Raw genomic sequence first — 72,089 nt, forward strand, 5'->3', positions numbered from 1 at the left:
ATTAACTTCATAAGTTTCACCAAAGTTTGACCTTTGACCTGTGATTTCGAATACAAACTAAGTTATTTAAAGTTCATATTCTTAAAGAAGGACTCGATCCAAGGAAGTGGCAAGTTGAACCAACGAAAACGGAGTTGTAACGAAGAAACTATGACCAAAACAAAATCGGATATCCAAGACTTGTTTAGTCACGAAAATAATTGAAGAAAAATTAAATAAATCACATATTTTTAAAATAACATGATATTTTATATATATGTACTCATAATTTAATTTTATATGGTTCAGGATCACCCGTAAACAATACGAGAAGATTAATCATAAGATCCCATGATTGTACGCAACACGTCATTTGACAACACCGGTACTTTATGTACGCAACACGTCATTTGACAACACCGGTACCATGGGTCAAGATTAATCTCGACCAATACATATTCGATGGGGGTTTTATTTATTTCATTGGGGGTTTATTAAACACCTAAAAATGAACCATTAAAATTGAATTACTAACATCGAGCTGCTAACTACGGACTAAGGAATTATTAAAAGTATTAAAAGTATAACAAGTATATATATGTGACGATTTTTTATTGATATATTATATATGGATAGGTTCGTGATATCAATCGGAGACCAAGTCGAAATTACATATCTTCAAGACAAAAGTGAGTATATAGTCCCACTTTTAAACTCTAAATATTTCGGGATGAGAATACATGTATTTTATGTTTTACATTATGGACACAAGTAACTGAAAAATATATTCTACGTTGAGTTGTACCACTGGCATACTTCCCTGTAGCTTGGTAACTAATATTTACAGCGGTATTGTAAACGCGAATCCTGTTGATAGATCTATCGGGCCTGACAACCCCAACCGGACTGGACGACCAGTATTCAACGGTTGCACAGTACTTCGTTTCGTGACTACACTTGGTACAGTGTAGTAAGATTTCATATTAAAGGGAATATGCGACGTGATTAAATGTTAAGTATGGTTACCAAGTGCTCAACCACTTAGAATATTTTTATGAAAATGTTTATATATGAAATCTTGTGGTCTATATATATATATCGCTGCCGGCATTAAACCTATATCTCACCAACTTTATGTTGACATTTTAAAGCATGTTATTCTCAGGTATGAATTAAGTCTTCCACTGTGCATTAGCTCGTACTAAGGATACTACTTGAGGCCATTAAGGACTTATATCATAAGGCGTTGCATTCGAGTCATTGAAGTTCATAGAGACTATTATTAAGTAAATGGCGGTTTAGGTCATTTGAATATTATGAAATGTCAGGCGAATATGTCAATTCTGGATGTAACTATAGATTGCCTTTTAAGAATAAATGCAACGTTTGTAAGATGTATCATATAGAGGGCAAGTACCTCGCAATGTTATCAACTATTGTAATTCGTTTGTAATCAATATGGACAATGTCCGGATGATTAGTTTCGGATCCTTTCAGTTGGTATCAGAGCATTGGTCTTAGCGAACCAGGCCTTGCATTAGTGTGTCTAACTAGTAGTTGTTAGGATACATTAAGTGAGTCTGGACTTTGACCGTGTCTGCCTGTCAAAAGTTTTGCTTATCAATCCTAGTCGGAAATCATCTGCTTATCATCCTTAGGGAACTGCCTGCTTATCATTCTTAAGTCTAGACACGTCTTACTGCATTTAGTGCATCGATAGTGTATAGACAAAATTCATATCCTAGCGTATCTGTTACTATAGACATTGCCTGACGTATTTCAAAGATTCTCCGTAATTCATGGGATTTTGATATTATATATACATATGTAAATTATGTATTGAAGAGTACCAAACCTAACTCCTATAATCTATTCCAAACAAAAAAATTCATTTCTCCGACCATACAAGATGGATTCTTCATCCAGCTCAAATTCCTCCGACTTCGATAGCTTCGCCGATATGGATTTCCATTCGAGCTCCGAGAACAGCGTTACCGGAATGGATCAACCAATTTCCCATCATCTATTCTGGATGAATTGGGGATGGGTTCGTAATATACTAAATTTCTGGAGGCAAGAAGAAGGTGATCCATTCCATCCACCAAATTGTCCTCTTAACGATGAACCTGAAGCACTTACCGGCGAACCTATTCGAAACACCATTTTCTCGCTCATTTCTAGAGTATCTCGTCATGATTACATACTATCCCATATTTCAAATCTTGTTCATTCGCTCGTTCCAACCGTCAATCATCCCGGTATAATAGAAGAAGTCAACGAACTCCGTGCTCGGGTAGTGGTTTTGGAGAATATGGTGCGAAGGTTACAAACACCAACAGCAGCACCAGCAGCATAATCCGTACTACCATCGTCAACGCCGACAGTACCTTTATCACCCCAATCACAACCGGGCCTTAAATCTCAACATCACAATCTGTATCTCGAATATCAACACCACACGACTCAATATCTGTACTTCGAGTATGATCTTCGTTCTATATATCGTTCAACATCGATTATCTTCGCTTTACGTATCGTATGACGATTATGTAATTTCTAAAGTCTTAGAGATTATGTAATCTAGAATTAACGATAAATCAAATGAGTTTAATATCTTATTGACTCATTAAATCTATGATTATCTCTGAAGAAAATATATATGCAAGTATATTTTCATAAAGATAGTAATTAAAAATTCCTTCGTACAAACTATTAATGATGAAAATATTTTAACGGGTGGGTAGTACCCGAGGAATATTTAGAATTCACATTAATAAGTTATATTGTACATTCTTGAATCTGATTCAACGGTTATCTATTATCTTACTTACAACCACCGATATTCGTATCCGCTCACCCCAGAATAACCATTTTTAATCAAATTTCATATTCGGATTTTGACCTACCAGAATCCAACAAGTGGCATAAAGAAGAAAACTCTGGACAATTAAAATGAATTAAAATGTTGATTGTAACATATGAAACTAAACAATTCTTCAAGCTTGCCACTTGATTTTATCTTAAACCTCATTCGTAACTTGACGATTACAATTCGCATTCAAATCCTTTCATGATTCCTGAAAACACCTCGACCGAGAAGTTGAACCCGCCGCACCTCGCCTACGGAATGAAGATTTATACATACAGTTATACACCTGAAGAACTCTCGAACCCAAATTCATAATTTAACACATAACGTATTGAATCCTTTGCCATTTATTAGCAATTCCTTTTCAAGAAGATAATTTTGTCACAGCTCCACTTCGACTTTTCAGTGAGATTATTTCTATTATAATCATGATATTTATACCTTGTCCTTTCGCCGTCATTACCGGAAAACCTTTTATATCCCTCGACAACATCAACAAGTGCACCAGCAGATCATTATCCTTTTGGCGAAATCAACAATCAGTATTTTGAAAATCTCGCGGAACTTCTTCCATCATATCTATAATGTCTATCCCTAAGAATTTCATAATCTGAACTTGAAGTTTCTGAAAAACACCCGGGACTATGAAATAGTTCTTGAAATGCTAACGAAGCAGCAAAAACTGTAAACGACTTTAACGGTCAAAAGTTTGATGACAAAAAAATAGTAAGGTGGTAAAGCTGAAAAAAAAAGGGTTTGGAACTAGAAAACGGATGAAGCAAAGTATGAAAGAGGCTGTGGATAAATCACAGGGACTGAACCTGCTCTCAAAGAATACAAACGATTCCGTACCTGCTGAAACCGTCAGTAAGAACCCTACTCGTTATTCAAAACCTTGCCCGGATGATATTTTTCATCATCATCTTATCTTAGATATTATAAGATATCTTCATATCATTCGTTATACATATTTTTCATATTTCTGGAGATATTTTTACAACTATTCCTATCTGCGATCATTTATCTCTCCGTAACATCTGCGTTACAATATAAAAGAAACTGTGTTAATTTCTAAATTCTGAAACCTCCGAGATTAAAATATAAATGATTTGAAGTAGTGTTGGGAACTGATGCATGAATTAGTATAATATAATGAAACTTGATCAACTTCATTATATTACAGTAAGTCATGTTAAGTTTCTAATGGAATGTGATGATTCACAGTACCGCCATCATGTGCCATGTTACACGGCGCTTACATTCTATCAAGTCTCCAAACATATTAGAACGTATCACCTTGATAGTTCTATTGTTCCGGAATATTCGAGTAATTTAACGAATCAAGATCGTGCCATTACAATTTCATTCTAAAACCGATAGCTAGGTTCATTCCAAATTTCCTACCTACGAATTTCGGACCATTGTTCGCTTGGCTCGAGGACGGGAAGAAGAAACGAAGGTACAAAACCTCAGAATAGAAATAGGAACATAAACCACAGCAAATAAGAGAGAGCATTAACTGTGGATGACAATGATTTTAAGGGACGGGAGTAGGAACATCGAAATATAAGGGAAGGTATAAAACCTAACAACAACCCCGAAACTACAAACCGTGCATATCAATACGTATTGCAACGTAAAGGCACGTGAGAATTAAAAACATTATAATTCCAAGGAAAGGATAAAAGAGAATAGATTCTTCTGGTGATAGATGAAAAAGAAGAATGAAAGATATGAAAGTTAGAAATATAACAAGGATTAGAATGGGATGGAGCATATTAGCGAATGTCTTAAAGTAGGAACTAAAGAGAAAGAATAGAAGATGTGGGAAGAAAGAAAGGGAAGGAGGTAAATTTATAGTGAAATATTCGACAAAGAAATCAAAACAGATTGCCGCGTTAAATCAAAGAAGATCCTGATCGCCGAAAAACTAAATCTTATTACATAAGATTTTCTTTAAAACCCTTAAATCCCGGAAATCGATCATAATCACGTCATCGGTTACAACAATTCTATATTTACTCATTTCACTCTTTTGTGATAGCTTCGCTCGTGCGTCTCACATAACCGAATTGTTTTATCTAAATCTTTCAATAATGATAAAAATTCATTATTACCTCATATTCGTCATGAAAACATTCCTATTGTGATTTATGACAACCTCTACCAAATTTCGAGGACAAAATTTCTTTAACGGGTGGGTACTGTAACGACCCGGAAATTTCCGACCAAATTTAAACTCTAATCTCTATATGGTTCCGACACGATAAGCAAAAACCCTAAAGTTGACCCGCATTTTTTTTTCCGATCGTTCTATACTTATAAGATTAATATGTACATAAATTAAACCTTACCAACATGATAAGCAATCCAAATTGTTGAGACTTATGTTTTTGAAATGAGTTTTACACAACGTTTGACCGTCTAGTTTGACCGATGATATCACGAACTATATAACATATGATAATTATACGTTTGTGTATATATATGTATATATACATATTTAACATGATCTAAGGATGTTTTAATATCTCATTTTGTATTAATAACAATAAGTTATAAGTATATTTTGAAACTACTAACTTAAGTTTTCAAAACGATAACCATACGTAACGTTATTTGACATAAATACTTATAACATATAATGTTTATACATATATCGTATATGTAATGTATTTAATCACTTTTAAGGACTTAAATATATAAAACAATATAAGTATATTCACAAAAGATAGCTATATTTGAATTCTCATTCCATTTTTCACAAGATTTCTATACGTATATCTAGAGTACATGTACTCGTATCATACCTAACCTCTATACGTATTTACTATTAGTATATACACATCAAATCACCACCAACCAGCCCTTGTTCAATGCCTTATGTATAAGGTAACTACTTTTGTTATCTAGTATGACAATTTCACATGATTAAAAGATTTTTTTCACAAAATTACAAACTTATACACCTTTTACACCACCATTTATACTCCATTCCATTTTCATTTTACTACACATTTCTTTAACCAAACACACACTCTTAAGAAACTCCATAACCATTCAGCTAGTATCCATGAAGATCTAGCCATAAAAACATCACTTAAACACCATAAGAAAAACCTTACAAAAACACTTCAAGAATCCTTTCAAGAACACAAGTTTACTTCCAATCTTTCATCCAACTCCATCACTCTTTTGGTTCTAGGTTCTTACTCCTCTTTTACAGCAACCTTGTCCAAGGAACTTGAGGTAGTAACTATGTTCATAACTTTATTCGATTCATATATATATAGCTATCATATTTTGTGGTATACAATTTTAACAACAAGAACATAGTTTGAAAGTTTTCAAACTTGTTTGCAAACTAAATAGATCCTTCTAACTTAACTTTTAAAATACTTCAAGACCTGTAATATAACTTAAATATATGCTAATTTAACAAGGTATAACTTGGTTTTTCAAAGATTACCTTAAAAACTGTTTTTACGACGTCGGAGTGTAACCGGGGGCTGTTTTGGGTTGGATAATTAAAAACCATCTTAAACTTTGAATTGGAGGTTTATTTTCTGGAAAAATGATTTTTACTATGAATATGATAACACATAAAAATTTCATGATTTAATTCAAAGTATAAGTATTTTTAGAAAAATGGTCATTAAATGATATTTTTGTAACAAAAATGATTAACTTCATAAGTTTCACCAAAGTTTGACCTTTGACCTGTGATTTCAAATATAAACTAAGTTATTTACAGTTCATATTCTTAAAGAGGGACTCGATCCAAGGAAGTGGCAAGTTGAACCAACGAAAACGGAGTTGTAACGAAGAAACTATGACCAAAACAAAATCGGATATCCAAGACTTGTTTAGTCACGAAAATAATTGGAGAAAAATTAAATAAATCACATCTTTTTAAAATAACATGATATTTTATATATATGTACTCATAATTTAATTTTATATGGTTCAGGATCACCCGTAAACAATACGAGAAGATTAATCATAAGATCCCATGATTGTACGCAACACGTCATTTGACAACACCGGTACTTTATGTACGCAACACGTCATTTGACAACACCGGTACCATGGGTCAAGATTAATCTCGACCAATACATATTCGATGGGGGTTTTATTTATTTCATTGGGGGTTTATTAAACACCTAAAAATGAACCATTAAAATTGAATTACTAACATCGAGCTGCTAACTACGGACTAAGGAATTATTAAAAGTATTAAAAGTATAACAAGTATATATATGTGACGATTTTTTATTGATATATTATATATGGATAGGTTCGTGATATCAATCGGAGACCAAGTCGAAATTACATATCTTCAAGACAAAAGTGAGTATATAGTCCCACTTTTAAACTCTAAATATTTCGGGATGAGAATACATGTATTTTATGTTTTACATTATGGACACAAGTAACTGAAAAATATATTCTACGTTGAGTTGTACCACTGGCATACTTCCCTGTAGCTTGGTAACTAATATTTACAGCGGTATTGTAAACGCGAATCCTGTTGATAGATCTATCGGGCCTGACAACCCCAACCGGACTGGACGACCAGTATTCAACGGTTGCACAGTACTTCGTTTCGTGACTACACTTGGTACAGTGTAGTAAGATTTCATATTAAAGGGAATATGCGACGTGATTAAATGTTAAGTATGGTTACCAAGTGCTCAACCACTTAGAATATTTTTATGAAAATGTTTATATATGAAATCTTGTGGTCTATATATATATATATCGCTGCCGGCATTAAACCTATATCTCACCAACTTTATGTTGACATTTTAAAGCATGTTATTCTCAGGTATGAATTAAGTCTTCCGCTGTGCATTAGCTCGTACTAAGGATACTACTTGAGGCCATTAAGGACTTATATCATAAGGCGTTGCATTCGAGTCATTGAAGTTCATAGAGACTATTATTAAGTAAATGGCGGTTTAGGTCATTTGAATATTATGAAATGTCAGGCGAATATGTCAATTCTGGATGTAACTATAGATTGCCTTTTAAGAATAAATGCAACGTTTGTAAGATGTATCATATAGAGGGCAAGTACCTCGCAATGTTATCAACTATTGTAATTCGTTTGTAATCAATATGGACAATGTCCGGATGATTAGTTTCGGATCCTTTCAACATTGAACAAAAATTGACCGACTTACTCGTTTGTCACGTGTATCGACCGATTGTCACATATATCGGTCGACATAACACCAAAGTCGACCGATTGTCGAGCTGAGTATAAAAAGGCCTCAGACGGCCGATTTTCTTTATCTCGTGCGATTGTGTTGATTTACCAAAAATTCGAATTTTGCAAAGAAGAGTTTTTGATCGTGTTTTTCGTATACATCTTTGAATTGTGATTCCAGCGCCGTTAACCAATCTAGGTAATTCCTTTTAAATTGAAAGTTATTGAAGTTTTCGTGTTTATGTTTCTGTTTCGATTCAATGTGTGGTGTTTAGGACCTGTAATTGGTAATTGTTGAATAGATAATGTTAATCGGCCTCCTCTGTACATGTATTAGACTTTGATTGAGTCAAAACACCATAAAATTGAAGATTTTATGTTTAGATCTGTGTTTTGCTTCGTTTAATCAGTCGGCCGATTGTCCTTGAAAATCGACCGACTTAGCGTATGTCGGCCGACTTTATAAGTCAATCGATTTACCTATATGTCGATCGACTGTCCTTGAAAATCGACCGACTTACATTGTATGTCGACCGACTGTTGTTTCCTGTATTTTTTTAAATTTTTCGATTTAACGCTTTTCGATTATTGTATATATGTTTGTATAGCAGAATAAATGGCTCAACTAGGTAGTCCAGTGAACGAAGATGTACATGAGGAAGAGGTGATTCTGTCCAAGAATCTTCCAGGCCTGACGGCAAGCGAAAATGCCAATCTAGAGGCATGTCTAAACGAGGAAGGACCTGAAGCAAAGGAAGGCTTCGTTGATATTATCAAATTCTTGAAAAGGTCCAGGATTCATACTGCAATAACTCTAGAATGCAAAGCATACTACTCACTCCAACGAGAATTCTGGAACAATGCTTCTATCGTCACTGAACAAGGAAGAAAGGTAATACGAAGCAGCGTTGGTGGTACAATTGTAAAGATCTCGGCACAGACAGTTCGTGAAGACTTAGGTTTTCCAGATAATGATTCTATGCCAGTCACACTGAATAGAACTAAGGTCCGAAGGTGTCTAGTAAGATGTGGATACTCTGGTGATCCAATGAAAGGAGCTGTTAAGAGAACTCGATTCTATCATCAATACAAATACCTAACTTTGGTGTTGTTGAGATGCATGAGTCCAATGGTAGGCGGTTTTGATGAGCTGAATGAGACTTATAGCTCAATGTTTGCAGCACTAGTTCTTCATGCGGACTTCAACTTCTCCGAAGTAATTTTCAGAAGCATGTTGGTGAACGTGAAAAAGAAGAGCCACTTAATGTTTCCTAGGTTCTTGCAGGTGATGATTGAAAAGCAAGTGCAAGGTTTGAATAAGGTTTGGGAGGATGAGATTAAGCTGAATCATCTGAACGATTTGACTTTCAATCGAGTCAAGCAAAAGAGAGGTCCGGATGAACCATTCAAGAGATTGGTTGGCCACCTCGCAAATGAAAACTATGTATGTCCACCAGGTGCTGCCTGTCGTCATGAGAACAGTACGTCTGGTAATGAAGATGATATCGTCGCAGTTGGTGAAGACGATCAAGAGGTTAATCAGCCACCGCCAGTTGTTCCAATTGAACAGATACTGGTTGATGAAGACGATGAAGGAGATGACCTTGACCCTGATCAATTCGAGCTGAGAAAGCGAAAACAATCTGAGGGTCCTTCGGTTACAACAAAGCCGAAGCAGAGGCGCATAAGATTCATTAAGAAGGCAAAAAGGACTGAGTCGTCCTCCGCTACTGAACAGCGACAATCACAGCAATCACAATCACAACCACAACGATAACCTTCAGCTGCTGCTACTCAAGAAACACGTGCTGAAACTGATACAGGAGTTCATGCTGCTGCATCCACGACTGCTATTACACAAGATGCTGCGGTTTCTATATTAAGTGAGAAGGTTGTCAATATGGCTTCTGAATTTGAAAAGTTTAAAGAAAAAGCTGATGAACGAGAGAGAAGAAAGGATGCTGAGATTGCCAAACTGACCAAGCAGGTTGAAGATCAACAGGTTGAATTGAAGAAGTTACAAACTAAGTTTGATGCTCAGAATTTGCTGATTGTAAAGGCTGAGACTACAGCGAACAAGGCACTTTCGAAGGTGCTTGAGTGGGAAAATAATTTCGATATTGAGGCTGTTGATCTCGAGGAGGATATAGACTTTGGTAATTTTAACGATCAAGGCGAGGATGAGCTAGGTTTGGATATTGCTAAAGGCACAAGCGAGAACCCACTGTCAGTAATTCCTCTAAATATTGATTATTCTTTACGTGATTTTTTGGCAAAGCAGGATCGTCTGAATCACTCAGTTGTATTTGATGATTTAGAAGAAGGGGAGATCCCGCCGGATCTAAGCACTGAGGAGCAGGCCGAGCTAGTGCGTCAAGAGCAACAAGCAAGTACTTCAACTGACGCAACTGCTAGCTCATCTTTTGAGAATCGTTACGATTCTAGTGATGATTTTGAGGAAATTGTCGTAAGTAATGAAAACGACAAAGATTTTGATGAAGTAATTATTGAAGATGAACCAATAGGTGATTTTCCAGAGTACGAATGTAATAACGATAAAGATCTACCTACATTTCAAGACTACTTCAAAATGAATGAAGAGCTTCTAAACCGTAAATGCGAAGAAAAAGAAAAGACCGAAGATTTGCCTCCAGGGTTTTTACCGGTCAAGATAAATAAAGAAAAGATAGAAGTTCTAGAAGCTGAGTGGAAGATCCTGTTGAGGATCAGAAAATATTGTGAGAAGCCAGCGCCGGAACCTGAATGGATGAATTACATTAATAGACCGGCGAATCTTTTGGCTAAAGGAAAAATAATTGCGTGGGCCTACATTAAAGAGTTGAATATATACGCAATAAAGAAGGAGTACGGAGTGGATTACATCAAACATGGATACGAGTTCACGTCTCTACCGTACTTTGAATTTATGCAGGTGGCTAGGCTCAAAATGTTATATAGGGATTATGACGGAATTCCTAATATTGTCTGCAAGAAGATAAGACACTCGTACTTGTCAAAGAACTTTGAGGGATTCGGCCCTCAATTTCCCACGATCACTTATCGAACAAACAAGAAAACGGGCGAACGAAGAATGATTGTCAAATACAAGCCAGTAAATTATATGAGAAAGGTTCCTGTGATGAAAATGCCGCAGAACTTTAGCCCACGTTTTCGCTGGTGGTACTACGATGAACGCTCAGAGGAGGCAGTCATCGTTTTGGACAAATTGAATGAAGATGAGACAGACTCGATACGGGTTTTAGATCCCGTTTGGTTGAGAAATTGCTGTGAAGCTGACATCTTCACATTGTACTACAATCGGATGCTGTACAGGCCAGAAAATAGAGTTCAAGCACAACAGTACATTCGTGTTGCAAAGGTTTGCTATTTGAACAATATGGTTACAGATCCGTACAGAGATTGAAGCAGATCGAAGACTTATGAGGAACTAGGTCTTAGGGGGAGTTTGTTAGTGCATATTTGATAATCCCTAGTTCCATGAACTTTAACGTTTTATTCGATCATGTTGTAACCTGTAATATTGTTAAACGTTGATTGTCGATGTGTTATTTTATATTTGTGAACGTTTAAATATAATTCGTAATATTACTCGACAGTCGGCCGACTGACATGGTCAGTCGACCGACTGTCATTCACTGTCGACCGACATAGGAACTGAGGTATTTAAGCCTAATTAATCTTCATTAATTTGGTTAACAACTTAGCACATTACACACACACGAAAAACACTTCTTGGTCGAGTCTCTCTCAATCTTCATGTCCAAATACCACAGAATGTCAGTCTAGGCTTCGTGTTTATCAAGATCTAGTCTTGGTTTGACTTGTACGAACCCGAAAACCCATAGATATTCGTTTACGCTCTTTCTATTGTTATTCCGCCTCTAGATCGTGTTAGGTTGATTCTAAGATCCTCTCTCTCAGCGTCTACACTGAAGTATCCACCCAGGTCGCCTTTCGCTTAGTGCGGGGCAGCGGGGAGGGATGATTTTACTTGCCATGCCCTCAGGTTGATCCGGGTTTCCTCCAGGGCAGTAGTTGGGGGGGTTATGCAACTACGGGAAATGAACGCGTGGGTGGTTAAGTTCCCTGAGTGATCCAAACTGATGTCTAAAAGAAGAATGTGAACAAAATAGCAGCAGCAGAGAGAGCAACTACTTGAAGAACACCCGACCCTTTACTGAAGGTAAACATATGGGCAAGAAATCCACACATGCCACTCCATTTTATTTCACATCCTTTATCCTCCTAGCAATCCATTCAAAAGACATAATTTGCACCTCATATAACGTAACAGGAGCAGTCCAGCTCTTACCTTTAAACACTTGACAGTTAGTTCCGATTTTTTCAAAGCAAATATCCAAAATCCATTTCAAAGCTTGCCAGATTTTTTTTGCCCCTTAAAAATAGTGAAAGAGAGCAACTACCATTAAAGGCTCCGGACATGTTATATCCTGAAACATTGCTCATATTCCACCATTTGTGCACACGATCCTATACATCAACAGATACTAGTTTACAACTAAAACCTTTACACACTATAAAATAATACACACGTCAACAAGTTTTTATTTTCTTCAGTTTTTAATCACATTCGCCATCTCTGTACTACTATTAATTAATGAAGTCCTAGAAGATGAGAACATAAAGACGATTCGTACATGTTGATTCGGCCGTGAGATGGTTGTGGTTGAGTTTTGATGTCGATTCGGTTAAGAGTTACCACTAGAGTCTAGACTTAGCTAAAGGTATAGTTATTTCCAAGTCTACTGTTGATTACGTTAGAAAATTGATACGAAGAGTTCTATCGGTAACATGATTTTGTTAACTATTATTATATGAGTAACAAGTCTTATAACTAATACTTAAACCATCAATAACTAAATCGAATAGTATATAACGTATTATTTTGGTAAAGGCATGGAAGTAAGAAGGTATTACATGTGAATGTGTGCTAGTGTCACAAACTGGCACAAACTATTTTAAAGAGGAAAATGAAAGCTTAGATTGACTATAGATGATTGTCGATCGTTAATCAAATTACTTATATATATATATATATATATATATATATATATATATATATATATATATATATATATATATATACAAGGTGAAGATCAAGCGCTAAGTAGCTAAGTTGGGGATAAGCGGATAAGTGAAGATCCTACCGTCGATCATCCTTTCTTCTTCCTTAAAATTGCAGGTTTACCCTAATTTCTCTACTCCGGCGTTTTATTCAGATTATTGTGATAAGGTTAATTTGGTAATTTCCATTCCTACTGTTACATACAGATTCATTGCGGGGCATCTAGGTATGTCAATTACCTCTTTTAATCTTTGAATTCTTTGTTCTGCTTCCATTAGTTCATCATCGTCAATTACCTCTTTTAATCTTCACCTTCTTTGTTTTGCTCCTATCAATTCATCACCCAAATCACATTCTAATTACATGCCCTGTTATAATCTACGAGGGATTGAACATGAAGAAACCCTAATTTTGTTATCTATAATGGTTTCTGCTTCCTCGAAAGGTAAATTAAGAACACCTAATTCGCTAATTGTTTCTAGTTTTTTTACATAATTTTACCGATTCTGATTTTTATTTCAATAGTTGCTTGTTCTGAATAATAACGAAACGGATCTGGTGGAAGCTGTGATTCATCGATGTGTTTCCGTTGATCTGGTAATGTTTTTTTTTTTTTTCCTGATGTTTATGTTGAAAAATGGCTTTGTTACCTTTTCAGTTGATAATATGTATTATGAATGTAATCTCAGATGTTGCTTTGTTGATCATTAGTACTACCTCCATTAAATCGCTTGTTGCTCAACCACAACCAATGCACACTAAAAGCTATACGCTCTTAAAAAACAAGTAAGAACACAATGAATTGAATTATAAGAATTGTAATATTATGTTAATGGGTTACTGTTTTTCTAGATGTTGAATTCTCTAGTTAAAATTAGCTTATTAGGATTTTATTTTTACTGATAACTTTAGTACTCACCAAAGATTCTATTATTAAGTTACATGTTTCTTGTAGCTTTGTTCATGAAGAAAGACGGCACCTCTTACGTTTTTTTTTTTTTTTTTTTTCCAAAAATAAAAAAAAGTTAGTTGATCTTGTTATAAATGCAGCCAAGTTGTATCTTTACGTACGTTATGACGTTAGTAATAGCTATTTCCTTTGCTGTTGGTGTATTCAGTGAAGTGTTGCTGCTGCATTGAGCAAGAATTAATGGCATATTTTAGAGCAGTTATATTCTAAGTTGTACTGTTTTCAATGGAAGTTGTGTGCTAACAACTAATTATGTCAAGAGTGATTTGATGACATGTTGACATGGGTGGCTTCTGCCAAAATATTAAATCATAGTTGCTGCTAACGTGTTGGTATTAACGATTGTATGAAACATGATTATCTTGGATCCAACAGGTATAATTTTTTTTAATTTTTTTTTATGATACTTAAAGCTCCCTGAAAATTGTATTTTCTTAAAACTTATTACCTGAATTACTGATTACCACACTATTATATGCAAAATGCTGTTTCTTACATTGCAATGGTTAAGCTGGGGGTTTGGAACAATTATTGTGGTCTCTTAAGTCTTAAGTATTTAAAATTGTGGTTAATGATAAATATTCATCAGCCTTGGTAAGCATTCATGTCACTCCTACATCAGGATGCTTTTTTCCTCTTGTTTGATAGTCTTGTTGGTCACACGTACTCTTGATTATATATAAGATTGTTACATGTACTCTTGAGGCTTATGTGATTAATATAGTATCTTAATTTTCAGCATGATTATCTTATAGCCAGTGTGTATTGTTAATAGTATTTACTATGACCTGAACTGAACCATGTTTTGGCTTTAATTTTTTATATGCTGATAATGTTATCTAAAATCACTTCAACTATTAAAGATCCACATTTATTACATGTTTTGTCTTTTAGAACGTTGTTACTTGTAGGAAGAAGGTTAAAAAAAAGGAGGAAACATAAATACGGTTAGACATGTATCTTTGTCACGAGGCTGCTCATACCAAAAAGGCAAGAGATCTAAGTAACAAATTATTAAAACTGAATTTTTGGGATCCCTTTACACCATCAACTTTATATTCTATTTTTATTAGGTCTAACATAATAAATCCCACTATTTCAGCCAAATGAGGCAGATATACATCTTCAAGAGCTTAGAGAAACAGTGGTGCTCAGAGTCGACCCACTGCTTGTTTTGCCACCTATAACTTTGATATCTCTTATTTGTTTGTTTATTTTTTTTTTTTGCTTATAAGGGTTTTGATGATAAACTACCTGCACACAATATTTTCCACCTTCAGGTACTCTCTTTTTTTACGTGTTGTTAAATTAGGTTTTGTGAATGCCAAAGATACAAATATTATAATTTTTACCTTTGTAGTGTTATTCTTTGTAGGAACTTGACAAATCATTTTTATATATAGTAAAATCTTCCACAGTTGTTGATATTTGCTACCGAACATATAGTTTTTTACTATCCTGTTAAAATATTTAAATAGGTATGCTGTGTACAAATGTTTAATCCAAAGTTTAATTTTGAGGCTGTTGAATTTGGAAAATTAGTTTTATAATTAAGACCATATAATTAATTTTGAGGTTGTGCCCTCTTATCACATGTTAACAGTTTTCTTCCAACACCGCCCTGAGCAGAAACTTGTATCCAAATGCCCACTAATAGTGGTAATCTATTCACAATCATTAGATTAGATAAATATTAATAAGAGATAATATTCATTTTTCGAATACTTCATTTGAATATCAAAAGTTCACATTCGTTCATTTAGATGAATCTACGATATAACATTCATGTATGTGGTTTGCTGCAGAATTTGATTTCGTGCGGTTGATTCAAGCTTCCAATACGAGGTGTGCATGACTAAAGATGTCGACCCCAACTCGTCCAAGTTGCCAAAAATATGAATATTTGTATAACATTGCTTGTAAATTTTAAACTGTATAGTAACATACATCAGATGCATGTTGATATTTTTTCCTAAAATATAATTATTTTATAGTAAAGTAACATACATCAAATGTATCTTAATTTTTTTTTTCCCAAAAATATGAATATTTGTATAACGCTACTTGTAAATTTTTAAGTAAAAATGTATCTTTATTTTTTTCCCCAAAAATATGAATATTTGTATAACGATGCTTGTAAATTTTAAATGTATAGTAACATACATCAGATGCATATTAATGTTTTCTCCTAAAATATACATCAGATGCATGTTAATCATTTTATAGTAAAGTAACAAACATCAAATGTATCTTAATTTTTTTTTCCCAAAAATATGAATATTTGTATAACGGTGCTTGTAAATTTTAAATGTAAAATAACAAAGATTAGATGCACGATAACATACATTCGACGATGAACGATAACATACATTCGACGATGAACGATAACATACATTTGAAGACGGATGATAACATACATTCCAGGAACGATAACATACATTCGACGACTAATAACACACATTCGACGATGAACGATAACATACATTCGACGAGGAACGATAAAATACATTTGACGAACGATAACATACATTTGACGAACGATAAGATACATTCGACAACGAACGATAACATACATTCGACGAACGATAACATACACTAGACGACTAGCGATAACATAAATTCGACGAACGATAAGATACATTCGACAACGAACGATAAGATACATTCGACAACGAACGATAACATACATTGAACAACGAACGATAACATAAATTCGACGACGAACGATAACATACATTCGACAACGAACCATATATTCGACGAACGATAACATACATTTGAAGAACGATAATATTCATGTAAATGAAACTATCCCTCAGATTTTTTAGATCAATCTCGAAAAGATTCTTGAGACCCGGTCTAATGATACGCATATCCGCAAGATTGTGCGGATGCGCATCCAAAACCCTAAAACCGCACACAAAGGCATATGTCACGGGTATAGTCGCACCTTGTGCGCCTATATCATCTGATGCGAGTTTCATATACTTGCATAAGGATCCAGTACATTCTAGAAGAATGTACGGTATAATCAATTCGGATTCTTTTCCTTAAATAACGAAAGTTAGTTGGGACAAGATCACATTTAATTAGGGAAGAGATTCTACCGAAACCCTAATTCGTGAGCCTATAAATACATAGCTCATGAACCCTAATAGAGATATTCATTCATTTACTCATACGTAACCACAGCATACAAATCTCCATCGTACGAATAAAGCTTCTTACGATCTTAAAAGACTTTCAGGTATGTCTCGAACTATAAAACGTTCATGTCTTACGGCCACTCAACCTCGTATGCTAGGTTGTTGGTGGACTCTCAAATCGGCCACCCTGTCGGAATCAAAACGATACCGATATGGGTTATCCACGACTAAGTGTCGGAGGTTCGAATATTGTTAGTCCTTAAACCCCTTTATGCACTCAAGCGTAGGTTCACCTTGACCCCGTGAAAATATGTTTGATCATTTGGCGCCATCCGTGGGACCGGTTATATGAAACAAAGAAGATTGGAATTTATGTTGTATATGATTTATTGTACGTATCTTTTTTACATACTTTTTTGTTTAACTAATCGGTCACTTTCAGGTTTTTAATTGTTAGCAAGAATGGGTGGAGGAAGTAAGAGTGCAAAGAACCAAGGGCGATCGGACTCTCCAGTAATTCCAGGGTTTCAAACACCTACGGCGACTGTTACGAACACACCGTCGACGCCACCAGCACCAACCAAGGGCACATCAAAGCCTCCATCGACACCAAGTATTGAAACAGGGCCGGTTACATCAGAAACTATCCTGAATGAATCATCTAAGGGATGGTGGCACACTCCCGATGGAAGTTTACTGGAAACAGGAACTAGCTTTAAACCATTCGAGGATCTGTCACCAAAAATTCTGAGCTTCGGTTCTCCAAGTGAAACGGTTCCACCAGGCTTTAAAGTTAAAACTACCTGTGTTGGTACAATACCAATTATCACCTCGGTTGAACACGAAACACCGATTGAAAGGGTCACTACCGAGAAAGCTCAGGAAAGAATCAGGCAGATGGGTCTGAGAAATCCAGATGGTTACCACAACAAGGGTCAACGGCGTGTGCGTCTTCGCAACCAGTCCAACTGTTGCAAGCAATCAATATAGTGTGGCGCACTATGCCGCAGCCCAGTCAAATAGCTTCATATCTCAATTACAGCAAGTCGCGCCACCACACTTAGCACCCGCTTTCAATGAACCAGGGCGGGTACAAGAATTTATGAGCAATGGTTCGCGGTGATGCAAGGGAAAAAAGCTAAGCAAAGCCTTGAGTTAGCACCCACAACAGAAAAGTTTGTGCCACACATCGCCAATCATCCCTTCACAGTCGCACCGGTGTTGCCTCTAACACTCGAAAGTTATGATGGGTTATCAGATCCGGATGACTTTTTACAAAAATTTGAAGGAACTGCAAGAACACACAGCTGGGGTGATGTAGTAGCATGCCATATGCTACCAATAGTGCTGCAAGGAGTAGCAAGGGAATGGTTCAATAATTTGCCAGCCCAAAGCATTACAGGTTTTGCGAATTTGCGCTCAAGATTTTTATTAAACTTTCACAATTTGTGCGCACGCAAAAGAACACATGTCGAATGTCACGACATTAAGCAGAAATTGAAAGAGAGTTTGGGAGAAATAATAGACAGATATACTGTGACGATCGCTCCAAATCCATATGGACGAACACGTCATTCATTGATTTCAATGCGAGGTATTTGACCTCTATGTGATACATTTTGTAACATTGTATTCGTTTGAAAAGGTATTTCATAAATGAATATATAAATTCCAGGTTTTTAACATCTGATGATTCCTACGTATAGACAATCACCATTTAAATGATTTACAATAATACATCTGTTGACAATACAGTCAAAATAAGATACATGGTAATGGTTTGGTGAATGCAAGTTTCTTGTATATAGCATGTATGACTCCAAGCACATATCTTGTATCACGTATAAGCAAACAGCGGAAGACTTCTAGAATCCTGAGAATAAACATGCTTCAAGTGTCAACACAAAGGTTGGTGAGTTCATAGTTTTAATATTACACATAATCCGTATATCAATGTGGATTACAAAAGTTCAGTTGTTTTATTCAAAACGTTTATCAATAGGTTTTACATAAAAGGTGGATCACAAGATTTCAGTTGTTTCATCCGAAACGTTTATCAATCGGTTCTACAAAATTGAGCACCCTGGTAACTAAACTTTAACGTTTATATAATTTGTACCCTTTGTATAATTATCTTAATAATACACGCAAACCAACGTGTACGCTTCTCAAATAGCATACGTCCGTTAAAAGGCTAGCGCTCTAGCTCGGACGGGGATGTCAAGCCCTATGGATCCATATACTACTACTCGCGCCCACCAGTTTTTATAACTGGCAGTTACTAGTTACCAAAGCTAAGGGATTTTCGGTTCAAACTCAGTGTAGAATTTAGTATGTACTTGTATCCATTGCGTTTAAAATAAAGTGCATATATTCTCAGCCCAAAAATATATTGAGTAAAAGGGATCATATGAAACTCACTGTTTAATATTGATATACAATATTGCAGGAAAGCACGTAGACGCATCGGAGATGATAAACACGAGGTTTGATTCACAAAAAATACCCCCGAACATTACCCATAACCTCCTTGGCAATAACCCATAATTTCCTTAGCTCTAGCTTGCTCGAAAACTCATTTTGAAAATTACTTGGACAGTACTCCGTCGTAATATTTTATGTACATTATTATTTTTGTATCGCAAAAATAATAGTACTAATAATAAGATTAATAAGATTAATAATAATCTTAATAATAATAATAATAATAATAATAATAATAATAATAATAATAATAATAATAATAATAATAATAATAATAAATATTATACGGAGTAATATATATTTGTGTATGTGTGTTTGATTTTTCATTCGAGCAAAACACCTGAATTTATAGTACCTGGCCTGGAATCTGGAGTCATGCGACTCGCATGGAAATGGCCTTCTGGCCATGCGACTCGCATGAGGACCAGGGACAGCTCACATTGTTTTGGCTCCTAGCTTGTCGACATAATATAAAATAAATATAAATATATAAATAATTAATATAATTATTTATATATTATATTTTATTCTTGTGTATAGTAGACTAGATATTTTTAGTCCGTTGCGTCGGGCGTTTCTTCTTGACTCGGGTCCCGGTTCCGGATTTTCAGACGTCCTTGCGTACTATTTTATATCGTGTACTTTGCGTTCCGCAACTTGTACTCTTGTCATTTTTAGACGTTCTTCATCAATAATTTGAACCGTTTTAATTGTATCTTGTACATTTGAGCATTTTGGACCTTTCCGTCTTCAATTCTTCGTTTTCGCCTTTTGTCTTCGCACTTATTAAATATAAACAAATATTACTTGAATATGGAACAATTACAACTAAAATCCTGTCTTTCTTGGGGGATAATGCTATGAAATATATGTTCCTTTTTAGCCTTATCAATAGCCTTAAATTATCCCTTAATTATATCACTCAAAGTGTATCTTAAACTTTCGAGTGTTTTGGTCATTTACTTCTATAAATCATCGTCTCGCTATTTGTTAAAATAGATTTTTATAATAGCGTTTTACTGTAGCAAAGTTATTGTAGCAAAGTCAAATTTTACTGTAGCAATTCACTGTAGCAAAGTCAATTTCACTGTAGCAAATAGTGATTTTCGAAAACACTGTAGCATTTTGAGTAATGTGGCAATTTGAAAACACTGTAACAAATTAGTGTTTAACTGGTTCATCTTAAACGCTTTAGTTAACTTATCTAAATATCAATTGAATCAATAAACGAATGTTACTATCGTTTATTATATATATGTATATATCTTTTTAATATACATAAATCAGTTTTTAAATACACATTGGAAGTTATTTATAAATAAATTTTAATAATAAATATTTCAACTTATCATATACATTCAAATAGATATTTAAACCAATAAGTTTAATGTACGGTATCAAACAATTAATACATTGTTACCTTTTCATGTTATAGTATATATGTATCTATTTACATATAATTGTTCGCGAATCGTCGAAAACAACCGAAGGGTATTTAAATATATAAAAGTAATTCAAAAATTTTAAGATTCAGTTTTACAGACTTTGCTTATCGTGTCGGAAATGTTAATCATACAAAGATTAAGTTTAAATTTAGTCGAAATTTCTGGGTCATCACAGTACCTACCCGTTAAAGAAATTTCGTCCCGAAATTTGAGTGAGGTCGTCATGGCTAACAATAAAAATGTTTTAATGACGAATATGAGTTGATAATAGAGTTTTATCTATGTTTGAATAATATGGATAAAATAATCCAATTACTCGAAGCGTATGAGAGAAGTTATCGTAATCAAGTGAAATGGAGAATAGAGATGCGTCTTATCTCTTGATGTAGTAACAATTGATTTCCGGATTTTAAGGAATAGAAAATCAAATAAGATTTGATTCTTCAGAATTTGCGGAAATTAGGATTTTCTTTGATTAAATGCGTAATCTGCCTCTATTGCTGCGTCCGATATTTTGCTATAAATTGACCACTTCCGTTGCATTTATTTTCACCACTTCTATAATCTTCTTCCTTATTTCATACTTCTAACAAATGTGAAATGCTTCATCCAGTTCTGATTCTTGATATACTCCTAACTTTCATATCTGTCGTTCTTCTTTTTCATCTACCACCAGAGGAAATTACTTACTTCTACCATTACCTTGGGGTTATAGTGTTTTTCATTCTCCCGTGTCTTTATATTGCTATACGCATTGATATACACGGTTTGTAATTTCGGGGTTGTTATCGGGCTTTATATTCTCCGTTATATTTCAATGTCCCTACTTCTGTCTTCTATAATCATTGTCATTCACAGTTAATACTCCCTCCTATTTGCTGCGATTTATACTCCAATTTCTATTTCGGAGCTTTGTCCCTTCGTTTCTTCTTCTTGCGATTAGGCATCTCTTGTAATGGTCCAGAATTCGTAGGTATGGAGTTTTGGATGAACATAGTTAATGTTTTGAGAAGGTAATCGTAATGGCACGATCTTGATTTGTCAAATTACCAGAATATTCGGAAAAGACCGAATCATCAAGAAAAATTATTCTCTTGATAGGTTTATAGATTAGATAGAATGTAAAAGTCGTGTAATATGACACATGATGACGTTATAATCTGTGAATCATCACATTCCATTAGAAACTCAGCATGACTTACTGTAATATAATCACGTTGATCAAGTGTCATTATATTATACTAACTCATGCTTCAGCTCCCAACACCACTTCCAAAATATTCATATTTTAAACTTGAAAGTTTCAGAATTTAGAAACTAAAATAGTTTATTTTATGATGTAACACAGATATCGCAAGGAGAAAATTGATTTTCGATACGAATGATTATGAAATTATCTCCAGAAATATGGAGGATATTTATAATGAAAGATACGATGATATTTTAGAATTTCTAATATCAGAGGATGATGAAGAATATTGTCCGTAGGGGTTTAGTATCAGGAGCAAGGTATTCGTTAATGACTTCAGCAGATACTGAATCATTTGTATTCTTTGAAGGCAGGTTTAGTCTTTGTGATTTATCCACAACCCTCCTTCATACTTTGCTCAATCCGTTTTCCAGTTTCAAACCTTCTCTTTTTCTCAGCTTTACCACCATATTATTCTTTATCATCAAACTTTTGACTGTTAAGGTCGTTTACAGTTTTTGCTGCTTCATCAGCATTGTTCCAATTTCAGAGAACTAGTTTCATAGTTTGGGGTGTTTTTCAAAAAACTTCACATTCGAAGTATGTAATTCGAGGAGGTAGACGTTATATGTACACATATAACTGTTGGCGTAGACGTGCTGCAAGATTTCAAAATACTGATTGCAAATTCCCGATAGTTGGAATGGCAACTATTGTTACAAGATGTGGATGAGTACATGATAGGGTTTCAATGTATATATAGTGATTTCCGGAGAGTTTCAAATAGCAGAGTGACGGAGTCGCTGGTACATTTACTGCTAATATGGTGGAACATAAAAGGTTCCCCAGTAACAAAAACGTATATGCCAAAGTTATAAGTCTGAAAGGTCGTCGTTGACTAGTTGAATGGGTGATAATACTGGATACTTTTAAAAAGGAATTGCAAGGTTACTTTCAGTAATAATAATGCCGAAGGATTTATCACAGATACGTGTTAAAGTTTTACTTAGGTTTCGAGAGCTTTCCAGATATATGATTATAAGTACAAATCTTTCTTCTCGTAGATATCGTGTAGTTGGTTTGTCTTCTCGTTTGTTCATTAGTTGAAGTGTTTCCAAGAATTTCGATGGGTTTGAACGCAAAATATAATCATATGATGTTCTAGTACTGTTCTGAATTCAAAGCATGGGTTTCGAAGCATGGTTTTGAAAGATGTAGGAATCTAAGAGTGATGTTTTTCGTTTAATCTTGACTTGGATTCTGATCTATCGAAATTAGAATATGAAATTGAATGAAAATGGTTATTCTGCGATGAACAGATACGTATATCTATAGGTTTGAGCAGTATAGTTAATGATTGCTGAATCAGAATTGAAGAATGTATAGTGTAACATATTAATGTGGAATTTATATATTTCTAGGGTATTACTTACCCGTTAAAATATTCTCATCATTAACAGTTTGTACAAAAGGATTTTCAATTACAATCTTTATGAAAATATATGTATGTATATTTCCTTCAGATGTAATATAGATTTAATGAGTTATTAAACTCATTTGATTTTCGGTTGGAACTAGAAACGAATAATCTCTTCTATATTAAAGATTACATAATCGTCGCAGGATATTTCTCCAATGAAGTTATGAATTAATACTTCATCGTTTATGGTTATTAGTATTCTTCGGTGCCTACGGTGCGTATGAGGTTGATACTCGTGGGACAGATTATGAGGTTAAGGTTTACGGTGCGGATGTTGTTGTTGGTGGTACTGGTACTGTTGTTGGTTGTGCTGCTGGTTCTGGTGGTGCTACCGGTGCTGCCTGTGATGCCTGCAAATTGTGCATCATATTCTCCAAAGCCACAACTCGAGCGCGAAGCTCGTTAACTTCTTCTATTATTCCGGGATGATTGGCGGTTGGTACGAGAGGATGAATAAAGTTTAAAATTCTAGTTATCATATAATCGTTGCGAAATATCCTGGAAATTAGGGTAAAGATAGTGTTTCGAACGGGTTCGCCGGTAAGTGCCTCAGGTTCCTCACCAAGAGGTGAATTCGGTTGGTGGAAAGGATCGCCTTCCTCTTGTCTCCATTGATTAAGTTGATTACGAACCCATCCCCAATTCATCCAGAATTGGTGATGACTGATTGGTTGATTCATTCCGGTTACACTGCTTTCGGAACTCAGGTGGAAATTCATATCGGAATCCGAAGAACTCGAATTACTTGCAGAATTCATCTTACACGGTTACATAAATAATTTTTGATGTGAAATGATTTTCGGATATCGGATGATATTCTAATTACATAGAATACCTTTATATAGTACAAAGGATCCGCAAATTACGGAGAAACTTTCGGAAACTGTCAAGTAAAGGTAACAGTAACAGATACGCTAAGATATTCATTTTGTCTATACACTAGTCATGCAATCCATGCAATAAGGTGTGTCTAGACTACAAATGATAAGCAGGTAATTTTCCACACAAGGAATGATAAGCAGGTAATTTCTAACAAAAAAAATTATAAGCAACAACTTTTATCATGCAGACATGGTCGAAGTCCAGACTCACTAATGTATCCTAACAATAACCGGTTAGACACACTAATGCAAATTCTGGTTCGCTAAGACCAACGCTCTGATACCAACTGTGACGATCGCTCCAAATCCATATGGACGAACACGTCATTCATTGATTTCAATGCGAGGTATTTGACCTCTATGTGATACATTTTGTAACATTGTATTCGTTTGAAAAGGTATTTCATAAATGAATATATAAATTCCAGGTTTTTAACATCTGATGATTCCTACGTATAGACAATCACCATTTAAATGATTTACAATAATACATCTGTTGACAATACAGTCAAAATAAGATACATGGTAATGGTTTGGTGAATGCAAGTTTCTTGTATATAGCATGTATGACTCCAAGCACATATCTTGTATCACGTATAAGCAAACAGCGGAAGACTTCTAGAATCCTGAGAATAAACATGCTTCAAGTGTCAACACAAAGGTTGGTGAGTTCATAGTTTTAATATTACACATAATCCGTATATCAATGTGGATTACAAAAGTTCAGTTGTTTTATTCAAAATGTTTATCAATAGGTTTTACATAAAAGGTGGATCACAAGATTTCAGTTGTTTCATCCGAAACGTTTATCAATCGGTTCTACAAAATTGAGCACCCTGGTAACTAAACTTTAACGTTTATATAATTTGTACCCTTTGTATAATTATCTTAATAATACACGCAAACCAACGTGTACGCTTCTCAAATAGCATACGTCCGTTAAAAGGCTAGCGCTCTAGCTCGGACGGGGATGTCAAGCCCTATGGATCCATATACTACTACTCGCGCCCACCAGTTTTTATAACTGGCAGTTACTAGTTACCAAAGCTAAGGGATTTTCGGTTCAAACTCAGTGTAGAATTTAGTATGTACTTGTATCCATTGCGTTTAAAATAAAGTGCATATATTCTCAGCCCAAAAATATATTGAGTAAAAGGGATCATATGAAACTCACTGTTTAATATTGATATACAATATTGCAGGAAAGCACGTAGACGCATCGGAGATGATAAACACGAGGTTTGATTCACAAAAAATACCCCCGAACATTACCCATAACCTCCTTGGCAATAACCCATAATTTCCTTAGCTCTAGCTTGCTCGAAAACTCATTTTGAAAATTACTTGGACAGTACTCCGTCGTAATATTTTATGTACATTATTATTTTTGTATCGCAAAAATAATAATACTAATAATAAGATTAATAAGATTAATAATAATCTTAATAATAATAATAATAATAATAATAATAATAATAATAATAATAATAATAATAATAATAAATATTATACGGAGTAATATATATTTGTGTATGTGTGTTTGATTTTTCATTCGAGCAAAACACCTGAATTTATAGTACCTGGCCTGGAATCTGGAGTCATGCGACTCGCATGGAAATGGCCTTCTGGCCATGCGACTCGCATGAGGACCAGGGACAGCTCACATTGTTTTGGCTCCTAGCTTGTCGACATAATATAAAATAAATATAAATATATAAATAATTAATATAATTATTTATATATTATATTTTATTCTTGTGTATAGTAGACTAGATATTTTTAGTCCGTTGCGTCGGGCGTTTCTTCTTGACTCGGGTCCCGGTTCCGGATTTTCAGACGTCCTTGCGTACTATTTTATATCGTGTACTTTGCGTTCCGCAACTTGTACTCTTGTCATTTTTAGACGTTCTTCATCAATAATTTGAACCGTTTTAATTGTATCTTGTACATTTGAGCATTTTGGACCTTTCCGTCTTCAATTCTTCGTTTTCGCCTTTTGTCTTCGCACTTATTAAATATAAACAAATATTACTTGAATATGGAACAATTACAACTAAAATCCTGTCTTTCTTGGGGGATAATGCTATGAAATATATGTTCCTTTTTAGCCTTATCAATAGCCTTAAATTATCCCTTAATTATATCACTCAAAGTGTATCTTAAACTTTCGAGTGTTTTGGTCATTTACTTCTATAAATCATCGTCTCGCTATTTGTTAAAATAGATTTTTATAATAGCGTTTTACTGTAGCAAAGTTACTGTAGCAAAGTCAAATTTTACTGTAGCAATTCACTGTAGCAAAGTCAATTTCACTGTAGCAAATAGTGATTTTCGAAAACACTGTAGCATTTTGAGTAATGTGGCAATTTGAAAACACTGTAACAAATTAGTGTTTAACTGGTTCATCTTAAACGCTTTAGTTAACTTATCTAAATATCAATTGAATCAATAAACGAATGTTACTATCGTTTATTATATATATGTATATATCTTTTTAATATACATAAATCAGTTTTTAAATACACATTGGAAGTTATTTATAAATAAATTTTAATAATAAATATTTCAACTTATCATATACATTCAAATAGATATTTAAACCAATAAGTTTAATGTACGGTATCAAACAATTAATACATTGTTACCTTTTCATGTTATAGTATATATGTATCTATTTACATATAATTGTTCGCGAATCGTCGAAAACAACCGAAGGGTATTTAAATATATAAAAGTAATTCAAAAATTTTGAGATTCAGTTTTACAGACTTTGCTTATCGTGTCGGAAATGTTAATCATACAAAGATTAAGTTTAAATTTAGTCGAAATTTCTGGGTCATCACATATACCAAGGAGGTGGCTAAAATACAAGACTTTCCATAAAGCCAGAAGGTATCCGGCTTTATACATTGTATAGATACCGACAGACACCTGTCTTTATGGCAACGATTACGGAGAAGAGTGCCAGAAACCTTTGCGGAAGCCGTAAAAGAAACGCATGATTACATGCGGGCACAAGAAGATATAAAGCAGAATCGCGGAAGTACCTCTTCAAATATGGACATCGACGATGATTATTATCGAGTGCAGGGAAGAGGGTCAGAGTCTGGCAAACGTTATGGTGGTAATGGCCAACCTAGGAGTGGTAACTATCATAATGATAAGTATCGCAAATTCAACAACAATAAAGGGGGAGGAAATCAGAGGTTCAAAAGCAGCCACACTGAAAATGTTGCATTAATAAAAAACCTCACAAAAACACCAAAAGAAATTTTGGCTACAGAGGCAGTGTGCAAAAGCTTCGACCCCCCAGTACCTTTGTCAAAAGTATGGAAACATAGACAAAAGCAAATTTTGTGATTTTCACGATGATTACGGTCATGAAACCAATGAATGTATTCACTTAATTGAAAGGGTAGTTGCTGAACTCAAAAGAGGAAGATTGCAACACTTGAAGAAAAGTGCAAGAACACAAGCCGATAAGCCAAATGGAGAAAAAGAATATCCGTGGCAAAAGAAGAATGAGGGAAAGGAAACGGATAAAACCATAAACATGGTAACCAGCGGACGGAAAAATCAGAGGCGCAAGTTAGAGGTATCTGAGGAATGGGAAAACACTCCCATCATATTCCCGGCCATAGCACAGGAACCCTCGGATGCTACCATCACAATTAAAGGGCGTGTCAAGAGCTGCGGGTACATCATCAAGCGATTGCATGTAGACACCGGTTACGGTGTTGATATAATGTACGAGCACTGTTTCCGCTTGCTGCCAGGGGTTGTGTGAGCCAAGCTAGTGGCTCCTAACACTGCCTTATCAGGATTTTCTGGGGAGTCCGCATGGCCAATCGGGATCATCGAATTAGAGCTAGAGCTGGTGGACGATGATAATAAGGATTTAGTGAGAAGCACGATAGTAGAATTTGCCGTCGTAAGGTCTTACTCAAAATACAACGCGCTTTTAGGGCGCACGACTTTGCAAAAATTGGCAGCCATCCCTTCCACGGTACACGACCTTATCAAGTTCCCAACACCGTTAGGAATTGCAACGATAAGGTCAGAAAAGCAAGATGCAAGTATTGCGACCGTAGAACAAGCAGAACAACGGCCGAGTGAGGCAGAGCAAATTCGAAGCTGCATGATCATCGCAAACCCGCGACATCCATAACAGAAAATTAAAATTGGCTGAGGATTGTCTGATGAGACAAAGTTTAAGCTTCTTGATATATTAGCTTCTAATACGGACGTCTTCGCATGGAAAGAAGCGGACATGACGGGCGTACCAAGGGAAATTGTTGAGCACAAGCTTAAAGCAAATCCTAGTCTGACGCCAGTAAGGCAAAAGAAACGCGGCATGGCTCCTGAAAGAAGCGAATGGTTGAAGGCAGAAGTCGATAAGTTGGTCAAAGCAAACATCTTGCGAGAAGTAAGGTGCCAAACGTGGGTAGCAAACCCAGTGCTGGTAAAAAGCCCGATGGGTCTTGGCGCATGTGTGTTGACTTCACGGATATCAATAAAGCTTGCCCCAAGGACAATTATCCTTTACTAGAAATAGACTGGAAAGTTGAATCGTTAGCTGGCTTTCGATACAAATGTTTTTTTGATGCGTACAAAGGATACCATCAAATACGGATGGCAGCGGATGACGAGGATAAGACTGTTTTCCACACAAGCCAGGGCATATACTGCTATACCAAGATGCCATTTGGTTTAAAAAATGTTTGAGCAACATACCAACGGGTAATAGACGAAGCTTTCAAAGGTCAGATTGGGAGAAATTTGAAAGCATACGTTGACGACCTAGTCATAAAAAGCACAACAGAACAAGGTCTGTTGGAAGACATATTAGAAACGTTCGCGTCGTTAAGAAAGATTAATATGAAGCTCAACCCGTCGAAGTGCATTTTTGAAGAGGAAGAAGGAAAGTTTCTTGGTCATATAATAACTGAGCACGGGATACGTGCAAACCCAAAGAAAATAGAGGAAATCGATAATATGCTGTCACCAAGAAATAAAAAAGAAGTACAAAGTTTAACGGGCAAGTTGGCGACATTAACGAGGTTCTTATCATAATCCGCAGAGCGATCACTCCCCTTTTTCGGTACATTGAAGAATTGCTTAAAGAAAACGGATTTCAAGTGGACGGAGGAAGCAGAAGTGGCGTTTCAAGAAATAAAAAAATTGCTGAAAGAGCTGCCAACAATGACTGCGCCGATTGCGGGAGAAATGTTGATATTATACTTAGCAGCATCGAAGGAAGCAATAAGTTCAGTATTAATAGCAGACAGAGGACGAGTACAAATGCTTGTATATTTTTGTTAGCAAAGCTTTGACAGGAAGCGAATTAAACTATCATGCAATCGAAAAACTGGTTTATGCACTCGTGCATACGGCTAGACGCTTATGAAGGTATTTCCAAGCGCACCCAATAAGGGTCCTAACAGATCAGCCGATAAAGCAGGTGCTATATAAACCAGAAAATTCTGGTCGCATGGCCAAATGGGCTATTGAATTGGGAGACCATGAAATAAGCTTTTCACCACGAAGTGCGGTAAAAGGGCAAGTCCTTGCAGATTATCTGGCTGAAACAGCCGGATATATCGAAGTCTCGCATGAATAAAAAGAAATACCACCTCCGCCCGAACAGCTGTGGGAAATGCACACAGACGGGGCTTGTGGCCCAAAAGGCGCAGGGGCAGGAATAGTCCTAAAAAGTCCAAAAGGAGAGGAATATACCGTCGCACTGCGATTCAGCTTCCCTGTCACAAATAATGAAGCTTAATATGAAGCATTCCTATCTGGGATACGGGTAGCAAAATATTTGGAGATTAAAGAACTGTCAGTATATGTTAATTGCGGTTAGTTGCAAACCAATTTAACGGAATATTCGATGCACACGATGAATCAATGCAAAAATACTTAAAGCTTGTGCAAGAGCTAGCAGTTGACTTCGATTTATTCCAGATAACTCAGGTTTCGAGGACGCTGAACAAAAGGCGGATGCGCTAAGTAAGTTAGCCGCATTAACATTCAGTCATTTTAAGAAAGAAATTTGGGTTGAGGAAGTTAAAGTAAAATCTATTGAAGAAGACAGTGTTTCGGCTGCAGTTGAAGAAGAGGAGCAGAGTTGGATGACACCAATAATAGAATTTCTAACCAAAGGTACATTGCCGATAGATTCAAGTGAAGCAAGAAAGATTAAGATGAAAGCGTCAATATATCTGTTAGATAAGGGAATTCTATATAGAAAGTTTTTTCTGGGACCTCATTTGCGGTGTCTTAATCCAACTCAAGCGGAGTCAATCATACGGAAAGTACACGAGGGAATGTGCGCTCTGCATTCGGGACACAAAACAGTTGCGTCCAAACTAATGCGGCTTGGATATTACTGGCCGTCAATGTACAGAGATGCCGCAGAGGTAATACACAAGTGTCAATCGTGTCAACTTCATGCACCGGTAAGCAAGGCTCCGCGACATCCTATGATACCGGTCGCGTCTACATGGTCATTCTGCAAATGGGCAATTGACATAGTGGGGCCATTCCCCGCAGGACCAGGGGGTGTAAAATTTCTGGTAGTGGCCATTGATTATTTCACGAAATGGGTAGAGGCCAAACCACTAAAAACAATTTCGGGCAAGCAAATTCGAAATTTTGTGTGGAAAAACATCGTCTGTCGGTTTGGAATACCAAATGAAATAGTAAGTGACAATGGTACGCAGTTCGAAGGAAATCCATTTAGTGATTGGTGCCAAGAATTGAATATAAAACAAACATTTACATCAGTCGCACACCCTCAGGTGAATAATCAGTGTGAGGTTACGAATCGGGATATCGTTTTAGGAATCAAAGCAAGGCTGGGATTGTGTCGAAGGGGTTGGATAGAAGAACTGCCTAATGTTTTGTGGGTACACCGCACAACTCCAAAGGGCGCAACTAATGAAACACCTTTTAGTTTGGCGTACGGGTCCGAGGCTGTAATACCCGCCGAAATAAATGTGCCAACTATGCGCATAGCTTCCTTCGATGAAAGTAGCAACAACGAAGAACTGCGTGAAAATCTAAACTTAGTTGAAGAACGCAGAGAAATGGCAGCCATAAAAGAAGCAATCAAAAAACAAAGAATCGCAAGCTACTATAATAAGCGCGTACAACCATTATCTTTCCAATTGGATGACTTGGTGTGGCGAAAAAACGAAGCAATCAGGGCAGAGGATACGGGTAAGCTTGGACCTAAATGGGAAGGACCTTACAAGGTTATTGACATAAGCGATACAGGGGCGTATCGTCTAGCAAGTTTGGATGGAAGAGCAATAAAGCGCACCTGGCAAACGGTGCTACATATGAAAAACTGCAGAGGGACTGATCACCCCAAACAACTGTTTAAAGTTTTATCATGTGAATTTTTATTTTCCATTGTAAACATGGCAGCTAAGTGCTGGTCAAAAGATATGTTTGAAATAATTTGAATTATGCAATTTAAGCCAATAACTTGTGCATTTTTTTTTACATTTGTTGATTGCATGCCCCTTAAGCTGCACAGGGACACACTCCGAGTCTAGTTTGGTTACTAATACTATTTTTAATGGTGACAGTAGTAAAACATTGGTTTGTTTCAAACGCTTGTACACCGCGCAAGATGGAGACTTGCACAGTCTAGACTATAAAATACAAGTTGTGTTTACTTGCTTAAATAACCCGGACATTGGCGTGGCCGGAAGACTCTTGAGTATAGACATTGGTTTGTCTATAGTACGGGTAATTTGCATTGGATTGTATACACGTACATACTTATAAAAATTTTTATAAAAGTCTTGAGTATAAACTAATAAGCATTGGTTTGCTTACTTTTGCGTACAACATTGGATTGTTGGCGCAAGAATAAAAAGATCATGAAACGATTGAAGGGTCGCTCCCGTCATGAAGTCATGGCATTTATTCTACATAAGAGTTATTGAATGCATAATATTGTAACAAATCATTATAACGCCATAGTGATTTCGTAAAAACACAATAAATGCACCTTAACCAAAAAAGTCGTCGAAATTATATTCAATCAAAAGCTAACATATTACAGTTGGAGAATATAAAGTCAACCGCTTACCATAAAAGTGGGACATATACAAATATTTGACCTAATATATGCCAATATAAGCTAATAAAAAAAAGGGGAGGGGGGGTTGGCAATTGGCGGTAATGTTTGCCCTACACTAAAGAGAGTATGCCATCCTCGCCCACAGCGATCAGACGCATACTCCGCTGTAAACAGAAAAAGAAAAATGTAATATAGGGATTCGAAACCTCCGAGACTGCAAGGCCCATCCCTCGCTGGCAAAAAACAAGCCACCAAGGATGGTTGAAAGTATCCACCCAAGGTAGCTTAACAAACTCAGTCGAGTTTGTCAGAAATTATCTCCTCTGCGGAGATGGTGGGATCGTTAACAAGAAATTGAAGATGGGGGATTGAGATTTGTTGAAGTTGGGAACAAGCTTCATCACATTTTTCTTTGGCTCTATCGACAAGAAACTCAGCAATATTGGGGGGAATCACGGGGGGTACGCACATCTCTCTGAAATGACATTCTAGAATAGGGTCCGCTCATAGGCGCGTGCAGCAACCATCGCTGCGCCAAAACGCTGCTCGACTGCTTTGCAGTCGAGTGCATGTTGAACTATTGTCGGAATGCCCTGACGAAGAATGTCATATTGTGCTTTTATAACACCGTGTTTGGCACCCCAGGATTCCTGCGCTGAAATCCAGTCGCTAAAACTCTCGTTCAAAAACACAACATGGCCTTCTGCCTCATTAAGTTTTGCAGAGAGAGCCGCAATCTCGGACTTCATGAACGCTTTTTTCGCCATATGCTGATCTTCCTCCTTTTGCCTCTTGAACATCATCACATTGATTCGCTCTTCAGCTTGCCTGTGCGCGGTTACTGCAACCGCAAGCTGAGCAGTGAGTTTGGCATTTTCCTGCTGCAAAGAAGTCTCTGTGGATGACGGCTGTGGTAGATGAGCAAGCGTAGTAGATTTAAGCTGCAAACGGTTGAGGTCCTTAGCAAAGTTGAACAATATAGATTGTGTGTCCATATACAATTCCTCGGTAGGAGAAAGTGTAGAAAGCTTCTGAATCAATTGCTGGGGGCGCATGATTGTAGGAAAGAAAACTGTTGGGAAAATGCTGGTAGAGAAACCTTCAGGAGTTCAATGATATTTGGAATCAGTAGAGACAAATCTTCTGGGTTTGGACACACGCGCTTTGAAGGATGAACTGCACCGCTTGGACTTGCAAAAGCAATAAACATGGTGTATAAATATCTTAACATCAAAATTCAACTGAAAGGTCATCGAATGAAATTCATACCTTCGTCGTGTAACCTTTTTTGGGTACCTAACCCTCTTGAACCGGGAGTATGGTACAATGAAGGTAGTAAATCTGAACGACTAGCTGGTGAACTTGTCTGGTTACCAGAATTGATGGCCGGATTCGGTGTGTAAAATTCCAACTTCATTTGCAAAGACATTAATCAAAACAACAAATTAGTGAAAAATAAAATTTGTAACTAGGGTTACATCATGCAGAGCGTAAGAGTATGAGATATACCTTTTTTGAGTTTTTGGCAGAGAAGATGAAAAAGGAAGACTGATTTAAAAAGGGAAAAGGATTGTGAGATACGAAAAAGCCAAAAAGCTATTTATAGAGAAAATATGGGAGTCAAAAGGTAACGCGGGTATAATGATAGCCGTATACGTGTATCAATCTCAAGTTAAGTACCTTGTTAAGAGGTCCGATGCACGTTAGCATTAACAGGCGGTTGCATAATTACAATCATTACCTTTTCGGTAAACAGTGACAGTTGTCACCTCGGGTGCAGGAATTGCAGCCGAAAAGACAGTTTGGTGACTGCACGCATACATTGCATTTAATGCTAATACAGTATCCGGTTACGCATATATATTTAAATAACCTCACAATCTGTCCGGTTACATTTGAAATCCAACTAGGATTTATATTTGCACTATTAAGCATGCTAATCTGATTTAAAGGTGTCGTTAAGCTTCATTGTGTATACATTTTTTCTTACTAGTTCGACGTCATACACTATATTTCATTGTATATAACATCGAACTGGGGAGACTTAATGATACGCATATCCGTAAGATTGTGCGGATGCGCATCCAAAACACTAAAATCGCACACAAAGGCATATGTCACGGGTATAGTCGCACCTTGTGCGCCTATACCATCTGATGCGAGTTTCATATACTTGCTTAAGGATCCAGTACATTCTAGAAGAATGTACGGTATAATCAATTCGGATTCTTTTCCTTAAATAACGAAAGTTAGTTGGGACAAGATCACATTTAATTAGGGAAGAGATTCTACAGAAACCCTAATTCGTGAGCCTATAAATACATAGCTCATGAACCCTAATAGAGATATTCATTCGTTTACTCATACGTAAACCACATCATACAAATCTCCATCGTACGAATAAAGCTTCTTATGATCTTAAAAGACTTTCAGGTATGTCTCGAACTATAAAACCTTCATGTCTTAGGGCCACTCAACTTCGTATGCTAGGTTGTTGGTGGACTCTCAAATCGGCCACCCTGTGGGAATCAAAACGATACCGCTATGGGTTATCCAAGACTAAGTGTCGGAGGTTCGAATATTGTTAGTCCTTAAACCCCTTTATGCACTCAAGCGTAGGTTCACCTTGACCCCGTGAAAATATGCTTGATCACGGTCTATGAACTTTAATAACAAATTCTTGCCCCTTCAATCTTGCACGATGTACTTGACCTGCAATAGATATACATTATTACCCTGAAATTGGTCATTTATTGGTTGTTTCAAACACGATGACAGACCACAGAATACATGATCAACAATAAGTTTTTTAATACCCATTACACAAAATGAACTCTTGTTTACCAAAACGGGCAGCAACTATTTGCTCGAAATCAATGTAATCAAATTAAAAGGGCTTCCAAGCTCTTCTTTGAAAATGGAATAAGTAGTCTCTGAGGTAAATCCATATACCACAGTGTTGGCTCGGGATTTCAGGACCAAAAACTTAGATTTTAAATGTTACTCGAAATAAAAATGAAGTGGATCATGAAAAAGTGACACCATACCGGTTAAAACGGACTTTTTGAAACAGCTGTTGGTTGTTAGTTCTACATCGAATCGAAAAACAATAATAGAGAAAAGCGTGAAACCATACCTGTAGTGTGTATTTCGGAGCTCAAAAATCCAAAAGCTACGGATTGTTTTAGCAGCAGCTAATCTTAGTTACATCAGCATCAAAAGTTTGAAGACTATCTGCCCATTTCCGTTCTAATGAATCTAATCTATACATTCGCATCAATGGATAAAACGAAAAAAAAACAGACATGATTCAGTTCATATACTGCTTGTAGTTCCACTAATATAGACATCTATTTGACAGTTCTCATCATTGGCTTTCTCCCAATAAAATACAGAGAAACCGCAAAATGTTTTCATTGTAACTGAACCTTTTGCGTCTTTTGAACTGTTTCCCAAGTAGCATTTCATTTCGTTGATTCTGATATGACCTATAAAAAAACAAACAAGCAAGCAAACGGTTAGTTTGAGTGAGTCTTATATTGCAATCGTATAGTAGTATGATCTTTAGATAAATTATTCCTCATATTCAATTAAATCAATTACAGTTTTCCAAAATTTTACAATTCATAGTGATATTTCATAACTCCTTTCAAAAACTTATTTTTATCGATTAATCCATAGGTTATTAGTCCTTATTTCAGTTGATAGACAATAACCGATGAGTTCATCTAGTCATATGGCTCTTTTTTACAAATTCAAACATTACTTATAAACCTATCATTTTTGAAGCTACGATTAAAAACTATAAAGCTGTAAATCAATAAACCAATAAAGCTTACTTATAAACCTATATAGTTGTCCTTGAATTTCAACCTATATGGTACGAGGTTTTTTCTCATAGTAGAAGATGCCAAACGTGCCGAAGATAGCAGTAAGTTGTTCACAATGTAACTTAGAGTCTGAGTGAGTTGAGAAAATACCACTACTATGAAGTGTCCAAGTCCATGAGTCCTTTTCCCTACCTGTGAACTTGAAAACACTAAGCTTATTTTGGAGTTGCATCAGCTCCGCTGCTGTCCTGCCAGTTGGTGATCTCAACCAACTCCAGTTTGGGATCGAGCTAGAGCCTTCCATCTTTATTTTTTCGGATACAAGTGCGTCCTTGTTTGTTTCCAACCTGTAAAGTCTCTCGAATTTTTCACACAACTGTCTTTCCAAAATAAAGTAACGTCGCCATTGCTAACCGTTTTTGCAAATGAGTTAGAGAAATCCACATTTAACTTTGTGAAAGCAAACCCAAGATCTTGAATATTATTCCAAATTGTTTTTTTCCTCGGGATTGATTAGTAAGTGTTGAACTCAAACCCCCGTCCCGACCATAAATGCTTTTAATAATTTTTACCCAAAGCGAGTTCTTTTCATTGTAAAAACGCCACCACCATTTGCCTAATAAAGCTAGATTTTTTGCTTTAAGAGAACCAACATTTAACCCCCCATGTTCATAACCCGAAAGAATAGTATCCCATCCCACTCAAGATAGTTTATTACTTTCACCCGACCCGACCCAAAAAAAAGTTTCGTCTCATACCTTCAAGCAAGTTGATGACACCCGAGGAAGCGCGGAATAGGTAGAAAGCATACAACAGAAGGTTTGAAGTCCTGGAGCTAATAAACAATCAAGCAAATGTCAGACTTGATCCATATTCAGATAACCTTGGCAATAAACCCTTTGAGTTCTCATATGCACATCGTACTACTAGTAGTTATCAAGTTTTTAGCAATACAACAAAATAAATCATGAATTGGAGACCTAAATATTTATTGGTTCGTACCTAAAACTGTAAATGAATGTAACTTATTTATTGACCTAGTTTGTCATTCAATTTCATAATAAGAAAAGTAACAAAAATCATACGAGTAGCAAGATATGCCACACCTATTTCTAATTTATCTCGACGTGACCATATAATTTTACTATATCTACGCACAATGAATAAAGATATATCTATGCACAATGAATATAGATATATCTATGTACAATGAATACATATAGATTGTAAAGACCCGTCTTAATCCATAAGAACGAATACAATAACATATGATTACATTGCGAGGTATTTGACCTCTATATGATACATTTTACAAACATTACATTCGTTTTAAAAGACAAACTTTCATTTCATCGAAAGTTGACAGGCATGCATACCACTTCATAATATCCAACTATAAATGATCTAATCTGTCATTTACTTAATCATAATCTTTACTGAACTCAACGACTTGAATGCAACGTCTTTTGAAATATGCCATGAATGATTCCAAGTAAAATCTTTAAAATGAGCAAATGCACAGCGGAAGATTTCTCTCAATCCAGAGAATAAACATGCTTTAAAGTGTCAACCAAAAGGTTGGTGAGTTCATTAGTTTATCATAATCGATCATTTTCATCATTTTAATAGAACACAAGAATTTCATTTTTCATTTCTCATAAATATCGTGCATGCAAAAATCATTCATATAGATTGAACACCTGGTAACCGACATTAACAAGATGCATATAAGAATATCCCCATCATTCTGGGACATCCTTCGGACATGATAAAAAAAACTCGAAGTACTAAAGCATCCGCAACAACGGATGGGGTATGTTAGGTCCAATAGATCTATCTTTAGGATTCGCGTCAATTAGTAGACTTGTTTACTAATTCTTAGGCTACCAAGCAAAAGGGGCATATTCGGCTTCGATCATTCAACCATATAATGTAGTTTCGATTACTTGTGTCTATTTCGTAAAACATTTATAAAAAACAGCGCATGTATTCTCAGTCCCAAAATATATATTGCAAAAGCATTTAAAATGGGAGGAAATGAAACTCACTATACTGTATTTCGTAGTAAAAATACATGTGACGACATTGAACAATGCAAGGTTGGCCTCGGATTCACGAACCTATATTAAGTATATATATATATATATATATATATATATATTTATATGTTGGTCAATAACTGTATAGTAATTTAGGTCAGGTCATAGTGTATCACAATCCTAATGCTCGAGACTAATATGCAAAAGTCAACAAAAGTCAATTTGACTCAAAATGATTTTCAAAATTTATACATGATTATTATATAGTTTAAATATCGTCGTTTTATATTTTTAAATATTTTTAAAAGATTTATTAAAGTAAATAAAATAATTCATTTATTAATAAATAAAATTTTATATTAAAATTTATATAATAAAATATACTTTTATATATCTTAAGTAATAAAATTTATAAAGTTCATTTAATATCATAAAAATAGTATGATAAGTATTATTAATGTAATTATTTTACACGTAGAAAAATATCTTTGTATCACATATTTATTTGATAAAATAATATTGATAATAATAATAAGTAAAAGTTGTATCATTTTGTAATAATAATGATTATTATTCTATTAATAAAAATATCAATATTTTTATTTACTAAAAATGATATTATGATAAAATGATAATTTTTATTAATAATAATACTAAAATTTTATATTAACAATGATATTCCTATTAAGAATAATAATTTTTGTAAAAATAATAGTTTTAATATTAATAATACTTTTAGTAATAATAGTGATAACAATAATGAAAAAACGATAATTTTATCTAAATCAATATCTTACGATATTTTAAATTTCATCATCATACACATACTCATTATTTCCCAATCGATTCGTTTAGTAGCTTTTAATCGTCTTTTATATTGCGTTCATATTAATGATAATAATCATAATAATTAGGTGTTACTAATTTTAGTCTTAATTATAATAATACTAATAATAATAACTATTATGATAATATTAATGATAATACTAATAACTATCTTAATGATAATAATAATAATAATAATACTAATTATAACTTTAACGATAATAACGATAGTAAAAATAACAATTTTTAATGATAATACCTTTTACTGATAATAATAATAAGAATAATAAGAATAATAATAATAATAATAATAATAATAATAATAATAATTATTATTATTATTATTATTATAATAATAATAATAATAATAATAATAATAATAATAATAATAATAATAATAATAATAATAATAATAATAATAATAATAATAATAATAATAATAATGATAATAATAATTAGATGAAAACTATAACGACGATAATAATAATCAAAAATTCAATTGACTATAACTTCTAATCTGTTCATCGAAACCATTCGTTATCTAAATGAAAAGTTCTTAATTTTTCGCTAGCTTTCCAACGACATGCATATCTTATACCTTATCTCAATCGCATATGTAACTAGTTCATAATCTATCGTCAACTATTTAACGACAATATTAAATATACAAGCATGCATAATCCTATATACTCGAGCACTAGTCAGGGATATACTATTAATATATAAAAGTTAAGTTATGAGTGCTCACGTATCAATATTGAGATTCAATATTACAGGAAAGGTACATAGATGCAACGGAGATGATAAACACCAAATTGACCTCACGAGCATACCCATGAACCATACCCATCACCTCCATAGCTATAACCCATAATTTCCTTAGCCCTATCCTACTCGAAAAACCCGTCTTGAAATAATTCGCTCATGACCTCGTCGTAATATTTTATGTATAATATTACTAATAATATTACTACTAACAATAATAATGCGATTAATATTAATAATAATAATAATAATAATAATAATAATAATAATAATAATAATAATAATAATAATAATAATAATTATATATATATATATATATATATATATATATATATATATATATATATATATATATATATATATATATATATATATGTCTAGAGAGGATACGAGAGATTGAGGGATAGATTGATGAATCAATTCGACCAAAACTAATCGAACTTATAAGCCCTTTCTGGACCCCATTGAAATGTCCCGTTCTTATTGATTAAAAACGTTCCATATTAATTGATTTCGTTGCGAGGTTTTGACCTCTATATGAGACGTTTTTCAAAGACTGCATTCATTTTTAAAACAAACCATAACCTTTATTTCATAAATAAAGGTTTAAAAAGCTTTACGTAGATTATCAAATAATGATAATCTAAAATATCCTGTTTACACACGACCATTACATAATGGTTTACAATACAAATATGTTACATCGAAATCAGTTTCTTGAATGCAGTTTTTACACAATATCATACAAACATCGACTCCAAATCTTGTCCTTATTTTAGTATGCAACAGCGGAAGCTCTTAGTATTCACCTGAGAATAAACATGCTTTAAACGTCAACAAAAATGTTGGTGAGTTATAGGTTTAACCTATATATATATCAAATCGTAACAATAGACCACAAGATTTCATATTTCAATACACATCCCATACATAGAGATAAAAATCATTCATATGGTGAACACCTGGTAACTGACATTAACAAGATGCATATATAAGAATATCCCCATCATTCCGGGACACCCTTCGAATATGATATAAATTTCGAAGTACTAAAGCATCCGGTACTTTGGATGGGGTTTGTTAGGCCCAATAGATCTATCTTTAGGATTCGCGTCAATTAGGGTGTCTGTTCCCTAATTCTTAGATTACCAGACTTAATAAAAAGGGGCATATTCGATTTCGATAATTCAACCATAGAATGTAGTTTCACGTACTTGTGTCTATTTTGTAAATCATTTATAAAACCTGCATGTATTCTCATCCCAAAAATATTAGATTTTAAAAGTGGGACTATAACTCACTTTCACAGATTTTTACTTCGTCGGGAAGTAAGACTTGGCCACTGGTTGATTCACGAACCTATAACAATATATAAATATATATCAAAGTATGTTCAAAATATATTTACAACACTTTTAATATATTTTGATGTTTTAAGTTTATTAAGTCAGCTGTCCTCGTTAGTAACCTACAACTAGTTGTCCACAGTTAGATGTACAGAAATAAATCGATAAATATTATCTTGAATCAATCCACGACCCAGTGTATACGTATCTCAGTATTGATCACAACTCAAACTATATATATTTTGGAATCAACCTCAACCCTGTATAGCTAACTCCAACATTCACATATAGAGTGTCTATGGTTATTCCGAAATATATATAGATGTGTTGACATGATAGGTCGAAACATTGTATACGTGTCTATGGTATCTCAAGATTACATAATATACAATACAAGTTGATTAAGTTATGGTTGGAATAGATTTGTTACCAATTTTCACGTAGCTAAAATGAGAAAAATTATCCAATCTTGTTTTACCCATAACTTCTTCATTTTAAATCCGTTTTGAGTGAATCAAATTGCTATGGTTTCATATTGAACTCTATTTTATGAATCTAAACAGAAAAGGTATAGGTTTATAGTCAGAAAAATAAGTTACAAGTCGTTTTTGTAAAGGTAGTCATTTCAGTCGAAAGAACGACGTCTAGATGACCATTTTAGAAAACATACTTCCACTTTGAGTTTAACCATAATTTTTGGATATAGTTTCATGTTCATAATAAAAATAATTTTCCCAGAATAACAACTTTTAAATCAAAGTTTATCATAGTTTTTAATTAACTAACCCAAAACAGCCCGCGGTGTTACTACGACGGCGTAAATCCGGTTTTACGGAGATTTTTGTTTGTCCAGGTTTTAAATCATTAAGTTAGCATATCATATAGATATAGAACATGTGTTTAGTTTATTTTAAAAGTCAAGTTAAGAGGATTAACTTTTATTTGCGAACAAGTTTAGAATTAACTAAACTATGTTCTAGTGATTATAAGTTTAAACCTTCGAATAAGATAGCTTTATATGTATGAATAGAATGATGTTATGAACATCATTACTACCTCAAGTTCCTTGGATAAACCTACTGGAAATGAGAAAAATAGATCTAGCTTCAAAGGATCCTTGGATGGCTTGAAAGTTCTTGAAGCAGAATCATGACACGAAAACAATTTCAAGTAAGATTTCCACTCGAAATAAGATTGTTATAGTTATAGAAATTGAATTAAAGTTTGAATATGATTATTACCTTGTATTAGAAATATAACCTACTGTAAGTAACAAAGGTTTTTTGATCTTGGATGATTACTTGGAATGGATTTAGAAAACTTGGAAGTAAACTTGCAATCTTGGAAGTATTCTTGATTTTATGAAACTAGAACTTTTGGAATTTATGAAGAACACTTAGAACTTGAAGATAGAACTTGAGAGAGATCAATTAGATAAAGAAAATTGAAGAATGAAAGTGTTTGTAGGTGTTTTTGGTCGTTGGTGTATGGATTAGATATAAAGGATATGTAATTTTGTTTTCATGTAAATAAGTCATGAATGATTACTCATATTTTTGTAATTTTATGAGATATTTTATGCTAGTTGCTAAATGATGGTTCCCACATGTGTTAGGTGACTCACATGGGCTGCTAAGAGCTGATCATTGGAGTGTATATACCAATAGTACATACATCTAAAAGCTGTGTATTGTACGAGTACGAATACGGGTGCATACGAGTAGAATTGTTGATGAAACTGAACGAGGATGTAATTGTAAGCATTTTTGTTAAGTAGAAGTATTTTGATAAGTGTATTGAAGTCTTTCAAAAGTGTATGAATACATATTAAAACACTACATGTATATACATTTTAACTGAGTCGTTAAGTCATCGTTAGTCGTTACATGTAAATGTTGTTTTGAAACCTTTAGGTTAACGATCTTGTTGAATGTTGTTAACCCATCATTTATTATAACTGATAATGCTAAAAACGAACATATATTTCATAGCATTATTCCTCAAGAAAGACAAGCTTTTAGTTGCAATTGTTCTATTTACAAGTGATATTCGTTTAAATATTAAAAGGTGAAGACAAAAGACAGATTCGACGAATTGAAGACGCAAACGACCAAAAAGCTAAAGAGTACAAAATACAATCAAAGAGGTTCCAATTATTGATAAGAAACATCTCGAAATTACAAGAGTACAAGATTCAAAACGCAAAGTACAAGATATTAAATTGTACGCAAGGACGTTCGAAAATCCGGAACCGGGACATGAGTCAACTCACAACGCTCGACGCAACGGACTAAAAATTACAAGTCAACTATGCACATAAATATAATATAATATTTAAATAATTCTTATAATTATTTATATATTATATAATATATTATAAACCGTCGGCAAGAAAGGCTCCAAACTTGTGTGAGCTGTAAAAGCAAACTCCGCGAGTTGCGGAGTTTGCAGTGCAAAAATTACGCGAGTCGCGGAGCCCCAAATTTAGAAACTGCCTATAAAGCTCGCGCATTTTGATCGAAAAAATATAACATAATATATATCCATCCATCTATCTAAACGTATATATTTATATTTATATTTTAATTTTAATTTTAATTTTAATTTTAATCCTAATAATAAGGGTATGTTAGCGAATGTTGTAAGGGTGTAAGTCGAAATTCTGTCCGTGTAACGCTACGCTATTTTTAATCATTGTAAGTTATGTTCAACCTTTTTAATTTAATGTCTCTTAGCTAAGTTATTATTATGCTTATTTATACCGAAGTAATCATGATGTTGGGCTAATTACTAAAATTGGGTAATTGGGCTTTGTACCATAATTGGGGTTTGGACAAAAGAACGACACTTGTGGAAATTAGACTATGGGCTATTAATGGGCTTTATATTTGTTTAACTAAATGATAGTTTGTTAATGTTAATATAAAGATTTACAATTGGGCTTCCCTATAAATAACCATTTACACTCGATCGGACATGATGGGGGGGGGGGGTATTTATATGTACAAATAATCGTTCATTTAACCGGACACGGGAATGGATTAATAGCCACTAGAATAATTAAAACAGGGGTGAAATTATGTACAAGGACACTTGGTATAATTGATAACAAAATATTAAAACCTTGGGTTACACTCCGTCGACATCCTGGTGTAATTATTAAATAAAGTATTAAAATCTTGTTACAGTTTAAGTCCCCAATTAGTTGGAATATTTAACTTCGGGTATAAGGATAATTTGACGAGGACACTCGCACTTTATATTTATGACTGATGGACTGTTATGGACAAAAACCAGACGGACATATTAAATAATCCAGGACAAAGGACAATTAACCCATGGGCATAAAACTAAAATCAACACGTCAAACATCATGGTTACGGAAGTTTAAATAAGCATAATTCTTTTATTTCATATTTAATTTAATTTATTTTATATTTAATTGCACTTCTAATTATCGCATTTTTATTGTTATTGTATTTAATTGCACTTTTAATTATCGTACTTTTTAATTATCGCAAGTTTATTTTATCGCACTTTTATTATTCGCAATTTCATTATCGTTATTTACTTTACGCTTTAAATTAAGTCTTGTATTTATTTATTATTTTACATTTGATTTTAACTGCGACTAAAGTTTTAAAATCGACAAACCGGTCATTAAACGGTAAAAACCCCCCTTTATAACAATAATATTATTTATATATATATTTGTATTTTTATAAAAGTAAACTAATATAGCGTTAAGCTTTGTTTAAAGATTTTCCCTGTGGAACGAACCGGACTTACTAAAAACTACACTACTGTACGATTAGGTACACTGCCTATAAGTGTTTTAGCAAGGTTTAAGTATATCCATTCTATAAATAAATAAATATCTTGTGTAAAATTGTATCATATTTAATAGTATTTCCTGCTAAAATTTAATAGTATTTTATACCCCTCTGCTAAAACATCAAGTATTTTTGGCGCCGCTGCCGGGAAATCACTTAAAAGCCGGAAGCGCAACGCTAATATAAAAAAAAAAAAATTTTAGTTTACTTTTATTAAAATTCGTTTTTATAAAAATACGTTTTAAATATTCGAAAATATAAAAAGAAAAACAAAAATATAAGTATTTTTAAGATTTTGTTAAATATTTAAGTTTTATAAAGTTTCTTTATTTTTATATAAGTTTTATTTAAGTAGTTTGTTTTATTTAAAACAAAAAAAAACCGAAAAAAATATATATATAAATCTAGTTTTAAGATTTTTATTTATAAAATTATAAAGTAGTTCTATTTTAGTTTTTAAAATATAAGTTTTTATTATATAAATATTTTAGATTTTAAAACAGAAAATGTAAAACAGAAAATATAAAATAAAAAATACAAAAAAACGCGTCGAATTTCAAAACTGTACCTGAGTTGAATTTTAAAACCCCGCGACTCGCGGAGTTTGAAGCATCGAATACCGCGACTCGCGGAGCAGACCTGACACGGGTACACAGGAACCCTAATTCGCATTAATTATGGGTTTTATTAATTTTAATTAATTTTAAACCCTAATTAGTTTATTTATATTATATTGTTTAGTTTAGTTTTTATTTAATTGTTTTATTTAGTTAAATTAGTTTAAATAAAATATAAAATTAATAGTTTTAATAAATAAATAATATAAAAATAATATTTTTATAAAAATTTGTAACTTTTTACAACTTTTTGTATATTTTTATATTTTTTCCCTTTTTAATTGTTTTAGCGTAATATTTGTATTTTTCACTCATATTTAGTTTTAAACTTAGTTTTTGCCATAGTTATTTTTATTTCTAGATTTTTAGGCTTTGCCGTAAAATCACTTAAGTGCTTTTCTTTAGACTAAGATTTAGGTACTTTAGAATTTTGCGACGCCTTTTTAAGTTTTAGTTTCTTTTTAAGTTATTTCCATTTGGGATATAGTTTTTCCTGTAAGCTTTAATATTTTTTAGACGACTTTTACCTATGTATCAATTATCATTCCAATTAGTAATCTCAATTTGCGATTATAATTTTAAGTTAGTTGTGGTAATAAGGTTAGGTTAGTCAAGTGTTTTTAAGTGTTATAAGTTTCTTTTATTTTTCCGTCACCTTTTATTTTTCAACCATTTTTCTTTTTCGACCTTTTTCGACGAACTCTTTTTCTTTCTTATTTCTCGATATTCTAGTTTTAGGACATAGATTTTTATTCTACTTCTTATCTAAATTTCTTAAAATTACGAAAATTTATTTTAAGTGGTTAAATTGATAGACATCAAAATTTTCTGGTTCGTAGTAATAGTTGAATTTGTACGTGGACCGGGTTATTGGAGCCAAACAGTCCTCAATTATATTGAGACCAAACGAATCATGCCCCTCTGCTGCATCTTTTGGCTATTCGAAACGTGGGCAAAATCAGAAAAGTCTATTGATTGGATAACTTATTATAATTTTTCTTTCCTTTTAAAAACTAATAGGATATTCAGTGAATGCACCGAGCAAGACGTTCACCACCTGTAACTAGATCAAGACATTTAGCAAATATTACCGCTATTGATTTTTCTTTAGAATCATCATCCAGTCGACCAAGTACTCCAGTTCAAATTTCCGATAATCCATTTTTTGAACCCGACCTCACAATTGAGAATCCGGAGAATATTCAGGGACTATTCATAGATCCTGAACCATTAAACTTTTCTTCGGAACCACCAATCATTCAAACAGAGATTGTTGAGGAACGAACCATTAAATCAGAATCTTCTAGTGATTCCGATTCAACAAATTCAGTTATGGAGAATCTGGAACCTTTAAGTATGGAAGACCAAATGAGAGCTAAACGCACTGGCCAAGGTCACGCAATTACTCATCCAGACATTAATGCGCCAGATTATGAAATCAAAGGACAAATTCTACACATGGTGACTAATCAATGCCAATTTAGTGGTGCGCCAAAGGAAGATCCAAATGAACATCTACGTACCTTTAATAGGATCTGCACACTATTTAAAATCCGAGAAGTGGAGGATGAACAGATATATCTCATGTTATTTCCCTGGACTTTAAAGGGAGAAGCCAAAGATTGGTTGGAATCGTTACCTGAAGGGGCGATTGATACATGGGACGTTTTAGTTGAAAAATTTCTTAAACAATTCTTTCCTGCATCTAAAGCCGTAAGACTTCAAGGAGAAATTGTTGCATTCACACAGAAGCCGAATGAAACTCTATATGAGGCGTGGACTAGATTTGGAAAGTTGATAAGAGGATGTCCGCAACATGGTTTAGACACATGTCAAATAGTACAAATATTCTACCAAGGATGCGACATCACTACAAGGAAAGACATAGATATAGCAGCTGGTGGTTCTATTATAAAGAAAACCAAAACTGATGCTTACAAAATTATTGATAACACTGCTTCCCACTCACATGAGTGGCACCAAGAAAAAGATATCGTTAGATCATCTAAAGCAGCTAGAGCCGATTCTAGCCATGACTTAGATTCCATTTCCGCAAAGATAGATGCTGTCGAGAGACGAATGGAAAAGATGACTAAAGATATTCACTCAATACGAATTAGTTGTGAGCAGTGTGGAGGACCACATTTGACAAAAGATTGTCTCAGTATTGAATTAACAATGGAACAAAGAGAGAATATTTCATACATAAACCAAAGGCCTGGAAATAATTATCAGAATAATTATCAACCGCCAAGACCGATTTACAATCAAAACCAGAACTATAACCGAAATATTCCATACAACAACCAACAAGGTCCTAGCAATCAACAAGTTTCCAACAATACTTACAGTCAGCAAAGACCTAATTTTCAAAACAAACCACCACAACAAAACGATGATAAAAAGCCGAATTTAGAAGATATGATGACGAAGCTAGTTGAAACTCAAATGCAGTTTTTCACATCTCAGAAACAAACTAATGAACAAAATGCTCAAGCATTTAGAAATCAACAAGCTTCTATTCAAAATCTGGAACAAGAAGTAAGTTACCTAGCAAGGTTAATAGGTGAAAGAAAACCGGGAAGTCTACCTAGTGATACAAATGCTAACCCCCGGAATGAAACAGCTAAAGCTATTACCACAAGAAGTGGTACAACACTTAAACCACATGAAATACTTGTAACTTCTGATGAAGCTATTCCTACTCCACAAGAACCACAACCTAATCAAGATAAGGAAAAAGAACCGGTAGTTGAAAAGGTTAATGAAGATAACACAGTTAAGGCTAAACCTTATGTTAAACCATACCAACCACTACTTCCTTACCCGAGTAAAATGAAGAAAGAGAAACTTGAAGCCGAGCAATCCAAATTCTTGGATATGTTTAAACAGATAAATGTAAATCTTCCTTTCATTGATGTGATTTCAGGAATGCCTAGATACGCTAAATTCTTGAAAGATCTGATCACGAATAGAAAGAAAATGGAAGAACTCTCGGCTGTTACTATGAATGCTAATTGTTCAGCAGTGCTGTTGAATAAGATACCAGAAAAACTATCTGATCCAGGAAGTTTCACAATTCCATGTTTTCTGGGTAGTCTTAGTTCAATAGAAGCATTGGCAGATTTAGGTGCTAGTATAAATCTAATGCCATATTCACTATACGCTAAACTAGACCTTGGAGAATTGAAACCAACCAGAATAAGCATACAACTAGCCGATAGATCAATAAAATATCCTAGAGGGATAATGGAGAACATGCTAGTTAAAGTTGGTACTTTAGTATTTCCAGTAGATTTTGTTGTTCTGGACATGGAAGAAGATTCTCAAGTTCCTCTCATATTAGGAAGACCATTCTTAAACACGGCTAAAGCAATGATAGACGTATTCGGTAAGAAACTGACCCTAAGTATAGAGGATGAGAGTGTTACCTTTTCAGTTGATAGAGCAATGCAACAACCGCAATCTGCAGATGATACATGTTATTATATTCAAACTATAGATGCACATGCAGAATTATTAGAAGAATTTCCAGAATTACAAGGAACAGGAGAATGTTCTTTAGGAGAAGGTAATGAACCAATTGATGAAGTTGAAATGTTAGCTACACTTATAGTTAATGGATATGAACCAACAACAGAAGAAATTCAAATGCTAAAAGAAGAAGACAGATATCGATATAAATCATCGATAGAAGAACCTCCAAAATTAGAGTTAAAGCCACTTCCAAACCATTTGGAATACGCTTATTTACATGGTGAATCTGAATTACCTGTAATAATATCGTCTTCTCTTACTGAAAATGAGAAATCACAACTCATTTCTGTGTTGAAAGCTCATAAACCAGCCATTGCATGGAAGATTCATGATATTAAAGGAATAAGTCCTTCGTATTGCACACATAAAATCCTTATGGAAGAAGGTCATAAAACGTATGTGCAACGCCAACGAAGACTAAATCCTAATATGCAAGATGTAGTTAAAAAAGAAATTATTAAACTGCTAGACGCAGGTCTAATTTATCCAATTTCTGATAGTCCATGGGTAAGCCCAGTTCAATGCGTGCCTAAGAAGGGTGGCATGACTGTCATTACAAATGAGAAAAATGAGCTTATTCCTACTAGGACTGTAACAGGATGGCGTGTATGTATTGATTATAGAAAATTAAATGACGCCACCAGAAAAGATCACTTTCCCTTACCTTTCATTGATCAAATGTTGGAAAGATTAGCCGGAAATAGTTACTATTGTTTTCTAGATGGATTTTCTGGATATTTTCAAATTCCAATAGCACCCGAGGACCAAGAGAAAACCACATTCACGTGCCCTTATGGTACTTTTGCTTACAAATGCATGCCATTTGGACTTTGTAACGCCCCTGCAACCTTTCAAAGGTGTATGATGGCGATTTTTCATGACATGATAGAAGAATGCATGGAAGTTTTCATGGATGACTTTTCAGTCTTCGGTGATACATTTGAAACATGTCTAGCTAATCTTGAACGAATGCTTATTAGATGCGAACAATCAAATCTAGTTCTTAATTGGGAGAAATGCCATTTTATGGTTAAAGAAGGCATCGTTCTTGGTCATAAAATTTCAAAAGAAGGAATTGAGGTGGATAGAGCTAAAGTAGATGTAATTGCTAAACTTCCACATCCCACCAATGTTAGAGGAGTTAGGAGTTTTCTAGGGCATGCCGGTTTTTACCGACGTTTCATAAAAGATTTTTCTAAAATTGCCACTCCTATGAATAAACTCCTAGAAAAGGATGCTCCATTCATCTTTTCAGATGAGTGTATCAAATCTTTTAATATTCTTAAAGAGAAACTCACTATTGCGCCGATCATGATAACACCAAATTGGAATCTACCATTTGAACTAATGTGCGATGCAAGTGATTTTGCAATGGGAGCCGTTTTAGGACAAAGGATTGAAAAACGATTTCAACCTATATATTATGCTAGTAAGACGTTACAAGGAGCACAAACGAACTATACAACTACTGAAAAAGAACTCCTTGCTATTGTCTTTGCTTTTGACAAATTTCGATCATATCTCGTTCTAGCAAAAACAGTGGTCTATAACGACCATACTGCTCTTAGATACCTATTTTCAAAACAAGATGCTAAACCAAGATTAATCCGTTGGATCTTAGTCTTACAAGAGTTTGATATTGAAATCCGAGATAAAAGAGGAGCAGAAAATCTCGCCGCTGATCATCTTTCTCGTCTCGAAAATCCTGAGTTAGAAGTTCTAAATGAATCGGCCATACAAGACAACTTTCTTGATGAATATCTATTGAAGATAGATTATAATGAAATACCATGGTTTGCAGACTATGCAAACTACTTAGTTTGTGGATTCCTTGAAAAAGGATTATCGTACCAAAAACGAAAGAAATTCTTCAGTGATATAAAACACTATTTCTAGGAAGATCCACATTTGTTTAAAAGTTGTCCCGATGGAATAATACGCCGATGTGTATTCGGAGATGAAGCCAGTAAAATATTAAACCATTGTCACACAGGACCAACAGGAGGGCATTATGGGCCTCAACTAACAGCAAGAAAAGTTTATGATGCTGGATTCTATTGACCTACAATTTACAAAGACTCACACCTTCTTTGCAAATCCTGTGATGCTTGTCAAAGGGCCGGAAAAATAAGTCAACGTGATGAAATGCCACAAAATGTCATACAAGTATGTGAAGTATTTGACATTTGGGGTATTGACTTTATGGGTCCATTTCCAAAATCTCATAATAATCTATATATACTCGTAGCCATTGATTATGTATCTAAATGGGCGGAAGCACAAGCTCTCCCAACTAACGATGCACGAGTTGTAGTCAACTTTTTAAAACGTCTTTTTGCAAGGTTTGGAACACCGAAAGCTTTAATAAGTGATCGGGGTACTCATTTCTGTAATAATCAACTTGAGAAAGTTCTTAAAAGATATGGAGTAACTCATAAAATCTCCACCGCATATCATCCACAAACAAGTGGACAAGTTGAAAATACCAACCGAGCTTTAAAACGTATTCTAGATAAAACCGTAGGATCAAATCCGAAGGAATGGTCCATTAAATTGGAGGATGCACTCTGAGCTTTTAGAACAGCCTACAAAACTCCAATTGGAACCACACCTTTTAGACTTGTTTATGGAAAAGCATGTCATCTTCCAGTAGAAATTGAACACAAAGCATTTTGGGCTTTGAAGACATGTAATCTTGATTTACATGAAGCCGGACGTCTACGATTAAGTCAACTAAACGAATTAGAAGAATTAAGACATGAAGCATACGAAAATTCGTTAATCTATAAAGAAAGAACGAAGAAATGGCATGATAAAAGAATCAGAAGTTCAAAAGAATTTAAAGAAGGAGACAGAGTTCTTCTTTTCAATTCACGATTCAAGCTATTTCCTGGAAAATTGAAATCAAGATGGTCTGGACCATTCATAGTCAAAAGAGTTTTCCCATACGGAACGATAGAATTAATAAATTCAAATGGGATTGAATTTAAAGTTAATGGTCACAGAGTTAAACATTACATACATGGTCCGATGGAAGTTGACAACGAAGTTAATCACAATTTCGACACCACAGCTAACTAAGTGTGGGGAGAATCAAGTCTTTAAAGGATAATATGTATTTCTGTTAGAGTTAGATTGTCTGTTTTCGTGTAGTTCTCGAAAATGGAACCCGAATGGTCTTTCCCTAGCAGACCCTAAAGAACTAGTCTTCTCCCCCCATTCTGAATTTTTATTTTTTTTAGGTTTTTACAAAATGAAGACTGCCTGTGAACTAAACCATGGTCTAATGCTACACGCTTTGATCACTAAACGTAATAATGACACACTACCAAGTGAAATAGTATCAGTAATCAGAGAAAGATTGGACGGAGTTAGAAAAGAATCTAGATGCGAAGATAATAAGTTACAATTTGGTAAAGGAAAATCAAAATCCGCAGCAAAAAAAAGAGCACGACACCTAGAAAGATGTCACAAATGCGGAAAATGGTCACATGGAGGTAAATGTTCAAATAATCAAACCTATTCAAACACCGAATTTGTTACTTTATGCAGAGACGGACCGTTCATATGTTTAGAAGAAAAGACACTGAATGCTCGAGGTTACGCCTATGTAGCCATGGAAAACCAATTAAACCGACTATCTTATGAATGGGATAGATCATATAACTAAGAATACTATCTCACAGGTAAGTCTGTACAGTTTTTTATTTTTATTTTTATTTTTATTTTTAACCTTTTGATAATAAACGCTAATTTGTTCGCTATGAAGTATTAAATTAGTATTGAATAAAATTAGGTTTGGCGACCGAAATTATTGATATCATTCAAAAATTTATTACATCACTGCGAAATTTAACGTTTATTCTTAAGGTATAAATATCTTTAATCAATCAACCCAAAATATTTCAAAAATTCGTCATAAGTTAAATTAGGTTTTGGAACCGAAATTACTTTACCGAAAAGAGGGGCGCATATTTTTGATAATATTTGATTGATTAAAGTGGGATAAAAAGCCAAAAAGATTTTTAATTTTATTTTTACCATGTTTTTAAAATTAATATATAAATCTTAAATTAATATTGTAAACTTTGTAAAAACAATATATTTAAAATTGTAAATATTTGAAAAATTAATATAAGTTTGGTGTGAATTTATAATATGAATTTTTAAATTAAGTTTGGTGTGAATTTTTAATTTTTAAAATATGAATTTTATTTTTATGCATTTTAAATTTTAAGTTTGGTGTGAATTTTTAATATTAATTTTTATTTTTATGTATTTTTATTTTAAGTTTGGTGTGAATTTAAAAACAAAAATTTACTTTATCTCATTAAGTTAAAAAATATGATTTTTAAACTTCGTCGTAAGTTGAAGACTAGGTCTTTGAACCGAAATTTCTTTACCCGAGAGAGGGACGAGAACTTTTATTATCATTATTTTTAATCTTATTGAATTAAAGTATGCCAAAAACATTAAAAAAAAAAACCAAAAATCTTAGCTTTTAAAACAATCGCTACAAAAAGACAAATTTTAAAATTTTGTTGAAGGACGGACTAGGACATCGATCCGAAACGACCTCGTCCTAAATAATAAGGGAAACAAAATTTTAAAATTAATTACTTAATTGTTTTAATTAGTATAAGATATAAATAAAAAAAAATAATACAAACTCCGCGACTCGCGGAGTTTGAAGGTTCAAACACCGCGACTCGCGAAGGGACCAAAACCCAGAAAAAAATAAAACGTAAAGAGCAGTTCATTTGCACACCACAACACAAATAAAACCCGAAAATACTGCGCAAAAACCCGAGAAAACACCCCCAAAATCACAATTTTTGACCGTTAATCATCAAATCTTTTACTAAAATCATGTTGAGAAGGATGCTATCAAGGAATTACTCAAGAAAAACGGTAAATTTCTACACCTAAACACCATTTAATCCGAAAATTAGTGTTCTTGAGCAATTTTTTCCCCAATTTGATTTTGATGCTTTTTAGTGTAATTATGCTTAAATTGTTTATGTATTATGCTTGTATAACCTAGATTGATGCTATTTAACATGATTAGAAGCCTTAAACTTCAAATTTCGAATAATCTAGGGTTTGTGTTCTTGAGCAAATTTGGGCTTTTTGATATAAACAGGTTATGGCCGATTTTTGTCATGAATTGTTGCTAAATTAAGTAGTGTAACATGTTTAGGTAGTTAAATGATCCAAACTTTGAGCCTAAACATGATTTTGAGAATTAAACTGGACTTTTTCAAGTCTAAAAATTCATGAACTTGATTTTTGAGAGATAATGCCATTTGAAACTTGTTTAATTGCTAGTGATGATTATTTTGACATGTTATTTGAGTTGAATGCTTATGAACTTGGTAAACATTTTCGTATATGCTTATTTAAAAAAGTGTAGATTTGATGAAAATATGAAAATGAGCTTAAGTTTGATATAAATTGATCATGTCATTGTAATTATTTTGATTGATGATTTTGCTGACACTAATGCATATTTGGATGCACAAAAAAATTGTGTTTGATGTGTTTTGCAGACTGAAAGGGGTGAATCTTCATCCCAAGCTCGCAATGCTCCTGCTGAGAATGCGGAACAACAGGAGGTGGATAACTACTACAAACAAGATATACCTCATCCAGTCATGACATTTTCTTATATGCACTTGGAAGATTTGCACCCGAACCTGAGATTTGACAGACTTTGGATAGATTATCCAAAATACCAAAGGGGTTTGCATACTCTTCATTCTAAAGTTGTTGAGGTACCTAGGGTCATAGAATGGGGACCATTAGAAGCTGTAGAATTGGCCGGACCAATTAGGTAATTACTTGCACAGAGGTATGGTAATTCTACTTTTAACGACTGGGTACGTTTATTCACCATGCGTAGACCTGTATATAAAGTATGGTGTGAAGAATTGTTATGTAGTATAGAATTAAATGATCGGGTAGCTAGTTTAACCGATCGATCTTTTATTAGATTTTTGTTAGGAGGTTCGATGCACCACATGTCTTTACTAGACATGGCTCAGGCTTTACGTATATATACGCCTGAGGAGTTAGCATCTGCCGATTGTAGAGGGTTGATACTAAATGGTAGAAAGATAGATGAAAATTTTGATACACATGGTGTATGGAGTCAAATGACAAGCCATCACCGATTCAAAGGAGGAAATTACTCTTATTTGGATATAGATAGAGCTGAATTAAGAGTAATTCATAGGTTTTTAGCTAATTCGATTACACAAAGAGGTAAGAACAAGGAAAAGGTAAATGAACAGGATTTGTTTTACCACATGTGTATTCGAGACCCATAAAGCGCTGTAAGTATACCTTATTGTGTGGGTTATTATTTATCAGCTATGGTTAGGGGGATGAGACCGCATAGCATAATAGGAGGTGATATATTTATTACTTTGATTGCTGAATATCTCGGTGTGGATATAAGTCGGGGGGGATTATTAGTCGAAGAACCAGAACCCCGCGATACAATAGGTTTAAATGTATACCACGGTGCGAAAGTTTTGAAGAGGCGAAATAACGCCGCAGTACAATACCATGGTAGACATCCACAGGTTGAGAGAAACCAACAGCAAGGAAATGTAGGAGGGGGAAATGAAATGCAAGAAATGCAAAGGTTTATAGCTTCACAGGAGTACGAAAATGCTAGACATAGAGCATTTGAAGATTGGCAAGTTCATCAAAGCCAAATCATAGCTTATTGCCAACATATAGGTAGAAACTATATTCCTACTACAAAGCCCATATTCCCTCCCTGGTCTATAGAGATTCAACCACCGTATCCTACGTATAACCCAGCCAAAGCATTTTATAGCACCTATGGTTATGCATGGAACCCCTACTGGTATCAGTATCATCCCTAGTCTACTTAGTTTTATTTATTTTGTAATTTGTAATGTTGATACGTTTAATACTTATTTAATATTGTAATAGATTTTATAATTTTCTAACTTTTATTCTTAGATTTTAATAATTTTTGAATGTGGGGTAATATACCAAACTTCAAAAATATGTATATATGTATGCAGTTTATCTTATGTACACAACAGGGTAAAACACCGCATTTTCAAAGACTGGCATTAAGTTTAGCAAAAGCAACTAATTTTGACGACAAGATGCAAAATATATGTGAAATAACAACAAGACGGAATGAACAAATGATGTGCACCATTTATCATTCAGCAAACAAACACAAATATGTTTGGAAACTTTGGTAAAGTTTAATCATTTTTACACAAATCACCCTCAATAATTTAAATTGTTACTGATTTCTTGCAAATGAGGGCATTGCAAGATCTTAAGTGTGGGAAGGGGTTAAATTCTTTCGGATTTTAAAATTTTTACTTTATACACTTGGTTACCATTAGATATACTAGTAAAGTGGTAGTTGTATTAGAATCTAGTGCTCTCTGATAATAAAGAACAGCCCTAGTCTTATATACTGACTACCCAATTCTGGTAAAATTTTTCAAAATTTTCAATTAAATGAACTCAAAATCATGTTTATACATATTTATGAACGATAAAACTAGGTGTTAACACCGAAATTATTGTTACCTCGAAAAGGACATAAATTGAGAAACAAACTAAAATGTTAAAATTCATTTAAAATGGAATAGAGGACAATAAAAAGGAAAATAAAAGCCAAGTGTGGGAAAATTCTCCAAGTTATTCAAAACATATGTCACATATTTTTGTACAAATAACTGAAAATACTTTTGCTTTGGACTAAACTAAAATTTTTTTATCTGATTTACTGTAAGAAAGATGGATCTACACGATGAATCAATTCCATCATTAAAAGGAAGTAAAATCTTCCGAAAAAGAAACGCGCTTCTTGATTTAGGTCAGGAAGTTGTCGTCCAGACCAGCTGTAGGTTGACGAAAAACCTAGAAAAGTCATCACTAAAATCAGCAGGAAATCCACTGACCTCAGCATTAAACAGGGTCGCCAAGTGGTCAGATTTATCCTAACCATGAGAAGGATTTATCTCGTAAAATGGGGGCACCATGCAAATTAGCTGGATAAGACTAATGAATCAGATCCCCAGAAAGGATAATCTCCTTAAAGATTAAAAATCAGCTTTTAAGCCTGATATTACTCAATCCTTGAGATTGACCTTAAAGATTGATAATTACAAACTCATGGAATTCAATGATATCTAAACTCGAGCCTGAACGAGAAAATATTTTGATCAAATTATAAACCGATTTGTTTTCTGAAAACCCATTTTCAATGCGTTCATTATCATTGAACGTAAAATCCTAGGAATTCACCGGGAATTCATTAGGTCATCTGAACCAAATCGGGTGTCAACCGTAAGAACGGTGGTTGCATAGCATGGTCAAAGACAGGACCTTGTGCCAGACCGACAAATTATAAGGGTGAGCTTTACTATTGCTCCTACAAAGGATAGTAATTGCGTCCGAAACGTTATAGACCATAATTAAAAGCATGTCAGGGGACATTGCCTTAACAGTTGCTTGTTCAACGCTTTCCTTTACAACCGGACGGTAGTTTACCGAAAGGTAATATACGGGACAAGTAAACTGGACGTGTTGCTTTCCTAATACAAGGTTAGCAAGTGGGTGACACAAAACCGCAAGTTTTGAGCTAAAATTTTCAAATCTGAAACCCACCAAGCCCACAAAAATATTTTGCAAACACCGGTGAAGGGTTATTCCGGAAAACTTATCTAGGGTAAAAACTAGATTTAATTTTCAAAAGATCAAATGTTTTCATAAAGATCCAATTTCCTTAATGGATCTAAATTTTTATAGTCATGTGGGACTGTAAACCATATCGTTACTACCATTGTTTATACCGCCGTATAGAAATCACTAATGTACAAAGTGTGAAGAATAAAGAAGTGATTCTAGTATTTCAAGACGATATTGCTTGAGGACAAGCAACACTCAAGTGTGGGAATATTTGATAATGCTAAAAACAAACATATATTTCATAGCATTATTCCTCAAGAAAGACAAGCTTTTAGTTGCAATTGGTCTATTTACAAGTGATATTCGTTTAAATATTAAAAGGTGAAGACAAAAGACAGATTCGACGAATTGAAGACGCAAACGACCAAAAAGCTCAAAAGTACAAAATACAATCAAAGAGGTTCCAATTATTGATAAGAAACGTCTCGAAATTACAAGAGTACAAGATTCAAAACGCAAAGTACAAGATATTAAATTGTTCGCAAGGACGTTCGAAAATCCAGAACCGGGACATGAGTCAACTCTCAACGCTCGACGCAACGGACTAAAAATTACAAGTCAACTATGCACATAAATATAATATAATATTTAAATAATTCTTATAATTATTTATATATTATATAATATATTATAAACCGTCGGCAAGAAAGGCTCCAAACTTGTGTGAGCTGTAAAAGCAAACTCCGCGAGTTGCGGAGTTTGCAGTGCAAAAATTACGCGAGTCGCGGAGCCCCAAATTTAGAAACTGCCTATAAAGCTCGCGCATTCTGATTGAAAAAATATAACATAATATATATCCATCCATCTATCTAAACGTATATATTTATATTTATATTTTAATTTTAATTTTAATTTTAATTTTAATCCTAATAATAAGGGTATGTTAGCGAATGTTGTAAGGGTGTAAGTCGAAATTCTGTCCGTGTAACGCTACGCTATTTTTAATCATTGTAAGTTATGTTCAACCTTTTTAATTTAATGTCTCGTAGCTAAGTTATTATTATGCTTATTTATACCGAAGTAATCATGATGTTGGGCTAATTACTAAAATTGGGTAATTGGGCTTTGTACCAGAATTGGGGTTTGGACAAAAGAACGACACTTGTGGAAATTAGACTATGGGCTATTAATGGGCTTTATATTTGTTTAACTAAATGATAGTTTGTTAATGTTAATATAAAGATTTACAATTGGGCGTCCCTATAAATAACCATTTACACTCGATCGGACACGATGGGCGGGGTATTTATATGTACAAATAATCGTTCATTTAACCGGACACGAGAATGGATTAATAGCCACTAGAATAATTAAAACAGGGGTGAAATTATGTACAAGGACACTTGGTATAATTGATAACAAAATATTAAAACCTTGGGTTACACTCCGTCGACATCCTGGTGTAATTATTAAACAAAGTATTAAAATCTTGTTACAGTTTAAGTCCCCAATTAGTTGGAATATTTAACTTCGGGTATAAGGATAATTTGACGAGGACACTTGCACTTTATATTTATGACTGATGGACTGTTATGAACAAAAACCAGACGGACATATTAAATAATCCAGGACAAAGGACAATTAACCCATGGGCATAAAACTAAAATCAACACGTCAAACATCATGGTTACGGAAGTTTAAATAAGCATAATTCTTTTATTTCATATTTAATTTCCTTTATTTTATATTTAATTGCACTTCTAATTATCGCATTTTTATTGTTATTGTATTTAATTTCACTTTTAATTATCGTACTTTTTAATTATCGCAAGTTTATTTTATCGCACTTTTATTATTCGCAATTTCATTATCGTTATTTACTTTACGCTTTAAATTAAGTCTTGTATTTATTTATTATTTTACATTTGGTTTTAACTGCGACTAAAGTTTTAAAATCGACAAACCGGTCATTAAACGGTAAAAACCCCCCTTTATAACAATAATATTATTTATATATATATTTGTATTTTTATAAAAGTAAACTAATATAGCGTTAAGCTTTGTTTAAAGATTTTCCCTGTGGAACGAACCGGACTTACTAAAAACTACACTACTGTACGATTAGGTACACTGCCTATAAGTGTTGTAGCAAGGTTTAAGTATATCCATTCTATAAATAAATAAATATCTTGTGTAAAATTGTATCGTATTTAATAGTATTTCCTGCTAAAATTTAATAGTATTTTATACCCCCTGCTAAAACATCAATAACAAATGAGATGTTAAATTGTTATATTATCATGATATTATGATATATAATATATCTTAGTATGATATATATACAGTTAAATGTCGTTACAGCGATAATCGTTACATATATGTCTCGTTTCGAAATCATTAAGTTAGTAGTCTTATTTTTACATATGTATTTCATTGTTAATACACTTAATAATATATTTACTTATCATTTAACATAATTAACCAAGTGTATCAATATCTTAATATGATTCATATGTACCTAGTAAGACGTTGTTATAACGATAATCGCTATATATATCGTTTTCGAGTTTCTTAAATTAATAGTCTCTTTTTTATGTATATAACTCATTGTTAAAATACCTAATGAGATACATACTTATAATAAAATCATGTTAACTATATATATAACCATATATATGTCATCGTATAGTTTTTACAAGTTTTAACGTTCGTGAATCACCGGTCAACTTGGGTGGTCAATTGTCTATATGAAACCTATTTCAATTAATCAAGTCTTAACAAGTTTGATTGCTTAACATGTTGGAAACACTTAATCATGTAAATAACAATTTCATTTAATATATATATATAAACATGAAAAAGTTCGGGTCACTACACCCATTACTCCACGACTGCGAAGGGTTCCAAGCACAAAAGGACCGCGATCGCGGCACTCTCTTTTTCCAAATCGTTGCTCAATGATTCGAGGCTGCCGACGGTTTTTAATTATATTTAATATATAATATATTTAATTTATAAAATTAATTATATATTATATTATATTTACGTGCATAGTTAAATTGTAATTTTAGTTCCAATGACTCGTACGTTGTCAGTCGACTTATGTCTCGATTCCGGTTTCTCTAACGCATTTTTGTACACTTAGAAAACTAGCTCTTTATGTTACGCGACGTGTACCTATTATCAATAATTAGACTTAATCACCTATAAATTATATTACCCAAAGTATAACCTCTTTATTTGAGTGTTGTGGTCATTTGCTTCTATAAATCAGTGTCTCGTTATTTATTAAAACACGTTTAATAATATCAAAACGTTTTATATTTAAATTATACATTAACGCATTGTAAAATATATATACATATATATATTTTAAAAATATAATTTTGTATTTCTTATATATATAATTGAAATACCTATTTAATAATGTTTAGTTTTTCAAAACAAAATTTATTTCAAAGTTCATTTTAAAATCGTTTAAGTAATAGAAAATATTATGTCGTATCACGTTTACGTTTCTGAAACAATATATATATATATATATATATATATATAATACAAAGCTTTAATTAAATTCTTTAAAAATTATGAACAAGTTATCTTATAAAAAGTTTTAATAATAAAGTTCTTTTTAGACCAAAAATATCTTTGTACATTTGAAACAATATTAAATAAATATGAAAACTTTGTTTTTCAAAAATAAATATATTTAAGAATCATTTTACTAAAAGGTTATAATAGTAGAAGTTGTTATATCGTAAAACATTTTAGAAAAGTAAAATTAAATATACACGTAATAGGTTTCAAGTTTTTAAATTAACATTTGTTGGTGAAACGTGATATAAAGTCTAAAGGTTAGATAAACGTATGAAATCATCTTAATGTAGAATGTCGATATCCAATGTCTAAGTTATTTACATTCTACGTTCCAACTTTAAGATGAAAGTTAAAATAGTTATCTTATAAAAATCACGAGGAAAATGTTGTAAATTATGAATTAAAAATCAAATAGGAATCTCCACTAACTCTTGTCTAGTTCCCATTAATTGACACTTTTGTTCTTACTTGTAATTTACCTTACCAATTATTCCGAATACCGTTAAAGAGAAAAGGTTTCCTAAATCAAAGTGGACCTCTCAATAGAGACTCGTAATCATACAATGTATCTGATAAATCAATCATTTGATATTATCTTCTAATTCTATCGATAAACATACTGAAATAAATACGTTCATGTAAAGTAATATACCTAATATTTTATTAACGTTTGCAAGTTATAAATATATACATATATACGTATATAATCATATTCATTTATATAATGGTTCGTGAATCGTAGAATTTTGGTCGAGGTTAAATGAATGTATGAACACAGCTTAAAATCCTTGAGATTCGACTTAACAAACTTTGCTTATCGTGTCGGAATAATATAAAGATAAAGTTTAAATTTGGTTGGAAATTTCCGGGTCGTCACAGTACCTACCCGTTAAAGAAATTTCGTCCCCGAAATTTGATAGAGGTCGTCGTGGCTAACAATGAGAATGTTATTGTAATGACTCAGAAATTTCCGACCAAATTTAAACTTAATCTTTATATGATTTCGATACGATAAGCAAAGTCTATAATGTTGAGTCCTAAAATTTTTTGAAACTATGTTTATACATTCAGTTAACCTTTGACAAATCTCGACGATTCACGAACAACTATTTGTAAATAGATATGTACATATTTAATATATATTAATTTGAAATGTTATATGATTCAATTATTAGAAATTACTATGTAAAATAAAATAAAATATGATATTATAATAATTATTTTTTTAAAAACAAAACTATATATATAAATAAAGTATATTAAAAATAAATATTAAATGATTGTAATACTCGTTGGACGTTTTGATTATTAATTAGAGAAATTTAATTCGAACTTTTGTGATTTTAAAATAAACGGTGATCCGAAAATGGATTATATAAATTATAGACTTATTAAAATGTATTTATGAGCTAATTGTTAAATTTGAACACTTTTCATATTTTACCTGAAATTGAGCGCGGACGGTGATGTAATTTTTATTTAATAGTTAATAACAAAATTTTATACCATAATGACTAAAATAAATGAATATAATTATTGTAAAAATTTAAGAATTTTTCGAAGACTTTTAATCATCACTAATTTATCAACGAAGCACGAATTTCAGTCCGTAAATGAAATAGTAGACGGCGGCTAACTTAATAACACGTTTACATTTTAAATTAAATTATAAATTGAAACACTGTGCATGATTGAATCACTGTTGTTGATTGTATCAATCGATTGAATTATATAAGTAATATTATATTTATTACTGTGCTTACTTTGAAATCTGGATTAGTTGTTATCTATCAATTGTAAGTATGATGTGATAATTATCACTAACTGTACATGCACGATTGAGAGATGATTGAATACTGTGTTTCAATTAACATGTTATTATATTATTATTGTTAAAATTATTGAAAACTTATTAATATATTATATATCTAGCTTTATCTATATATATGCATCTTATATGTTTACATAATCACTCACACATATTTCTCTTACTCTTTATCTTGATCACCTGTGAACACTATCCACACCCTTAATCCCACCACCATTATATTATAATTATCATTATTATTATTATCACTATTATTAATATCTTAACATAAATATTATTATTTTTAACATTATTATTATTACCATTTTTATCATTTGCTAATATCATTATTATTAATATAGTAACTATATTATTGTTATTATTATCACTATTACTATTAATATTATTATTATCATTACAATAAAAAAATTAATTATATAAAAAAATATTTAACAAAACTATATTAATATTTTTTTTATAATAAATATTAAGTATTTATTTAAAATATATAAAATAAATATAGTTAATAAATTAATGAAACATATAAATTATTAGTACAACAATTATATCATTAATAATTATATGTAAATTTGTTCGATTACGAGTATATGTTTTAAATATATATACTTGATATAGGTTCGTGAATCCGAGGCCAATCTTGCATTGTTCAGTTCCGTCGTATGCATATTTTTACTACAAAATATCGTGTTGTGAGTTCATTTGATTCCCTTTTACTCTTTACATTTTTGGGACTGAGAATACATGCGCTGTATTTACAACTGCTTTATTAAATGCTTTTGAAATATATTTTTGAACTGCAAATACATGAAATGCTTTTATAAATGTTTGACGAGATAGACACAAGCAAAACATTCCTCGAATGAATTATTATGCAGACAGAAGTGAAAGGACCAGTTCATATACATTATAAACGATTTACAATAGTTGATTACATTGCGTGGTATTTGACCTCTATATGATACATTTTACAAACATTGCATTCGTTTTTAAAAGACAAACTTTCTTTACATCGAAAATTGACAGGCATGCATACCATTTCATAATATCCACTATCCAACTATAAATTGATTAAATAATAATCTTTGATGAACTCAATGACTCGAATGCAACGTTCTTCGAAATATGCTATGAAAGACTCCAAGTAATATCTTTAAAATGAGCAAATGCACAGCGGAAGATTTCTTTAACACCTGAGAATAAACATGCTTTAAAGTGTCAACCAAAAGGTTGGTGAGTTCATTAGTTTATCATAATCATTTATTTCCATCATTTTAATAGACCACAAGAATTTCATTTCCAGTTCTCATAAATATACGTCCCATGCATAGAGACAAAAATAATCATTCATATGGCGAACACCTGGTAACCGACATTAACTAGATACATATAAGAATATCCCCTATCATTCCGGGATCCTCCTTCGGACATGATATAAATTTCGAAGTACTAAAGCATCCGGTACTTTGGATGGGGTTTGTTAGGCCCAATAGATCTATCTTTAGGATTCGCGTCAATTAGGGTGTCTGTTCCCTAATTCTTAGATTACCAGACTTTAATAAAAAGGGGCATATTCGATTTCGATAATTCAACCATATAATGTAGTTTCAATTACTTGTGTCTATTTCGTCAAACATTTATAAAAGCGCATGTATTCTCAGTCCCAAAAATATAAAGGGTAAAAAGGCAAATGAAACTCACCATACTGTATTTCGTAGTAAAAATACTTATAACGTCATTGAACAAGTGCAAGGTTGGCCTCGGATTCACGAACCTAAATTAATTATATATATTTATGTGTTGGTCAATATTTGTCTAACAAATTAGGTCAAGTCATAGTGTACCACAATCCTAATGCTCGAGACTAATATGCAAAAGTCAACAAAAGTAAATTTGACTCAAAATAATTTCCAAAAATCTATACATGATTAATATATAATTTAAATATCATCGTTTTATATTTTTACATATTTTTAAAAGATTTATTAGAGTAAATAATATAATTTATTTATTAATAAATAAAATTTTATATTAAATTTATATAATAAAACATACTTTTATATATATTAAGTAATAAAATTTATAGGGTTCATTTAATATCATAAAGATAATATGATAGGTATTATTAAAGTAAGTTATTACACGTAATAAAATATGTTTGTATCACATATTTATTTGATAAAATAATATCTATAATGATAGTAAGTAAAAGTTGTATTATTTTGTAATAATAATTATTATTATAAAAATATCAATTTTTATAATTACTAAGATGACATTATGATAAAACGATAATTCTAATTATGATAACTTTAATATTTAAGAAAATTTTTAATATTATCTTTAAAATAATAATTCTATTTAAAATAATAATAATAATGATATTTTATAGTAACAATGACATTTCTATTAAAATGATAATTTTTGTTAAAATGATAGTTTTAATACTAACGATACTTTTAATAATAACAGTAATGATAAAAATAATAAGAACGATAATTTTATCTAAATCAATATCTTATAATATTTTAATTTCATCATGATACTCTTACTCATTATTTCCTAATCGTTTCATTTAATAGCTTTTAATCGTCTTTTATATCGTGTTCATAATAATGATAATAATAGTAATCAAAATAATTAGGTGTTACAAATATTTGTTTTAATTACACTAATATTAATAATGATAGTTACTATAACATTATTAACGATAATACTAATAATTATCTTAATGATAATATAGTAATAATAATAATAACAATAACAATAACCATTTTTAAATAATGATATATATATATATATATATTAATAATGATAATAATAATAATAATACTAATAATAATAATAATAATAATAATTGGATAATAATAATAATACTAATTATAACTTTAACGATAATAACGATAGTAATAATAAAAAAAATAACAATTTTTAATGATAAATCCCTTTTATTGATAAAGATAATAATAATGATAATAATAAGATAAAACTAGAACGACGATAAAAACGACGATAATAATAATCATTTTTAATAAAAATATCGAAAATTCAATTGATTATAACTTCTAATCCGTTCATCGAAACCATTCAATATCTAAAGGAAAAGTTCTTAATTTTTCGCTAGCTTTCCAAGGACATGCATATCTTATACCTTATCTCAACCGCAAGTGTAACTAATTCAAGATTCAACCTAACCTGTCTAAGGGCAATATCAAAAGTACAAGCATGCATAATCCTAAATACTCGAGCACTGGTCAGGGATACACTATTAGTATGTAAAAGTTAAATTATGAGTACTCACGTATCAATATTGAGATTCAATATTGCAGGAAAGGTACGTAGACGCAACGAAAATGATAAACACTATATTAACTTCACGAGCATACCCATGAACCATACTCAATCACCTCCATAGCTATAACCCATAATTTCCTTAATCCTATCCTACTCGAAAAACAATTTCGAAATCATTCGGACAGCACTCCGTCGTAATATTTTATGTATACTAATAATATCTTGAAATAATACGGAGTAAATATATATATGTAAATCGATTGAGAGAGTTTAGAGAAAAATATTTTCAAGTTTCTATGAAATAATGAAACCTATTGAATTCTATTTATAATAGATTTTTGAATTATTAAAGTGAATTATTAAAGTATGAATTATTAAAGTGAATTATTAAAGTATGAATTATTAAAGTGAATTATTAAAGTATGAATTATTAAAGTGAATTATTAAAGTATGAATTATTAAAGTGAATTATTAAAGTATGAATTATTAAAGTGAATTATTAAAGTTAAAGTAAAGTAAAAATAAAGTAAAGGTAAAGTTTAAGTATAGTAAAAGTATAAAACTATGTACGTATAATACGCGTATAAATATATATAATATTAATAAAATATAAATATCGTTATCTTTATCATACTAGTTAAGTAATGAGTTGTCAAAAGTGGTTCTAGATATTTATAAAAGTTATATACGTTTTAATAATAAAATTCTTTTTAAACTGAAAACGTTTTTGTACGTTTGAAACTAAATAGATCAATCGAGTTTTTATGAGATTCAATCTTCCACTATCCTTTGTCTAGTTCTCAATGATTGACAATTTGTTCTTATTTATAAATCACTTTACCATTTTCTGAATATTGTTAAAATGAAAAGATTTCTCAAATCAACGTGGGCCTTTCAACAGAGACTTGTAATCATAATTTAATATATCTGATAACTCAATCATTTGATCTTATCTTCTAATTCCATTGATAAACATTTTGGAACAGATACAATCATATAAAGTATTTAATCTAATATTTTGTTTACGTTTCAAGTTATAATATATATACACATATACCTATATAATCATATTCGTTTAATGGTTCGTGAATCATTGGAACTTGGTCGAGGTTGAATGAATGTATGAACATAGTTTAAAATTCTTGAAATTTAACTTAACAAATATTGTTTATCGTGTCGGAAACATATAAAGATTAAAGTTTAAATTTGGTTGGAAATTTCCGGTGTCGGAAACATATAAAGATTAAAGTTTAAATTTAGTTGGAAATTTCCGGGTTGTCACAAGAAGTTCTGTGAATTATTATTGAATTATGTGGACTTGATAATTGCCACTAATTGTTGTGAATATTTTTCCCCTGATTATTATTGCTTGGTAACCTAAGAATTAGAATCGGGTATGGCCCTAATTCACGTGAATCCTAAAGGTAGCTACCGGGTTTAACACCCTCACCCAGAATGTTCACTAGACGGAAGGGCTAGTGGGCGTGGTGTTTAGTACTTCAAAGTTTATATGATTATTATACAGACGAGATGTTCTGTTTTGGGGATATTATTATGCGCATTATATGTTAAGGTCGGTTACCAAGCCAAGCTATGAAAGCAATGAAAAGTGAATGTTATGTATCGAGAGAATGATTTTTTATACAGGTTATGTGTATGTTATTTTGTACACGAGATATGTGTACGGTTACTAAGATTTATGAAAGATGATTTCGTACACGAGAAAGGTGTACTGTATTTAAAAGATATCGCATGTACATTACAGGTGGGTATAGGATTCGGGCCCATTTATACCATGCAGCATTTAAATCTTGTGGTCTATCAAAATGATGAATTTTATTGTTTTATGATAAACCTATGAACTCACCAACCTTTTGGTTGACACTTGAAAGCATGTTTATTCTCAGGTATGAAAGAAATCTTCCGCTGTGCATTTGCTCATTTTAAAAGACATCATTTGGAGTCGATCATCGCAATGGGACCAGATGTTGGTGACTTCGTCCAGATGGATTAGGACGGGGTACGACAGTTATTATCATGTTTAAGAAGTATGGATAAAATACTTCGATTACTCGAAGCGTACGAGGGAAATTATCGTAAATGAATGAAATAAGATTATAGCGATTCGTCATTTCTTTTAACGTCATCACAATTGATCTCCGAATTTAAAGAAAATCTTTGTAATCTGTATTAGATTTGATTCTTCCGCGATTAAGGAAATTATGATTCTCTTTGAATTAATGTGATAATCCATCTTGATTTCTCTGTCGGATATTTCACTATAAATCTACCTCCTTCGTTTCCTTTTAACTCACACCTTCTATTCTTTCTCCCTCAATTTTTACTTTTAAAATTATTCATCAATATGCTTCATCCAGTGCTGATTCTCGATATACTCCTTACTTTCATATCTGTCGTTCTTCTTTTTCATCTACCTCCAGAAGAATCTATTTACTTCTACTATACACTTGGTTTTATAGTGTTTTTAGTTCTCCCGTGTCTTTATATTGCTATATGCATCGATATATACGGTTTATAGTTTCTGGGTTGTTGTTGGGTTTTATATCTTCCCTTATATTTCGATGTCCCTGCTTATGTCTTCTATAATAATTGTCATCCCCAGTTAATGCTCTCTTTCATTTACTGTGATTTATACCTCAATCTCTATTTCGGAGTTTTGTCCTTTCGTTTCTTCTTCTTGCGATTAAGCACCGCTTGTAATGGTCCAGAATTCGCAGATATGAATTTCGGAATGAATATTGTTAATGTTCTAAGAAGGAAATTGTAATGACACTATCTTGACTTATCAAATTACTAGAATACCTCGAAAAAGGCCGAATCATCAAGAAATATTTTCTTGATATTTTAGAGGTTAAAGAGAATACAGGAGTCGTGTAACATAGCACATGATGACGTTATGATCTGTGAATCGTCATGTCCCATTAGAAACTCAGCATGACTTACTGTAATATAGTCACGTTGATCAAGTGTCATTATATTATACTAACTCATGCTTCAGTTCTCAACACTACTTCAAAACATTCATAATTTAAACTCGACGGTTTCAGAATTTAGAAACTAAAATAGTTTCTTTTATGATGTAACACAGATAGCGTGAAGAGATAATTGATTTCAGATAAGAATAATTATGGAAATATCTTCAGAAATATGGAGGATATTTATAATAAAAGATACAATGATATCTTAGAATTTCTAATATCAGATGATGATGAAGGATATTGTCCGCAAGGGTTTTAGAGTATGGAGCAAGGTATTCGTTAATGACTTCAGTAGACACTGAATCATTTGGATTCTTTGAAGGTAGATTTCGTCCTTGTGATTTGTCCACAGCCTCCTTCATACTTTGCTCAATCTGTTTTCCAGTTCCAAACCTTCTCTTTTTCTGAGCTTTGCCAACACACTATTCTTTATCATCAAACTTTTTACTGTTAAGGTCGTTTATAGTTTTTGCTACTTCATCAGCATTTCGAGAACTATTTCGCAGTTCGGGATGTTTTTCAGAAACTTCACATTCGAAATATGTAAGTCCGTTATATGTACACATATAACTATTGGCGTAGACATGCTGCGAGATTTCAAAATACTGATTGCTAATTCCCGATGTTTCGTATGGCAATTCTCGTTACAAGATGCAGATGAGTAAATGATGAGGTTTCGATAAGTATAATGATTTTTCGGAAAAATAAAAGATCAAAGAAGTTGCTTGTAAGTTTATTGTTAATATGGTGGAATGTAAAAGGTTCCCCGGTAACGATGGCAAAAGGACAACATATATATCGAAGTTATAATAAGACTGTTTCAATTGAAAAGTCAAAGTTGACTTGCTGGAGCTGTGACAAAACTGGCTAATTTGAAAAAAAAAATTTCAAAGTTATTTTTGCTAATAAATGCCAAAGGATCTGACACGGATACGTGTTAAACTATGACTTTGGTTGCAAGAGTTTTTCAGGTGCATGACTGTGAGTAACATGTGGTTGGATCATCATCTCGATTGTTCATTGTTTGAAGTGTCTTCAGGAATTTCGAAGGGTTTGAACACCGATTGTAGTCGTTTATATACATATGATGTTCTTACACAGTTTTGAAGTCAAAGTATAGCTTTAAAAGATGTAAGAATCTAAGAGTGATGTCTTCTGTTAAATCTTGACTTGGATTTTGATTTGTCAAAATCAGAATACGTAATCAAATTTGGATGAGAATGGTTGTTTTGATTTCTATAAAAGAATGTATATTGTTATGAAAGTAGGGAGTATAGTGGATGATTTGCTGAATCGGGATCGAAGAATGTAACATATTAATTGTGAATTTATATATCTCTCGGGTAATACCTACCCGTTAAAAAACAATTTTCACAATTAATATTTGGTACAAAAGAATTTTATTACAGTCCTTATGAAAATATATATGTATGTATATTTTCTTCAGATGTAGTATAGATTTAATGAGTTATTATTAAATTAAACTCATTTGATTTATGTTTGGAACTAAGATTAAATAATTTCTAAAACTTTAGAAATTACGTAACCTTTGTTGAGTAATTCTTCAATGTGAATGAAATACTTCGTTATTTGTCGCTGAATGAGGTTGGTGTTTGTAAAATTCTTGTGAACTTCACCAAACATTAATGATGATTTCTATAAAGTTTCGAGTATATTGACAATGAAAGTGTAAAATCAAACATATATTTGAATAATACACTTGATTTATTATGCAATACAATTCATTTAATTGAAACATAGATTGTAGTTAACGATGGTTAAGTCACTGATGAAGGATGTACATCATAGCATATTAGTAATATGAATTAACTGAGTAGTTCAGATTCACACATAATAGCTTAGTACGAAAAGATTTATTATTATGGTTCCAAAATTCATATATATAAATATACATATAAATTCTTCAGAGGAAATGAGTTAATACTTCATAACTCATTGATACAATATATTTCGTTGTTGATTTGTAATGATGTCTACGGTGATTCTTGAACTGGCGAAGCTTGTGATATT

General features: G+C 32.9%; 2 long non-coding RNA genes across 3 annotated transcripts; one reads left to right on the forward strand and one right to left on the reverse strand.

Annotated features, from left to right (window-relative positions):
- The first annotated feature begins 13,166 nt into the window (after positions 1–13,166).
- Positions 13,167–16,233, forward strand: LOC139897571 (uncharacterized). Of its 2 annotated transcripts, none has more exons than XR_011776658.1 (5): positions 13,167–13,612; positions 13,693–13,764; positions 13,857–13,953; positions 14,286–15,127; positions 15,240–16,233. It is a non-coding gene; the product is annotated as an uncharacterized lncRNA (long non-coding RNA). The 2 variants fall into 2 exon arrangements; XR_011776657.1 differs by having other exon boundaries at positions 13,169–13,612; positions 14,286–15,417; positions 15,943–16,233.
- Positions 16,234–35,510: 19,277 nt separating this feature from the next.
- On the reverse strand, positions 35,511–37,023 carry LOC139897572 (uncharacterized). The gene is made up of 3 exons (XR_011776659.1): positions 36,697–37,023; positions 35,994–36,345; positions 35,511–35,569 (listed from the first exon to the last, which is right to left on the reverse strand). It is a non-coding gene; the product is annotated as an uncharacterized lncRNA (long non-coding RNA).
- Between the last annotated feature and the right edge of the window lie 35,066 nt (positions 37,024–72,089).

The sequence above is a fragment of the Rutidosis leptorrhynchoides genome, chromosome 3, assembly GCF_046630445.1.
Source record: "Rutidosis leptorrhynchoides isolate AG116_Rl617_1_P2 chromosome 3, CSIRO_AGI_Rlap_v1, whole genome shotgun sequence".
Lineage (NCBI taxonomy): Eukaryota > Viridiplantae > Streptophyta > Magnoliopsida > Asterales > Asteraceae > Rutidosis > Rutidosis leptorrhynchoides.